The following is a 72089-nucleotide window of genomic DNA, read 5'->3' as shown; positions in this document are numbered from 1 at the left end:
AAAACTGAGTTGTATGTCTTATTTAGTTGTAAGAAGGATTCTGTATATATTTTGGAATTGAGTTCTTTGTCATATATATGCATTGCAAATATTTTCTCCCATTCCATTGCTTGCATGTTTATGTTCTTAATGGTGTTGCTGGGTGAACAGAAGTTTTTCATTTTCATGAAATCTAATTTATCATATTTTTTTCTTCTGTGGTTTATGCTTCATGTGTTATATCTAAGGAATTCTTGCCTACCCAAAGTCACAAAATTTATTCCCATATTTTCTTTTAAGTTTTTATATAGTATTGGCTTCTACAATTAGGTCTGTGATTAATTTTGAGTTAATTTTGTATGTGAAGTAAGATAAAGGCTGATGTTTTCTCTTCTCATTTGGAGATCAGTTACTCAAGCACCATTTGTTGAAAATCAATTGAACATACATGGGTATTTGGACTCCAGTCTCTTCTCTTGATCTATTTTACTTCTGTTGATCTATATGACTATCTTTTCACACACAAAAAACCAACATAGTGTTAATAACTCTAAATTTATAGTAAGTCTTAAAATCAGGTAGCATAAGTCCTTAAGCTTTGTTCTTTCTCAAATTTGCTTGGGCTGTTTTAGGTCATTTGCATTTCTAAATTTTAGAATCAGCATTTCAATTTCTACAAAAAACTTTTTTGTATTATCCTTTTTTTTATACAGTGGTGTTTAATTCAATTTACTAAACCTTTTCAAGGGTTTTTAAGGCTAGATTTCAGAGGGATCATGGTCTGGATTTTTTTTTTTAATTCTCTTTGTGGTGCTTTGGTATCAGGGTTATGCTGGCCTCAAAAACTGAGGTGGGGGGTTTTCTCTTCTCCTCTCTTCTCCAAAAGAGTTTGGGTTATTACTCCTTTGAATATTTCATAGTATTCACCAATGAAATCACCTGAGCCTGAAGTTTTCATTGTATGAAGGTTTTTTATAATGAATTCAATTCATTATTTGATAATGAGGCTACTCAGATTTTCTGTTTTATTTTATATCAGTTTTTCAAGGAACTTGTCTGTTTCATCCAAATTATCTCAGTTTTGGCATACATTTGTTCGCAATACTCTATCACCCTTTTAATAGCTGTAAGATCTGTAGTGATAACTCCTCTTTTCTTCCCCATATTGGTGATTTATGTTCTTTTTCTTCATCAGTTTAACTAGGAGTTTATCTATTTTGTTGATCTTTTCAAAGAGCCTGGTTTTGGATCATTTGTTTCTGTTTTGTTGCTGTTGTCTTTATTATCCTCTTCCTGTCACATACTTTGGATTTACTTTGCTCTTCTTTTCCTAGTGTCTTGAGGAGATACCTTAGGCCGTTGTTCTTTGCTCTTTTCTATTATAAGCATTTAAAGCCACGAGTTTTCCTCTAAGCACTTCTTTAGCTGCATCTCACAAATTTTGATATACTGTACTTTCATTATCACTGAGTTTAAACTATCTTCTAATATACATTGTGACTTCAGCTTTGGCCCATTCATGTTTCAAAATGTGTTTTTAATTGCAAAACATTTGGTATTCGCCCAGATATCTTAATGTTATTGGTTTATAATTCCTTTCATTGCAGTCAGAGAATACATCTATGCTATTTCAGTCCTTGTAAGCTTATTATGGCCCCAATATAGTATATACTGGTGAACACACCATACACAACAAAACTCACGTGTATTATACACTAAAATGAATGTTTATTTTGTAGTTGTCTTACTAAAATTCTGGAATTATTTTCCTATACTTTGTCAATTTTTGCTTCATATATTTTGAGGTTGTTATTAGGTACACACACACATTTGTTTTGTTTTCTTTATCATTCCCTTTTACTTCTGGCAATACTCTTTTTCTTAAAGTCTATTTTATCTGGTATTAATACAGCCACCTCTGCCTTCAAATGATGTCTTTATGATACATCTTATTTCGTCCCATTATTTTCAAGCTACCTGTATCTTCATATTTCAAGTGCATCTTTCCTAGTTACACAGAGTTAGGTCTTGCCTTTTTATCCATTCTGACAATTTCTGCCTCTTCACTGGAATATTTAGTCACTTAACATCACAACCGTGAGTTCAGTTGTTATGATTACACAGAACCGAGGCCTTCCCCAATGCTGGCAAAGGGATCAACTATGAATTTTAACACTGACAACAACCACAAAAGTAAACATGCAAACATGTACACTTAGGAAAATGAACAGGGTAATTTAAATTGACTTCAACAGAATGTTTGAACCCTCAGTAAACTCAAGATAAGCCAGCTGTGAGCTCCCCAGCACAAAATTCACTTTGTGCTGCAACAGTTATAATATATTTAACTCCAGTGTCATTGTCACAGCCCTAACAGCTTAATGGGTTTATTGAGTTCAGAAATCCATTCGCTATTTAAGTATTTTTGCCTTCAAACTGATGGATAAAACTGAGGAAATAAATTCCTCATGAAAATCGTCTGCACTAGAAATTCTAAAGAGACTAGTAATCATATCAAAAGCCCATTTTTAGTCCTGACTAAAATATATAAAACAATAAATCAAGCATAGTTCTCTTTTCCTAAAGCTCTCAGGCACTGAAAGTCATAAGTAAATTAATGGCTTACACTTTTAAGGCTTCTGTTAAAAATGTGATCCAAGTATTTCCTATTTAAAGATACTTCAAAATGGTTGGTTAATTAGTTCAAACAAGAAATGTGAAACTTCTTGCTAATACGCATTTTTCAAAAAGAATTGATCACTAAAAATAAGAAAAAGAATGGCCTAAAAATATTTTTTGGTAGGCTTCTGGTTCTTAATGAAAAAATAATTCTACCCATCTTTAAAGGCCCTAGTTAAGATTCATTTCTTTCCGGAATCCTCCAGACCATGTGTGACAACCAGTCCATACACACGCCAACACGCAATAGTCAGTGTGCATGCTAGCTGACAATCAGGCTGCAGCCCAGCTGCCCAGCAGGTAGCACCATAGTTATTTTCACCATTAATTCATCATGCATCATGCACCAGGCACCATGCTGTGTTTTAAACAAGTATTATCTCATTTAATCTTCCTATCGACCATTCACAGGAAACCAAAGTTTAAGCCTACATGACTTACCAAAGGTCTCACAGCTAGTAAATGGCAGAGGCAAGATGTAAAACCAACTGTTTTGTTTCCAAAACCCATGCTCTTAATCTTTATGGTATCTAACGCTATCAACCACCCCAACACTGCAAAGCGTTCCATTCTACCATGGAAGATATAAGTCCTCCAGTGCAAATATCCTTGGAAGAACCAGCACAGAATGTACAATAATCCCACACAAGTATTTAAAATATCAGACCTAATCATCTCTTAAAGATAACTTGGTATAGAATCTAAGGGCACTAGCACCTCAAAAGAAGGAGGGGCAGGGATGCAAGCAAACTTTAAAGTTTGATCTCATCTGAGATCCATAGCCTAACCTCCATTTCTCAGATCCTAGGACTCCTGGAGGGTCCACGCCTGAGAAAAGGCAGGGTCACTTGCTGACTCAGCAAATAGGAGAAGTCACCAATATATGAGGAGCACTTCCATCCCTACCACAACACACACACATACACACACACACATCACCTCTACTGCTAGGATCCACAAAAGAGATTATCTACAGGGAACAATTCACTTCTCTTCTTTAGACCTCAGTTTCTTCATCTCCAAAATAAGGTGGTTCTACTTGAAATGATCTCTAGTGTTCCAAAACCACTTTATTGAAATATAGTGGACATGTACAATGGTTTACATTTTTGCACAGTCTGACATTCTGTGCTGAAACAACCATTCTTGCAAGCAGTGATAAAAGCTGTATATATTCTTATTCTGTGGATCTACTACCCAACGTAGGACAACCTGTCCCCCATCATGTGCCCCCATTGGCTGGAGTAAAGACAGAGTCTTAGAACTCTGCTCTGGCTGCTCCTCACTGTTTACACTCACCACTCTGCTGATCTCATCCAAGCTTGTAAATACCCCACTCTGTCTCTGGGAAAGCATAATTTCTCTCTAGCCCAGACCTGTCCCCTAAACTCTAGACTTGTATAAAATAGTCATCTCCACTTGGGTGCCTAATAAACATCTCAAACTTACGTGTCCTAAACTAAGCTTCTGATATTTGCCCTCAAGTCTGCTCCTCCCTGTTCTTCCCCGTCTCAGTTAATAGCAATCTCACCCTTCCTGCAGCTCAGATGCTTGACTCCTCTCTTCTCTAATATCCTGCATCCAATCTCTTGTGAAATCCTGTTGACACAACTTACAAAATGTATCCAGAATTCAACTATTTGTCGCCACCTCCACTGCTACCATCTTGGTCCAAGTCACCATCATCTGTCATTTGGGGTGTTGCAATAGCCTCTAATTGATCACTCTACTTCTACCCTGCTCCCCCAAGAGTCTTTTCTCAGCAAAGCATCCAGAATTATCCCCCTAAAACAAAAGTCAGATCATGTAATTCCCCTACCCAAACTTTTAGTTGCTTCCTTTCTCCATCATGGGAACAGCCAGGGCCAGTCCGGCCTTGCCTGGCTGCCTTGCCCTCATCTCCCTCCCCGTGCCCCTTCCTCAGTCTCCCCTGTGTGGTGACCTCTTGGTGTTTCTTCCTTTGCACTCTACTCTTTCCTCTGCCAGGACCCTCTTCCTCCGAGTCAAGTGACTCACTCGGTCACCTCCATTAGGTGTCTTCATATTGAAAAATACAACCTCGCCCCTACCCACAGCAGTCCTCTCCCCCTGTCACTTCTCACCTGACATACTATATATTGAACTGATTGATTGATTCTCTCTCTCTCTCTCTCTCTCGGTCACACACACATGCACGCACACACACGTGAGCTCTACAATGGCCTACCTTTTTCTAAAAAACCATTTAATTGAAGTATAATTGACAAATACAATGGTTTACATTTTTGCTCACTGCCATGTCTCCAATGCCTAGAACTGTTCCTGACACATAGTGGATATATAATATCCCTAAATAAATTGCTTGAAATGAGCAGTATCCTTCCAAATTGTGGGTAATGAGTTGGGAGGAATTAGGAACCACCCACCTCTCATAACAATATATAGGTTTTCTTGCTTGCACAACACTGAGACTGGCAGCTGGAAGCATTGTTCTAGATTGCACATAGCTGACCTATCAGTGTGGATAAGCTAAGCCCAGGTCACCTGGAAACTCCATAGTTGGGTGTTACACTCCCGCCTGATAGCTGCCCAAAGACCCAGGCTCATAACTGGCACAGAACAGGAACTCTGGGTCCAGAGCTGCTTGAGGTTGGACCCATCAGTGCTTCAGTAGCTTCCTTCTCTGTGTCTCTCTAAGACCGAAGGCAGCCAAGAATGTGGTGTGTGAGCTCTGCGTGATGCTGGGAGCGTGTGGGGATTTGGTTTTACATACAGTTTTGATTTCCTCATTTGGGCCATTTTCACACAGTGTAACAAAAACCAACAGGATATTGGCTCAGAATGAAGATTCAGCAGCTGAGATTCAATATTACAGTGGCTGCTAGAAGAGGTGGTGCCTCCAGCCCTGTGAGTTCTCTGGAGGTAGAGGTGCTGTGAACTAGATGGAATGTGGGTATTAAACAGAGTTTCTGGCTTATTTATCGCACAAAGTCAGGCTCTTTGTTTTCACATACCTGTCATGCTCATGACCTTGTTTAGACCAGGGACTGGGTCTGGTTTGGTTTTTCCTTCTGGGCACCTGGCCTTGTGCCTGGCACACGGCATGCTCGGTAAAGCTTGCATTGCTCTCCGCTGCACAGAGCTCTCAGAAGGATTCCTGGTCCCCCTTTGAAATTAGGAAGAGTATTCTTTGTGCTTATCATTTCTAAATTAGTTACAACCCACAGGGATTGATTTTGTACTAAGGAAAAAAGTCACTGTCTTTGCTTTTTTCTCTAATGGCAGACAAAGCTCAGCTTCTGTGTTTCTCCCCAGCACAGGGGGGGAAAATGTCATCAGATGACTGAGGTTCTTACAGAGTAAGGGAGTGTGTAGTGTGGTAGAAACTAATCACAGGGGCAAATATTAGAAGTGTAATTTCATGATAGTCATCTTAACTAAGCGCTTTAAAGTACTGCTGCTGAAGCAAGAAACTCTTCAGAGAGCCACTCTTGAGGAATAAAGCACAATGGCATTAGCCAACCTGGTTCCAAACCCTGGTCCTAACACCTGCAAGCTGTGTGATCCTGGATAAGTTACTCACCCTCCCTGAGCCTCAGCTTTTTCATCCCAGAAGTGGACATGAAAAATGGTGCCCACTGTAGTGGGTTGCTATGAAAAGTTAATAAAATAATGTCTCTAAAGGGCTTACTTAGCACAACGTCTCTATAGAGTAAGTGCTTAATAAGTTATGGTTATCAGTGTCACTGTTATTATTAATTGGACCCTCCCACACCAGCTCCTTAGTCTTCTCCCTTGGTCAGGTTCCTATCCAGCCTGGGAGGATCGCAGTCCCTTTCGGTGCCAGCCCAATGCCTCCTCTCTCGGAGCACTGGCGTCGCTGTGCTCCCACCTCCCTCGGTCCTGAGGGGGTTCTGACTGCTGCACGTTTTCTCCTGGCTTTAAGCACAGGTCCTACTCTCTCTCCTCACTGCATTCTGAAACTTCTCTCCTTCCTCCTTTCAACTGAACTAGAGACTTCACTTACTAGCTCCAGTGCGGGGCTCTTGGCTGTTTTCCTACAGCGCTCCCTCTCTCATAGAGCTTTTTGGGGGTGGGAAATACTGGGTGGGAAGTAGAGTTCCCATATTCCTGCCTCCCCGGTTCCCCTATTAACTTTTTGCATACATTTGCTACCACCCATAAGCCAATATGGGTGCATTATTGTTAACTAACTCCCACAGTCTACAATAAGGTTCACTCTTGGTGGTGTATTCTTCCCTCGCCTTTTTTTGTGTGTGTGTCCATTCTTTCCACAGATTCCCCTATTTCCTGGCCTGGTCCCCTGTCATTTGAAGGCCCTCCCCTGCCTCATCGCTTGCCCAAACTACATCTAAGTCACCAGTGCCTTTGCCTAACCCCTTCTAACTTCACAGTACAATCTATGTTTTCAAAGCACTCTCTTCCCACATTTTAAAAGAGTTGGGTCCCCACATGCACATTTAACTCAAGACTTTGCTGGCCCAACCTGTACTATCTCCCCTCTCAGAGTGAATCTTTCCTCTGCAGAGCCCCCTGGGATTCCGGAGTCAGCCAGCTTACACCTGCTTTTGCACAAGTCTAACTGAGGGCAGAATCCGCAAGGGAGGGCAAAAGACTCTGCTTTTCTCACTCTGCCCTGAGATGCACTCTCCCCGACCACTAACTCACCATCACTCCTGTCCCCTCAGACCAGGAGCAGAAAATGAAGCAGAAACAAAGAACCTCTGGCCCCACACTTTCCTTTCTTCCCAGAGCCCCCTTCATTAGCCTAACTAATTCGTTAATGAAAGAGCATCTGCAAAACACCCTAGGCTTGGAAGGAAAGGCCCATCAATATAAGGTGCTAGTGGCGGTGCTGTCATCAGAAGGTGACATTCCCATTCTTTGCAATTTCCCTGTCATGCATGCTTATTAACACCCCGGGAGTCTGTCCTCAGGTTCAGAGATGTCCTCCCAGCAACAGCCCCATCCCCTTGGCAACACCTGGGCTGGAGTTTGTCACCAACTCCAGCAGAACTAGAAATTCAATACCTGCTAGAGTCATAATGTTAGGAAGCTGAAACCTGGGGTATGCGTATTGTTTTATTAAGGACTTTCACATCCAATTTACTGGCTGAGTTTCAGGCCAATGGCACATTTAGGCTACATCAACATGAATCAGTTTGACTGAATTCAGTGAAATATGTGTGCAGATAATTCAATCAGATGGCTGCATTTTCTTTATCCACATGACACCAGTGATGAATTTTTCACTCTTTAATCCGCTGTTTTGACAAGTGTAGTCACAGATTAAGCTACTATTTTGTTTTTCTGCTTTATAGGATCTGAGTAAGGGGAAAAAATCTTTAGGCACACTTTTTAAAATGGCATTTTCAAATTACAGAGGGGATTTGCCATTTCCTCACAACCTAAAACGCCTTAAGGATGTGTGTTTAACTGCGTTCTCACCCCATCTCACACTGCACAAAACTTACAAGCCCCGGTGGAGAATTTGGGGCCAATTTCATCATTAAATAAACTCTGGAATGCCCTAGGCAGGGTCGTTAACTTGTCTCCACTACAGACTAAATGTCCAAACAGCCACCTCCCTTCTGCGGGATCCCACAGGGCTCTGGGTGTGCTCCAGAGCCCACCCCCTGGCATGAGGGGACAATTGGGCCATTATATTTGCACCAAGAGCAAGCAGCCAGCTCAGTTCAGCTCTGTACACAGGGGTAAAAAAAAGGGGGGGGCACCAAATATAGACCACTGGACAATTTATTTGTCTTAAGAGTGTTTGAGACACACAGCAAGCCCCAGCAGGTTATAAATGGTCAGCTTTGTGCAATTACTACACAAGTCTGAAGAGTATTCTACGTGGAGTCAGTCTCTAAACTGACTCCACATGGTGGGTCATACCATGTAGGTGGTCTTGACAAGAGTCTCACTCTTTGCATCCATGATAAGCCAGGAGATTAAGGACCCAACACCCTTGTCCACTGCTGTGTATAAAACTATTTGTATCACTGTCTTCCCAAAATGTCAGTTTGAAATTCCCAAATTTTTCTCAAAAATAAAATGTTAGAATGAATGACTCTTAAAACTTCCAAAAGTTCTTGTCCAAATCTCTAATCTTCAGAAAAGGAAGCTGGCGGCCAGAAGGGCTCACACACTGGTTGAGCCAGCTCTGTTCTAATTCTAGCTTTACGACCAATTCACAGTCCAATATTTTTTTAGCCTAGCTTACTACAAGGGATCACCAAAATTGTTGACTGCAAATGAAATATGTACTTGTGTGCCTACAAGGCTATTAGAAAAAAGGGAAGGAAGGAAGGAAGGAAGGAAGGAAGGAAGGAAGGAAGGAAGGAAGGAAGGAAGGAAGGAAGGAAGGAAGGAAGGAAGGAAGGAAGGAAGGAAGGAAGGAAGGAAGGAAGGAAGGAAGGAAGGAAGGAAGGAAGGAAGGAAAGTTGAGGGCCTGGTTTTCTCATTCATTCTTTATTGCATGTCTTTGGATTGAAATATTAAAGGGGTCTCCCTTGTGCCACCCCCACCCCCCAGGATCCTCTCCCCTCTATTAGAGAGCACTCATTCATTCACAATTCCTGAGGATTTCAACTAGTGGTCTGGCCCCTCATCTTCTCCTGGAGAAATCAGTGTGCCATCTGTCCCTGCAATTCAGCACTGCATATTGCAGAAAGAGACTCCTGGGGACAGTGTCTTAACCCACAGCAGGAAGAGGCCACCACAGCCCTGCCAAGCTTTGAAGTCTTAGATCACTGTGAGGGTGAAGTTTCCATGCAAAGGCGCTGCCCACGAAGACGGGAATGGGCTGGGGTGTGAATACGTGTAAAGGTTGTGTGAGTAATAGCTGTGAGCCTCTCTCTTGACAAGTGGTGAAGGGATAGAAGCCTGGACAGAGAAAAAAGTGAATCTACACAGCACAGGAATAAGACTGTAAGATCACTTAGCTTTGTATTTCGACACTGCCGTGGACAAAAAGGCACCCCAAGCACCTGTTCCCTCCAGAAAGGGATTGCTGCCACCTACTATAGACAGAGTTGACCAAGCAGTTCCAAAGCCAGGATGATACAGTGGGGTTTTTGTTTTTGTTTTTGTTTTTGTTTTTCTTTCCAAACTGTCCCATCCATCCTAGCTTGCTCTACCCAGCACCCAAAACATAGACAGTCTCCAATCAGCCCAAGATCCAAGCCAGGATCCACGTGGCCACAGCCCAGAAGAGCCTGGTCGTAGGAGCATCTGCCACCTGGCAGCCTACTTCACTTTTCTTTGTGTTAGGATCCCCTCAACGTGTCCCCACCAATGAGCCCCACTTCACCTTCTTTTTTACTTATGGCCTTTTGCAAATGCTAGGCTTGCAAGATAAAGAAGGGAAACAGTCTGGACCGAGAGAAGAAACGCCTAGTCTAGGCTTCTTCCACGTTAGCTGGGACCAGGCACAAGTCCCTTACCTGGTCTGACTGTCACCGGTCAAGCTGGGTTAACAATCAGGAAGCATAGTTTACAGTTTAAGATCTTTATAGTTAAGGGGTTAAATGTGCAGCATGGAGGTCAGAGACTTTGAGCTTAAATCTCAGCTCAGCCACTTGCTAGGTGGGTAGCCTCTCTGTTTCCATTTCCTCTGAAACTGCAAAACGGGGATAGTAACATTGTGCCAATGAACTGAGACAATTAAATGCGATAAACAGTATAAAGTCAGTAGCTTGGTGCCTCCTGGGAAGTAAAAACTCAATAAATGTTAACCAGTCACATGGCCATTATCACCATCCTCTGGTGAAACAGAGGAAGGTGAAATGTTTATGTGCCCCTGAACAGAATCAAGTGTGACACACATAATTAGCCTTATCACAGGGAGTCTGGATTGCCATTTCCTTCAGTCTCTTTCACTCGGTGAAACGAAGGGCAGAACCACTCTTATTTCACTTTGGGCAGCTAATGAGATCTGAGAAACAGACATTTGATCTCAATTCTCAATGGATTTAGAACAAAAGAAAGCTGCAGAGCTCAGATAAAGGTTGAACAAAAATCACCAAGATTTGCTCTAACTTCCTTGAATCTTGAGCATCTCCTAGTGGTGATTTCTCAGAATAACTCTTAACAGTTCATCCTTTAGACAGAGTGAAGAAGAAACTGCTGCAGGCCTTCAGACTTCCAGGGTAGCCTGGGCAACACACCAAGACATTTCACAGGGCTGTTGTGTTTTTTGTTTGTTTGTTTTTAATTAATTAATTTATTTATTATTTATTTATTTGGTCTAGTGTTTTCTTTTTCCAGGTTTATTGAGATATAAGTGGCATATAGCATTGTGTAAGCTTAAAGTCTGCAATGTGACAATTTGATACACATATATATTATAAAATGATTACCACAATAAGGTTAGTTAGCACATCCTTCACCTCACGTAATTACCATGTTGTTGTTGTTATGGTGAGAGCATTAAAGCTCTACTGTCATAGCAACTTACAGGTATACAATATGGTATTGTTAACTATAGTCACTATAGCATACGTTAGATCCCCAGAACTTATTCGTCCTGTATTTGAAAGTTTGTACCTTTGACCCACATCTCTCCATTTTCCCCACCCTCAGCCCCTGGCAACCACCATTCTACTTTCTGTTTCTACGAGTTCAAAGTTTTTAGATTCCACATATAAGTGAGATCATACGGTATTTGTCTTTCTCTGTCTTAGTGATTTCACTGAATGTCCTCAAGGTCCATCATATCATCACAAATGGATTTCCTTCTTTTAATGGATGAAATATATATAAACTCTCACATCTTCTTTATCCGCCATTCTTCAGTGGACACTCTGGCTGTTTTCATGTCGTGGGTGTTGTGAATAATGCTGCAATGTTAGGAGTTTCTTCCCTCTGTTTTGTTTTAGGACCTTCACAGTTCAGGTCTTACATTGAAATCCTTAATCTACTTCAAGCTAATTTTTGCGAGTGGTTCAATATAAAGTTTATAAGGCAGGAAGAGATTTTGTGTATGGAGTATAATCACAACTACACTAACAATGCAAATAAAGGGTCTGGCAAGGAACATACCAAACTATTAGTCATAGTTTTCTCTAGATGGTAATATTTGGAGTCATTCTTTTCTCTATTTTTTAATCTTCAAAAATGTCTCTAATTGCAATGTATTGACTTCATTAGAGAAAATAATAAGCTAGCCTGGCTGGGCATGGCTCAGCGGTTGAGCGTCAACCTAGGATCCAGGTGATCAGGGTTCAATTACCGGTCAGGGCACATGCCCGGGTTGCGGGCTCGATCCCCAGTTGGGGGTGTGCAGGAGGCAGCCGATCAATGACTCTCTCATCATTGATGTTTCTATCTCTCTCTCTCCCTCTCCTTTCCTCTATCTGAAATCAATAAAGATATATTTAAAAAGAAAAAAGAAAATAATAAGCTAAATTCAGAAGTTAACAGGAATCAAGAGGACAATGTAGGAGGTTCCTAACTTCCCCTCCTCCCATGAACACACCAAATGCACAGCTACACACAGCAATTACCTCTAACAGGAGTCTGGAAACTAGCACTAGTATGAAACTAGAAATCAACTCTAAGAAGAAAACTAGAAAATTCACAAGTATCTGAAAATTAAACAGTGTGCTTGTGAACAATCAACGAGTCAAAGGAGAAATCAACAGGAAAATCTAACAATATCTTGAATCTAGTGAAAATGAAAAAACACACCAATTTATGGGGGCATAGCAAAAACAGTTCAAAGACAAGTGCTTATAGTGATAAATGCCTACATTAAGAAAAAAGAAAGATCTCAAACAACTTAACTTTACCCCCGAAAGAACTGGGAAAATAAGAACAAACTAAGCCTGAAGTTACTAGAAGGAAGTAAATGTAATTTAAAAATAAATTCTATTAACCCAGAAGCATAAAACTTTTAGATGAAATTATCCTAGTAAAATATTTTGAAACAAGTCAATGGGTCTTTATTCCCATTGGAAACTAGGTCAGTTGGCCACTAAAGGACAGAAGGAAAGAACGGAAACCAAGCATGGGCTGGCCTCTCCCAAGTTGCTTGCCTCTGGCTGTTGTGTGTGTGCCCAAGTCCATAGAGACCCCATGAGGAGAAAGCAGCCATAACCTTGCCTGCCAAATGGCCAGGATGGATTCCAAACTAAGAAGGCATCTGTGAGTTAGGGCACTCCTCCCAGCTATCCTGACCAAGAGCCAGGAGGACACTCAGAAATGTCACATCTGGGGTAAAATAATTTCCCAAATAAGAACACTTAGCTCCCTTTCTGGCCCAGATGCGCCTGATCCCAAAATTTCCTGCACACAGCATGGCCTAAAGCCCTTCTGTTGAACAATTAAATACATTCAAATCACAAAATTTAAAAAGTAAAGCAAAAAATATTAATAAAATTTAAAAATAAAATAAACTTTGCTCTTCGATTAAGCTACTATAACCTTCCTTTGACCATCAATTTTTCAAAAACTTGCCTATGCTGACTCATCTTCCTCACTGCGTAAAGCAATGATTTATTTAAGTAGCCATTCCCAAGGGTGGGATTTAAAAGATTTAACAACTGAAATGGCATCAATCGGATGCAGCACACACCAAGCAGACTGGGCAGCAGCCACACACAGCCAGTGTGGCTCTGTAACAACATCACTCACCCACCTGCAAACAAAATTTCCAGGACTCTAACAGTTTTCCTAGAGAGTCTGAAAGAATGGAGTTTTTCCAGCGATCCAGATTGAACCCTTTTTCTCAGAATCAGGTCAGCAGTAAACATGCTGAGTTGAATGAAATCAACCCAACAGCGAAAGCAAAATAACCAGGCCTGCAGCCCTCAGGCACTGTTGATTTGTGTCCCTTGTGGGAGACTTTAATATTGGGAGTTGAACTCCACTGACTCAAATTTTTTCTGTAACAGGCTTTCAAAAAACCATCCTAAGAAAAATTGGTAAGAGGAGAAACCGTGAAGCGAAGGTGACACCTACTGGCCGGCTAAGGCCCCTGCAAAGGGTATTTCTGCTGTTCACTGATTCCAACATGAATTAATCCTTGCTATTCATGCCCTGCCCTCTTAAAACGTTGTTGTCAAGGAAATAACAGAGATGTGATCAAACGTTTACATGCAAAAGTTTTCATCAGGTATTATTTATAAAAGTGAAATGTTGGAAAAACTTAATGTCCCACAGTGGGAAGTGGGTTAAATAAATTTTGGTACATGCCTACAGTGGACAATCCATTCAAAGCTATGTGTTCAAATCATTTTAATAGCATGAAGAAATTCTCACACAAAGATTTTAAGTATGAAACAAAGGTTATAAAGCAAAAAAATAAAGGGTAATGATTATGTAAAATCGATGCATGCATATGTTATAGGAAGAAATATGGAATGAAATGTAGAAAATGTTAATAGTGGCCATTTCTGAGATTAGTGTTTTCTTTTTTTCCCTCGCCCGAGGGGAAAAAAGCAGGCTTTTCCATTGCTTTTTCAGAGAAAGTGGAAGGGAGAGAGAAGCATCGATGTGAGAGAGACACATCGACTGCCTCCCGCACTTGCCCCAAACAGGGCCTGGGGTTGAGCCTGCAACCGAGGTATGTGCCCTTGGCCCAAACTGAACCTGGGACCCTTCAGTCCGAGGGCCGACACTCGAACCACTGAGACAAACTGGCTAGGACTAGTGTTTCTTTTTTATATGTTTCTGTATTTTTCAACTTTTCTGCAGTTAAACATGTATTACCTTAGTGAACAGAAAGCAAAGGAATAAAAATTATTTTTTATTTTATCTAGCTTTATTGAGATGTAATTGACATATACTATTGTGTAAGTTGAAGGTATACAACTCGGTGACTTTATACACATATAAACTGCAAAATGATTACCACAATAAGGTTGGTTAACACTTCTATCACTTCACACACAATTTGTGTGTGTGTCGTGAGCACATTAAGATGTATTCTCTTTAAGTATTTTTTTAAAAAGCAAAAATTTCTCTTTTTAAAAGAGAACAGGAGCTCCAGGACAGATACTCGTAAGATAGTGGAGAAGCTGAGGCTTGGACCTCAGGAACTCTGATCAGAGAGGCTGATGAGACAGTGTGATCCCCATGATGAAGTTAGCAGCATCTGACCCTGCAACGTCACAGGACAGTGGAATACGGTGCTGCACACAAGGGTCTAATGCACAGTAATGAAGATGGCCAATAATATCGAATATTGAAGCCATGATGTAATGTGATAAATACTGCTTTAATGACAATCATATTACACTACATAAATGTATCAAAGTAACATGCCCTACACCTTAAGTTTACAAATTGTAGCATGTAAAATGTATAAAAAAAAAAAAAGAAAGGAAAAAAATTAGGCTATTTCACTAAGAAGCAGAAAGCGTGTTGCGCTCCCTGTCTCTCCTTTTGTATTACCTAGAGAACTTTCTTACATAAATGAGTGTGATTAAAGGCCTGCCCTGCTGGGTAGGTGAGTATAGCTATATCTCCTCAATGAATGTCTGACTGCCCCCGCCCACCCCCACCGCCTTGCTTCCCCCACTATATCTGGCAAGGCCCTGGCGCTATCACACACCAGCTCTGTGAAATCATCTGACTTCTCTGAGCTTCATTCTTCTCATTGATAAAATAAAGATGACAACAGCCAACCAGCTGACCTCCACTGTTGTGAGCTTTGCCCAAGATAATGTGTTTGAAAAGCAATTGCATGCAAATCACGTACAAGGTCATAGCAGCCAACATCCTTCATGGAGTGGTTATGTGCCAGACTTCACTTCACAAGGTGTTTTCTTCCGTATCACTTCATTTAATCATCATAAAAAGCCTGTGTGTGAGTATAATCCCCATTTTACCCATGAGAAAACTGAGTTTATAACCTGCTCAAAATTGAAACATTTACTTTGCAGAGTCGGAATTTGAACTCAGTTCTATCTCCAAAAGCCACACCCTTAAACACAATGCTACTTAAAAATTACTGCATAGAATCTTAGCACTTGAAGGGGACCCAACAGATCACTAGTTGAATCCCCGTTTTTTGCAGATGAGCACATCAAGGCCCAAAGAGGGGAAATGACTTGCCCATATAACAAACAAAAGCCCCACAAACTTCCCCTCACAGGGCACTAAGATCCTTTGTACAATTAGCCAATGTGGTTCCTGGTCCCTCAAGCCCAAGAAGCGGTCTGGGGTTTCTGTTCTCAGCTCTACTTCCCTATTGCTGGTAACCAGAAGCTTTTGGATCCACCCTATTACTCAATGGCCAAATTACATAGTCAGAACTGAGTGAAACTTTGAACTTCTGGGGAAAGTGAACTTCTACACAATCTAGTTTTCACCACAGCCAAAGCCAAGGGGAGGGAGCACGGGGGTGGAGCAGAGAGGTCACCAGCTGGAGGGCTGCAAGGCCACCAGCCACCCCGAACCCTAAATGTAGGTTGCTTCCCAAATTTATCATCTTAACTAGGACCTTTGAGCATGACAGGGGATGTTACTAATAATCACAGTCACCACATCCACAGGGTAAAACCGTTGTCAGAAGCACTGGGATGAAGAAGCTAGAAACAGGCGGAGATACCAGAACCTGTCGGAGGGTCTGACGCTAGAGGCAGAAAGATGAAGTAGGTCTGGGGCCTCCCTCTGGGTTGTGGTCCTGAAACAATCAAATGATTTGCTCTTTACCAGTACTAACTGTCACTCCTCTGGTGCTGTGCCTTCGCCCGTGAAAGAAGTGGCTGTAGGGTCTGCAAAGACCACAATTTAAAAGTCAACCTAGAGAAACAAGATGGCGCGCAGGTCACAGCTGACCCGCCGCCTCCCGCAGCCACATCAGAATCACAACTAAAACACAGAACCACCCTCACTCGGAGCCTCCTGAGATCCGGCTGCACAGGAGCCCCACAGCCAGGGAGCTGAAGCAGCACCGAGACCGGGAGGAGGGGCGGAGACGCGGGCGGGAGGATCAGGGCTGGATCCCAGAGATGCAGCCGAGGGCCCACCCCCGGTGCTGCAGGGTAAACCCAGGAGGGAATCTTGGTGGCGGAGGTTTCCCCGAGGAGTGAGGGGTCCCAGCCCCACAGCAGGCCCCCAGCCCAGGGCTTCAGGGTCAGGAAGAGACGTCCCCACAGCTTCGGGCTGTGAAACCAGCGGGGACTGTCCCTGAGGGTCGCGGAGGCCGCGGGAGCCCCAGCAGCTCCTCTAAAGGGCCGCGCACGGACTCACTCGGACGCTCCCTCTGAGCCCAGCGCCGGGCGGCAGCCTGAGAGGACCCGGGACACTCGGGAGGAACTAACCTGCCTGAGATCCGGGCGAGAGGCGGAGGGCGGCTTCCTCCCGGGCAGAAGGGCTGGCGGAGGCCATGGCTCCTGTGGCGAGTCCTCCCCGCACAGCCGGCGGGCAGGCGCCATGTTTGAGTCGCCAGCGCCTGACTCACACCTTTGGCCCCGCCCCGTGATTCCCGGAGGCCCCGCCCCCCCCACCTGCAGCTCATCCAGGCCATTTCCAGGGGCTTTTCTGTGCAAGTGGCCTCTCAAGCTTCATGCTTAGGACTCTCCTAAAATCCCTCAAACAAGCAGCAGCTGCCCCATACGGCTTGATAAGCGGCCCCAGGCCTGGCACTAGCGGCAGCTGCATTGGCTCATAGCTTGGCCTCTCCTGGACACCGCCAAGCCCAGCACAAGGAGCAGCCAACTACGGTTTGCTGTGTAGCTCATGCTGGGGGGCCCTGGGCAAGGCTTTGGCAGAGGCTGACTTTGCACCTCCCTGGAGGCCCCAGAGACAGTGCACCCGGTGGTCAGACTCGACCACGCTGGATCACAACCCTACCACATCCACGAGTGACACACTCAAGGGGCGCACTTGGTAAACACCAAAGCCCCACTGAAGTAAATCCTGCTCCATAGGGGTGTCTCCAGCACAGCAGCTCTTTGGCTGTAGTTGCAGCTGGTCCTCACAGCTGATTGGCCTGGGGGTCAATTCCTCCCAGTGACCCCAACAGCAACCAAGGATCAACTACAACAGGACAGTGCACACAGCCCACACAGGGGAGCACCTGGAAGGCCCAGCTCAGGTGACTGGGGAGGCTGAGCTGCTGGACCCCACAGGACACCTACTACACAAAGCCACTCTACAAATTCCAGGAGACATAGCAGCTCTACTTAATACATAGAAACAAACATCTGGAAGCAGTGAAAATGGGGAGGCAAAGAAACATGTCACAAAGGAAAGAACAGAAGAAATCTCTAGAAGAGGAGCTAAGTGAATAGATCCAAGCAAGCTAACAGATACAGAGTTCAGAATTTTGTTTATAAGGATGCTCAAGCATATTAGTGAGAGTATTATGAAAACAACTGAGAAAATAGAAGACATAATAAAGTACCAATTTGAAATGAAGGCTAAAGGAACTAAAATGAAGAATAATTTACAGGGAATCAACAGTAGAGGAGAGGACGCTAAGAATCAAATCAGCAATTTGGAACATGAGGAAACAAAAAACACCCAACCAGAAGAGCAAAAGAAAAAAGAATCCAGAAATATGAAGATAGTATAAGGAGCCTCTGGGACAACTTCAAGAGGCCCCACATTCGTATTATTGGGGTTCCAGAAGGAGGAAAAAGAGAGCAAGAAATTGAAAACCTATTTGAAAAACTAATGACAGAAAACTTCCCCCACTTAGCTCACAATAGCTCCAATCCTGTGAATGTAGCATTTCCCCCTGAATCTTTCACTTTCCCTTCCATTTTGCATGTCTTCATGAAAACCATAATCCAGTATCCATTTCCATATCCTAATCAAGAACCATATTGGATTTTTTGTACCATGAAGTGCAATGTAGCCTCCCAGTAACCAAGTGAGGAAAAAGACTAATCTAGAAGTCATGCCTCTATGTGGGACTAACTAGTATGATTACTGATTTTTCTTTTAATCAGATTGGCTTATTACTAGTGATCATGCAACAGACTCCGGAGGGCTACTGAACTGACTATTATAGCTCACAGTATTGGCTGCAATTACAACCTTGAATCTTTCCAATCCTTGACCATCCTTGGCCACAACTTAAAGTCTTCTATGGGCTCTACTGCCTGCCTTTCATATGGCTGCCTTGTAAGGCTGCCTGTGATTTCACTGAATTTCATTCATTCATTCATTTAACAAACCCACTATTTTCCAGTCATGGTTCAAATCACGAGCTTATGGAGCTTACATTCTAAAAGAGGAAAACGGATAATAAAAAGAAAACATTAAATAAGTAAATTGTATCATATGTAAGGGGTGTGGTAAAAAAAAAGTCAAACAGAGTAAGAGAGATCAAGGTTAAAATTTTAAATAAGGGGTCAAGGAAGACTTCATTGAAATGTTACATTTGACCAAGGATTAGAAGAATATAAAGAAATTAGTTAGCCATGAAGCTCTCTGGGGAGGAAGCACTCCAGGCAGAGAGGACAGCTTGTGTACAAGTCCTGAGGTGGAGGCCATTCTGATGTGTTCCAGGAACAGCAAGGTGGCCAGTGTTGCTGGAGCACAGTGAGCGAAGGGGGAGACTGACCAGACATATGGTCAGACTGGTGTTAGAGGACAGATCACAGGGGGTCAAGCAAGCCACTCTCAGGACGTTGACGTTTCCTCTGAGTGAAATGAGAAACTATTGTAAGGCCTTGAGCAAGAGAGTGACCCAATTTGACTCACTTTCTTAAAGGATACTCTTGCTGCTGTGTTAAGAGTAGACTGAGGGGCCAGGGCAGAAGCAGGAAGACTTGATAAGAACATAAGAGGCTCTTACACTAATCGAGGCAAAAGCTTATGATGGCTTGGACCAGTGTGGTAGCAATGGAGGTGGTAAAAGGTGGTTCTGCATGGACGGACCTCGACAATAGACCTTACCCTGCTAATTCCTGACTAATCGGACGTGGGATGTGAAAGGTGAGGCATCAAGAGTGGCTCCAATGCTTATGGCTGAGCTACAGGAAGAAGGAAGTTGCTGTCAACTGAGATGAAGAAGACTCGGGCATGTGTGGAGAAGGTCAGGAGGTCAGTGCGGGCAGGTTGTGTGTGACCTCCAAGTGGCAGTTGGCTACATGAGACCGGAGGGCAGTGGAGAGCTCGGGGAGCCATCAACATACAGGCGGTGTTTAAAGACTTGAAGCTGGATGAGGTCAACAGTGGACTAAGTGAGACAGAGAAGAGGCCAAGGTCTGAGCCCGAGGGCCCTTCAGCACGAACCAGTCTGGAGACAAAGAGGAATCGGCAAAAGAGCCTGGAAAAGAGCCACCAGTGAGTCGGAGAACTGGGAAAGTGCAGTAAGATAGCTTCCAATTTGAACGGACACGCAGAATGTTCTCTCCTGTACTAACTTCTTTCTTTGGTTCTCTGGAGCAATGCAAATGAATTCCACACGTCTGAGCGCCTTTTCCTTTGCACTTAATGCCCAACCGTTTCAAGCCCTCTCCCCATGATTACTGTGTATGTCTGGTAGCAGCAAGATCAGTAGCCCTGACGTCAGGAAAACGGCTCAGACAGGCAGCCTGTCTGCTGCTTTGATACACCCCATGTCCAGAGGGACAACTGCCAATCCAAACAGATCCCGCAGATCGCGGCCCACCCAGTGCTTTCAGAATACAGAACGAGAGCTTGCTCAAGCCAACTGCCTGGGCAAGCTGTCACGGTGTCGCACAGCTTATGATAGGAGCTCAGCAGTGCGTAGGAGGATGGTGTACTGAACCTGGGAAAGAAGACAGAAAAATTTGCAGACCCAGAGCACCCTACAACTTGAGACTTGTAACCTCTGGCCCCTACAAAGGTCCTACCCTATCTCCTTGTGGGCAATATACCGAAGCTGGCCGAAGGAGGAAACAGTGTTTAAGAATGAATTTTTGTGGTTTTGAGAGCACAGAAATACTTTCAAAGTTTCCACTCTACAGTCTGACTTACACACTGACTCACGTCTAATCAGAGTTTAATCTCTTGATTTGAAAAACGTTTTTAATAAACCCTGCTATCCTTCACTTTCAGCTCAAAATGGAAACGGAGCTCGGCAGAGAGAAGCAGGAAGAAGGGAGAGGGTGTGGCACCATGAGCATGGAGAAGCCGCCCACCCCCCACTCCATCCACCTCCCAGGGTGGAAAACGGTCCAGAACAGGGAAGCAGGAAAAGGAACCTCGCCACCTGGAGTTTCCCCTGCTGACAGATGTGGGTGGGGGTCATGGGGGTGAGTCAGAGACTCTGGTTGGCACTTCAGAACTGCTCGTGCAGATTTTCCAGGGGGCGAGGGGAGAGTGCTTCTTTGCTACCACAGACGAGACAGCCTAAACCCAAAGGCCGTGCTGGTACATAGGGGCCTAAAATGTGCTATGACTGCTCTGAGGGTCTGAGGACAGGTTTCTCACTCAGACTTCAACTCCCTCCTGCTCCCTCCTCTGTCAAATTGTTTCTGGCCTTTTGCTCTTTGCCCATGTCTACATTTCACCCCAAAATTTTACCCAATGCTAAAAAATACTCAATACTGGGATTCTTCATTCCACTTTATTTCATATCCCATATTTCTCATCTCTCTTCCTCGGCATTTCCTAAAATGTCTTTCCTTTGAAGGAGAGAGGTGAGATGAGGCAGGAGATGGACCCAGGGAGTTCTCTGGACCCACTGGATCTTGCTGCTCTGTTGCTAAGTCAGCCACTTCTCTGAGGGCGGCACTCTCTGAACCTGCTAGAAATGGATGACTCCCTTTCAGCACAGACAGCTCACAACCCAGCCTCAGGCTCCTGGCTCATGAGCTTTGACCCTCTGCTGCATTGGCTCCCCTGGTTATTCCAGAACATGCTCAACTTGTTTGGGAAAAGTCAGGAGGTGAGTGTGATCAGAGTGAAGCGAGTGAGGAAGAGAGTGGTAGGAGGTGAGCTCAGAAAGGAACAGAGGCCAGATCGCGTAGGGTCTAGCCAGCCATGGCGAAGGCACTGGACTCTATTTCAAGTGAAATGAGAAGCCCGTGGAAGGTTTTGATCAAGCAATAATATCATCTGGTTGTGATGTAAAAGGATGGCTCTGGCTCCTCTATGGAGCGGAGACCAAGGAAGCAATGATGGAGCAGGGAGGTCAGGTGAGACACGATGGTGACTTGACCCAGAGTGGGAGCAGTGCTCCAAGGTGGACAGATTCGGGTCATAGGATGAAGGAGTACAACCAGATTTGCTGATGTCCTAAAGTGAGAGAGGAGTCACCAACTAGGTCCAACTTTTTCATTAACTGGGATGTGGGATTGGGGTTGAATGAGGCTTAGTCAGCACGATTCCAGGCCTCTCTCCCTGCTTCAGCCATGTCCCCTCCTCTTTTAGCGTTGGGGTTTTATGTAAGATTTCCTCTGAAGAAAAGGTTCTATGACTTAAAACAGAAAACTTTGAAAACTGTTGGAGCACATTCTACCACTGGGAAAGAAACAAGAATGTGGAGAGGGACTCTCCCTGACGCACTGTCCCCAGGGAAAAATCTAAAGCTGAGGGTGATCATTTCTAAGGGCTCTTTCAACTCGAAACACTTGGATTCCACCTTCTTGGTCCCAGCCACTGAACAATAATCCCAGTTCAGATTCCGCCCGTGCTCTGGACTGACCGGGTCCTGATGGAGACATAGGACCTGCCTGGCCTTCACGCATGGGCTTGATAACATTTATGGGCCTTTGAGGAGCGGTATAAGAAACATCTAGTTAATCAAGCACTTCCCTGAACGCTTTGATTTTGAGGAGACCTTTTGGACTGAAAGTTCACAGTAAGTCAGCAAACTCTTCCTTCTCCTGTCACCCCAGATCTTCAGCAGCTTCACAGTTTGCTGTCCTCAGGTGTGGCCTGAGCTCTCATCTATGACTGCCAGCCTCCTGTAGCAACACAATTTACTTTTCCTGGTCAATATCTAAATATCTTTAATTCCTTGGTTTTTCAGGTACTGTAATCTCTCTGTCTTCCTGCCAAGATAAAATGCTAACAAGTTTAGGTATCCAAAGATGCCTCTCCTCTGGATGTAGTTTACTAAGCTCTGTAGACTTATAGGTCTGGGGAAGAAACATCACAATCTTGAAGAAAACCTGAGCATGGGGGAAGCAACTTAGTTTTCCTTTGACAAACTCATTTCCAACACCATGATCCAACTACAGGAAGCATGAGCAGCTAGATTTAGGAATCTTCCAATTTAGATTTTACAGAGCCTAAGGCATAATCTACCCTTATAATTCCTGTGCTTCTCTTCCAAGATTTTGACCTTATATTTTAAGAACTTTGATGGAGTAAAGAGAACATGATAGTGCTACATCCTATGTGAGATAAGAATAAGGCAGCGTGTGCCGTGCCTTAGGTCTGTGCGTAAGTCACCTAACTCGCTTGCTGCGGTGAACTTTTGTGTCTCTTGTCTGTACAATATCCTTTCTCTAGACAGGATATCGGCGATATTTCCTTCCTTTGGGGATCCCCTGCCCCACCTTCATCCCTGTGGTCTGGTGAAGCTAACTTCCCCGCTCCTCTCCCCCCCCCCCCCCATCTATTGGGATAGGCATGAGCCACAGGCCAAAGTCAATCTGTGCATTTCATTCCCTGGTCCAAAGACTGAGTCAGGAATGGACCTAGAACCCCACCTGGGCCAATGGGAATCAGGCCTGGGACTTTGTGGAACTGCAGGGCAGGAGATGGCTCCTCTCCTTTCACTGAAATCAGAGCTGAGGGGATATAAGTCTGGGGCTACCAGCATTCATCTTGCCCCCAGCATGAAAAACTTACTTTAGAGTGACTCAGAGGAGGGCAGAGCAGAGGGATAGGAAGATAGGGCTCTGGATTCAGCTGTGCCTGAACCACAGACCTGAGATAAATTTTCTTTTTCACTTGGGTAAATTTGAATGAGATGTTCTGTCACTTGTAACCAAAAGAACCTTAAATGATGCATCCTCTCTGGACCTTAGTAACTGAACCTTTAGAATAAGGGTGTTGAAAACCGGTCAGTGTTTCTCAATGGAGGCACTAATGGTGAGGCAATTCTTTATTGTGCAAACTGTTCTGAGCATTCATTTTTGCTCCTGCCCACAAAATTCCAGAGCACCCTTCAGTTATTATGACAACCAAAAATCCACCACCCATCCCTTTAGACACACACACGCACACCAGTGCCCTCTGGGGGCATGTACTCCCCTCAGTTGAGAACAAATTAACTAGAAAATCTCTGAGGCCCTTCCTAACTGAGCTGAAATTAGTCATGTAATGTACCAGAAGTCAAGTTCCCCAGAGTCTAGTCTTAGCATCAACTGAGAACAAGTTAGTCTCTGTGTTCATTTATTTTTTTAAATGAGGGCACTAATATACAGCTATATGGATGGATAAACCTATCAAAGGACCGCTGTGACAAATTACTCATGTGAAATAACTCTAGCATAACCTAAGATGGATTCTTCACATTCCCGAGGGAAACATCTTAAAGACTTATGAATAACATTATAGCTTATAATTTATACCCTAGGAAGACAATTTTTAAAAGCCAAAAATGTTAAAGGGATCTTTTCATACTCTTAATTCACCTACCAATAAAGAATCAAAATCACTTATAAAGCTACCCTGTGTCACCATTATTTTTCTAGACCTCTTTATTTACATCTCCAGCAAGAGAGATTGGCTTAGAAGGTTCGGAGAATGGTGGGGGGATCATGTTTTACAAATAAGTAGGTCTTAGGATGACTAGAGAACAACAGTGAAACTGACGGCTGGCAGTCAGCTAAGCTCATTTGCTCCTCCAGCCGATCTCAGCTTGAATAGCTTATTACATGTCACTCTTTGTTAGCCAAAACCACAAATATTAAATCCTTGAATGCCAAGGACCCCTTGTACCCCATGGTGCTCTGCAAATGAAAGAGAACAGGGTTTGTTTCCGTGCTGCTTATAATCTATCAGTTGTAAAATCTATTTTTCACGCTACCTCTGTCATCTTTGTGAATTTTTTGGTTTATTTTGTTTTAAACCATGGTGGGGTTTTTTTTTCTCTTCTTGCCAATTGTGTGCTCTTCGTAGTAATACTCTAACCAATGGTCTAAACAATCCACTGGCGAATTTGGAGATGGGGCGAGTGGGCTACGCTCCATGTGCTGCCTTTGAAACTCGAGCACAGCGAGATGACTTCACATTGCGTGAGCGCCCCGACCAAACCCAGGCGGGGGCTACGGCCGCGGCACAGACGGTTCTTTCATCTCAGCTCTCTTCAAAACTGCCATCAATTATTGCTGTTGGATCTAGTGCCAAGGTCCTGGGGCCAATTTCCATGTTTCGGAGGACTTGAGGGGTATCTTATGCCAGCCTACTGGCTCAACCAGCTACCGGCCTCTCCCCTCCACCTCAGCCCTTCTGCAAAGCATGGCACTGGCTGTACACGCGGGCACCTGCCCCTGGCAGCGAAGCAGTCCTTTGACTATCTGAAGGCTGAGAGAGATGTACCAGAGACGTCAGAGAAGTGAGACAGTAGGGAGAAGGGAGGGGAGGCAGTTAAACCACTTCAAAACTGCTGGCAGGACGCCAGACTGTGCCGAACGCGGCCCGGGCGAAACTCAGAGCGAAACCTCGCTCTTTCGCACATTCAGCTTTGAAGCCACACGGTGGTGGGAAGGCTGGCTGCGGGAGAACAGCCCAGACCTTCATGAAAAGCAAATGTAAGTAATTCCCCCAAATTTCCACGTGAGCTTTGCTTTGACGTACTCCGGCTGCTGCAAACAGTCCCCCTCCTCTTCTCTTGGCGTTCCTTACGCCCGCACCGTTGTTCCTCAGGTTTAGGGCTTGCGAAGAAACTGAGATTGCGTTTCCAGCAGAAGATACCGTGACCAAGCCTCCCGAGGGGCTGTCTGTACAGCAGAGAAATGGAAGCATCTTGGGTTTTGTCCACCCCCCCCCTTATAAGAAGGAATTGCGTCCAGCTGGGTCAAGTTGATCAAGCGAACGCTGGGTGTGCACGCAATTCTGCTGCCCCATCGCCATGAATGTACCTCTTTGATGGAAGAAAGAAGGTCCATGGAATAAACAGTGTAAGGATTTGGAGTTGGAGCTGGAAACATGGGCTGCTTTGTTCTTAGCACAACTGCTTCCCCATCTAAAACATGTCTTTATTTTAAAGGATCTTTTTTCTTCCAGCCGCACCCCTCAAGCTGCAATAACAGACTCGTGATTTTTTTTTTTTAATGCCAAGGTTATGAATACTCTTTTATGAATATTTTCCTTTGAAGTCATTTCTCTTGAAAAAGAAAAACAGCCCTATGTGTTGCGAAGTTGACAGTAATAGACAAAACATACAAATTTTTCTCTTGGGGTAGTGAAATGCTCCAAAGTGCACATAGAAAATTCCAAATACAACATGATGTTTATGGAGCACTGCCTTCAGAGCTATAATTTTTTTAAAGTAATATTTCTGGTTGTCATGTATTACATAGAATATATTTCAAGACTGATATCAAGATGAATACCTTAAAATGTCCCCCTTTATTGCTTTTCCCTGATTGCTTTTCTCATATCATTGCAGGCTCCTAGTGAACAGAATTTTAGGATGTGCCATTTGGAAGGAAGGAAACCATCACTGGAGTAAGCTGCTTATGTTTTTATTTTTCTCTTTATCTCATTTCAACATAGCCTCCAACTTCCTCCTCTAAAAATAATTCAACTAATGCCAACTCAACAGATTATAGGTCTCCTATTAATTTCATTCCTTTAAAAGGAATTCATATGTATCTATATAATTACTGTCAACTAATGCTGAAACTTCTTTTCATTCTGTTTCAATATCATCAGTTAAGTCATTTCTTTTCTGGTGTTTAAAAAAAAAAAGTGTTTTCCTGAATCCCTTTCAAATGTTTTATCTTATCTGAAAGTTAATCCAGAAAACTCAGCCTCCCTTAATCCTGCTTGTGGCTTAGACTGTTTAGCCCTGGAAGCACTCATGTTGATTTCTGCTTTGCCCATGCTGATGTAGAAACAGCCTTTGCTGTGGCAGAGAAATAATCCTGCATGCAAATCGTGTGCCCGTGAAGCCTAAGGTTGTCAGCTGAATCCTGCAACAGCGTTTTACAAATGCTCTCCCAGACTGAGTGAGTGACCTCTAACAATGTCAACATACAATTATTGCTTTGCACTTGGCATTAAGAATACTCTCCAAAGTTCTTTTCATGTATAAAGGAAGCACTCCACAGTGGTTCTAAGCATGAGCATTAGAGCCAGACTCCTTGGGTTCAAATCCCACCATTGCCACTTGCTAGCTACATGATCTTGAAGAAGACACTTAACCACTCTGAGCGTCATAAAATAGGGTGGATAATACCACCTACCCCTTAGGCCTGTTGTGAGGTTTAAGCTGGTAAAAACATATAAAGCACTTATGACGCTGCCTGGCACAGACAGCACTCATGTTAGCTCAGAACATCATTTAACTTACAAAGGCAGGACATCTTTTACATAATTTCAGAAGCAGGTCTGTAAAATAAAAAGAAATCTAGAAAAATGTAATTCTGTAAAATTTATAAACGTGAAATTACAGATGTTATATATGTATGTATATGATTATATAAGTCTGGCTATTCTTTTCTATGGTTATATAGATAAAATTATATTTATCATTTCTTTACCTAGAAAGTAAATTCCTTTTCCAGTGACGTCTTTTGTCACTGCTTCTCCACTCAGCTGGTCTGTCTCTAGCCCTACCTGGCCCCAGCACATTAATTCAGTGAGTATTTATTCACTGTCTGCTCAGAACAGGGAGCATACAAAGGACAGAGGCCCCAACTAACTTCATCTCTATGGCAGGATCAATGTCCTAATTGTTTAACCGATCAAGTCTGTATTGCTAGATCATTGTTTCCTAAAACTAAAGAAAAAGCTATGCGTTCCTATGTGTTTCCAGCCCAAAATATTGCTTCCATTGATCAGCTGAAAAAATATATGCAAAAACTAATTAACCAAACTTAAATAGCATATAAGTTACCTATGCAAAAAGTATCATAACTACTATGCTACTACTCTGTTACCTTAATATTGACACTGGAGGTCACACTCAACAGTCTTTTTCTGTCTTCATCTCAATCCAAGATCAAAACAGCAAGTAAATGGCTGTTAATTATATAATTAAACAGAAAAAAGGAACAAAAATAGTATAGACATAGTTTGATTATAACTACATTTTTTAAATTCTGCATTGAAAATGCATGGGGAAGAACTAAAGATTGAATTCTGTTACTATAATGGCATTTAGTTTTCTTCTTTTTTCCATTGTCTATTTTTGTGACTATATTATTTTTTTTAATAAAAAATGTTAAATTTATAAAACTATAAAAGTTGAACTATTCCTTAAATTCTAAAATTTTTCACTTATCTACAAAAAAGAAATTCACAACATGGCATTTAATTCCGATTTAATTTCCACAAAATAAACCCTACAAAGATTTCTTAAAGAAATTTGAAAATCTTCAAACTACATTTGTTTTGTATTATATGCAACAGATTCCCAAGTGTAAAAAAATCCTAAAACTAAGGCTAACATATTGCATATCACCATCATATTTAAGTACTATTTAGAAGACCGTGACACTGAATACACAAATCTGATTTAGCGTCATAATTTCTTAGCTAAAGTTTTTTTAAACATATTTATTTTCTGTTTTCCTTACATTTCCTTTTTTTATCTCTAGATAAAAATTAACAAGAAATTTAAGACACAATGTAAATCTAAGATTTATTAATCACATATCAAAGCTACCTGCAGAATGAATCTCTGGAATAGAAGTTTCCACACAGCATTTGTCTGGAGTCAGATTATTTTAAATTGTACCTTGACTTTCAAATTCGATACTAGATGCATTTACCATAAACTAAATGAAAATATCACAAATGCAGATATTCTAACACAAAGACTTGTATGATTTTGTTTAGATTGTCAATGGTTGCTTCATCCAGATTTTCTTCAGTGTCATCCATGGTATGCCAGACTTCAGGGAAAGGAGATGCTATCAGATGCAAAATTGGAACACCTAGTAGGAAAGAACCAACTTGTAATTAAGTGCATATTTCAGCTAGAAAGTGTCATTTGGAAAGCAGAAGTCTGAGTGGGAGCTCTGTCCCGTCCATATAAAGACAGCTAGTAATTCATCATCTTCTGTGTTCTCCCTCATATCTTACCCTTGTACTCCAAACTCATTCATTCATTAAACAAATGTTCATTGATTCAGTAGGTAATTAGAAAACACCTACTATATACCAGTCCCTATCCTAGAAGTTGAGGTTTCATCAGTAAAGAGGCAAAGCCCTGGTCATATGGAGCTTACATTCCAGTAGAGAAAGAAGTAAGAAAACAAATATAAAAAATAATTTTAGAAAGTAATAAGGCTTATAAAAAATAATAAAATAAGGTGAGGAAATAGAGAATGACAGGAAGACAGCAAGGCCAAGAAAGAAGTATTTAAAGTCAGGAAAGGCCTCTGTGAGAAGCTAACATTTAACTGGAGACATGTAACAAAGGAGAAAGCAAGCTGTTCAAAAATCTGGGGAGAAGCATTCCAGGCAGCAGTATTAGCAAGTGCAAAGGTCCTGAGGTAGGTGTGCTTTGCCTGCTTGAGGAATAGCAAGGAGCCCAGTGTTTCTGGATCAGAGAAATTGAAAACAGATGTAGGGGGTGATGCTAGAGAGGGAGAACAGAGTCAGCGAATAGAGGCCTTTGCAGGCCATGGTAAAGGCTTTTGGTCTTATTCTACATGGCAGCAAGCCACTAGCGCTTTAAGCAGGGAAGGAACATAATTTGATTGACATTTTAAAAAGATAACTCATTCCTATATAAAGAATAGGAAAGCAAGGGCAAACACTGGAGACCAGTTGGGAGGCTACTGCAAGAGTCCTTGGTTTCATTTGAACTTCTGCCATGGACATCAAGAATATTGCTTCCTTATTAATCAGAAAACATTAGAGTTACACCAAGTGTAAGAATACAGTCTAACTCTACAAAAGTGAAGGCACAGTCAATGGAACATGGGCTTTCACAAATATTTTAGGTGCAGGAAAAAATATATAAAGGTGTCCTCAAGGATTTCAAATGACTTTCATGAACAAGTAGGAGCCATCCAATGATTGGTGGATGACTTTATAATTCAATTAATTAAATCTAATGATTCCTTACCCTTCTAGATTGTTGCAAAAGCACATAAAATAAAACAAATACAATAGGTTAAAATGCACATGTGCATGCACACATATATATACGCACACATTATTACCTCTTCTTAAAAATGGAATATGGTCATCCTGAATCATCCCTCCATAACCGTGACTCTGGAAATACCGTCTCTCCAAAGAATGAGCCTTGAGCAAACCTAATTCATGGAGTTCATGTTCTGCAGATGACAATCAGTAGATGAGTATCTATTTTATCTGATCAATACAAAGAATGCATAAAGAGTTTGAAATCTTAGCACATATGACCCTGGTGTTTAAAACATGCAGCAGTGAGCACATGACAATAAACATCTGGACTGAACACGGGTGTGTACATTTTGTAGCAGTTCTGGGGTGAGAAGGGTCACAGTCCAGCTTTATAGATGAGAACCTTCTTAGAGGCAGAATCTCAGGAATAATGGAGAGACGAAGGACGAGAGCCGGAAAAACTTGGGGAAAAACACACATAGATACTCAGAGATCCGAGATCCTGTATGAAGAATACCTTAAGAGGAGCTGTGGGGCTTGAAAGGGCAACACTCCAACAGAACAGGGGTGAAGCTCACTGAGTGGTCACTCTATGGAAGAGGGTTACCTGCTATGACCTGCATTAGTGGTTCTCAAAGTATGGTCTCTGACCAGGGGTATCAGCAACTTGTCAGAAATGCAAATTATCAGCAACTTGTCAGAAATGCAAATTATCCGGTCCCACTTCAGACCCATAGAACCAGAAACTCTGGGGATGGAGCCCAGCAGTGTGTGTTGTAACAAGCCCTCCAGGTGACATGCACTGTAGTCTGAGAACCGCTGGCCTGCATTCCAACATTTGTCCTCTTGCAACATAGAACCCATGTGTTACATACATATAACATGAGTTCTATGTTACAAGATGACAAAAGATCACAAGCAGAATATAAGACAACTGAATGAAATTTATCAGGGTAGCTGGGCTTTTTCTTTAAATTGCTAAATTTAAAGTGTAAAACTAGGTCAAATGGTAAACATACATGTGTAATATGTTAGGAACATGGAGAAAGCCCTTACCACCACCAAACAATATTCCCATCTGTTTATGGACACTTATAATTCTTTCACCTTAGGATACAACTTTTCTTTATACAATTAGATATGGTTTGAAGTATAACTACCACTAGGAAGGGGCAGCACAATGGGTTAAAAATACATTAAGGTGCAAGTTACCGATATAAATTCATTCTGGTAGAGGAAACAAGAAAAGTACACAAAATCCTTGAAAAAAGGCCAAACCAATTTTCTGAGGCTATCATCAAAGTAAGGCAAACATGCTAAAAGAGAGAGGCCCAAGAAGCTTAGATTAATAATACCATAATAGTAGTTCTTTCAAACTAGAGACTGAAATTTTCCAAAGATAAATACCTGAGGTTCAGGTAAAAGTTTCTTGTAATAGTCTAGATCTGCATATTGGCAGATTCTGAACTCATGGCAAAAGCATGAGTTGAGATAACAGTGCTTTTCCCACTGCTTAGAACTAAACTATCCTCCCTCCAAGGAGCGTGTGGCTGGTAAGGAATCTCGAGCCTGAAGTCCCTGCCTCAAAGGCAGGCTCCTGGCCTAGGCCGCGTCATAAAGGCCTGTCGCAATTTCATCTCCCCCTGATGCCCCTGGTGTTTTTGTTGTGCGTGTTGGGGGTGGGGTGGGGGTGTTTGTGCTTGGAAGAGGGGGAGAGGGAAGGTATGAAGGAAAGATGTTACCCGCTTTTCCTTCTCCAAGCCCCACGCGTCTCGCTTGAGCCATAGAGACCTTTGTTTCTTTGCCTGGGCTGACCTGGTCTGGCCTCTTCTACTCTCATTGATTTAACACTAAACCTTCTCTTGAAGGATCTTGGCTTTCTCTTGCATCCCAATCTCTTACTCTCTTGGAAAATAGGCAGAGATTGTACTAGGTTTAGAGGAAAAATCATATCTGGATAAGGCAGAAAACAGAAGGTGACAAAGGCAGGGATGGAAAGGAAATCAAAACTGGAGAATATCTTCTGGTATCCTTATAAAGAAACAACATTCATCATTAGCCAAGGCGCCTCACTTGGTCAAGTTTCCCCTAGAAATATATTCCATATGCTCCAAACAGGACTCTGGGAAAATGTTTTCAAACCACTTCTAGGGATATCCTAACATGAAATGTAGTATTTTATGCTTTCATATTAAAATGCAGTTTCAGGCAGGAAAATAAAGTGGGCCTACTGACAGAGATGAATAGAAACAATTAACTAATCCATAAAGCAAGGGGAAAAGCCAGTAAAGTATAGTATATATTCAAATTGTACACTTAAATCATAAATTTTGCATTTTAAAAGGTAGTGCTTGTCAGGAGAAAGAAACCCAGTTTGACTCTTTAATAACAGTGGTGCTTACCAATTGCTTGAAGTCTTTCAAACCATCGGGCAGAGTTTGGAAAAAAATTGGGAAATGTTGGGTTTGGAGCTCCAATTAAATCTAATAAGACCAATAAATCCTAAGGGAGAAAAAATATTGTTTAATCACTGTCACTAAAAACACATTTCATACTCATCAGTGTAAAAAACACCAATGAGTCAAAACTAACGGCATTTTAATAATTGAGACTAATCTAGGGAGCTGTATAAATAAACAAAAGGTTTAAGAGCATTGTAAGCTAACAGTTTTGGAGAACTTATTAAATCTCGCTTTACCATTAGTGTCTGGAATCCCAGAAGCATATCACTGAGGATAAATTAGAAAGAGGACATTTGGATAAGTATTTCATAGATTTAAAAAGAATACATTTAACTTTATTTTCAGATGGGAGTCCAAGCCTGTCTGATCTTCTAGTCTCTAATTTGCCATTTTATCCTTTGTAATGACACAACCACCTATAGCAGAATTTTTAGTAACTATTTATTCCTCAAAGCAGCATATGAGAAAAATTCCTTGACCAGGAGCTATAGGACCTGATGTCTCTGGCTCTGCATTTCCTTTTCTATAAACCAGAAGCTCAAACTTGCTGATCTCTAAAGGTCCCTTCTGGTTATACGCTCTACAGTTAAACCAGTGTTCCTTAACTTGTTTGAGCCAGAAAACATCAGCAGGCTTGAGGGCTCCCTGAGGACCGCCCACCCCACCCCCACCCCAGATTAAGAATGCCTGATTTATAATAAGTGGGATAATGGTAAATATCTAGCGTAGATCCTGACACATGGTAGATAAATATTTGCAGAGTCTATGATTCTAAAGATATAGTATCTCTTAACCCATGAATGGTGATTAAATATATTCACTGGGGGGAAATAGGCTTGCTTGAAATCGGAATATATTTAGTGGATGGAGAGATTGACAACGTGGGATGTGTCAGAGTGACAGAGGACATTTAACTTGGCCATGTGGACTCGGAGGCAGAAGGTAGGTGACAGGGCAAAGGACTGGGATGGGTCGAGTGGTTAGGAATGGGCTTCCGTTCCCAGACAGGGTGAGGGCCAGGGATGCACTAGGGCGTGGGGCAGAATGGAGCCTCAAGGGCGGCACGAGGTCCCAAGCTGGGGTCAGTGAAGACTCAAGGCCGAGTGGAGGTCAATATAGGAAGAAAATCAGAGTAAGGAAAGAATTCAAGGATGGGGTGAGGGGCAGGGGATGGGGTGTGGGCCCAGGAATGGGGATGAAAATGGGGTACCATGTGTTGCACCCATTACTTGGTAATAAGAGCATCAGAATCAACCGCATCAGAATCAACACATCAAAGTGTCACATACACACGTGGAGTCATTATAACACGTTGACGCCACTGAGGAAATTCTTCTTTGCCATCCTCATGCCATCTCCCACTCTGGCTCCATTTCCCGAGGTCCCCACCTCCTCGGGCCTTAGGCCTCGAAGAAGGGGTGCTCTCTCCAGCTCCACGCGGCTCCGTGGGAATGTACTCCCACTGGCCGAACTGACTCTGATGTCTCCTGAATCTGATGCTTTACATCCTTTTATTTAAACTGTTATTACATTTTTGAAAACTTTAACAGAATTAAAATTTTTTAAATTTACAATGCAAATTTTCCTATCATTTTCATGAAATATTTTAATCAAACTCAAAAGTAACTGCTAAGCCAGAATCATTCTTTTTAGCTCTGGGATTCCTCAAAAACTCAAATGCCTGCCAAGGAATGTTCTATTCTAAACACTGTGCTCCAAGGATGCTGTGGCATTTTTACGTCTTTAATTGGCTTTGGCTTCCCTCGAGGCAGCGCCTGCTGCCATAGGACCCGGGACCCACCCGGACTAACCATGCCGTGCAGCTGGTTGGTGACTCTCGCTCCGGGTGGGTGTGGGGTCGATGCCATCTTCGGAGCTAAGTGCCGAGACCCATACAGAGAGTCCTGAGGAGACCAGTGAAGAAAAGCTTCTTCCCCATCAAAGAAAATGAGCTGGAGTGACAGATCCAGCTTGGAGTCGGAAACGTTCTGGTAAAAAGAACAGCGAAAAGATAGCAAAGTGACTGATCGAAAACAGCACATTTCCCCACTAACCGGAAAGAAGGCAGCTAAGCCACAAAGACAGAAAAGATTGCAAAGCTAGTAAAGATATGCCACAATTTATTTTGCACCACTTCCTCTCTGAAAATCATCACACCTCTCACCATCTTCCCCCATATACATCTCACCTTCTCCCACTCCCCCTGAAAATAGAAGCTGTGCTTTTTTTGTAACTCTCCAGCGGACTTTGAAAGGTCGTTCCTGCTCCGGAGTTCACCCGAGGTCAGCTGGCTTCTCCCTGTGCCTAACCCCGAGCCTCTCCCTCCCTGCCACAGACGCGGAGCCACGGCCACTCGCCGGGAAATGAACCAAATGCTCATCTCCACGTCAGAGTGCATCCCAGGAAACCCAACCTGAACAACTACAAATCTTTTTTGCTTCTCATCACATGATCTGTGTGCAATTTTATTTTTTTTAGTGAGTCTAGGTTCAAGGATCTGCCCTAGGAATGCACCGAGGTCACCAAGAGTAATAACTGCAGTCTCTCCCCCTGAAGGAGCCTACACTTCAGTTGGGGTAGGAAAGATAAAACAAACACATGAGCATGGGAAAATGTGCCGAGGGTCACAGGCATAAAATAAATCTCATCTGGGAATGAACAGAATGAGAGGTTGAATCCCTGGGGTGTCAAAGAAGGCTTCATGCAAGAGACAGTATTTCAAGAGAACTTAGAAGTGTGAGTAGGGTTCTGATCGATTTCTTACTTCCCACTGGTTCAATTTCTCCAGAAAAATATTCTGTCATCTCCCACAAGAATACAGGTGGGGTACTCACGTATCTGCCAGGTGTGGGGTGGAACCTACGTATCTAAGTGCTCCTTATATTTAACATCACTCTCCTTCCCAGCCCCCTGCCTCACTTCGCCTTCCTCACTATCTGTGAGGCCTGATACCTAATCACCAGTGTGAACATAGTTGGTGAATTATCTGCAGTCTCACTTTTCAGGTTAGTCCTGCTGGTACCCTAACTCCCAGAATCCTTCAACCCTACTGCAATCCCTAATCTATTGAATCGTTTATCTTCTCAGAGTCCTTTGCCCCATGATGTCCTCACTTCACCCCATATTCAACTTAAATTCCAGAGTCAATCATTCTAATCACTCCCTTGAAATCACACTCAACTCCCTCGCTTCTCTCTGCCTTGGTCAGACTCACACGGCAAAAACATGACCTCAAGTCACCCACTGCCTCCTATGTGCCTGCACTTGTGCAGCTGAGCCCGGCGGGGGGAAATATACAGCCATTTGCTCTCGCCGCCTCACTCAAGTGCTGGGGGGATGTGCTACCAGTGGACCAAACTGAACCTGACGTTTCCTTAATCTGTTACTGATACGCCTCCTCCTCTTCTCTCTCTCAGGATATTAGAAACTGTGTCCTTTAAGTTATCTTCTGCTCCTTGTACTCTATTTCCTCCGGGTTCATTTTTCAATTTGTATTATTTGTATTTTTTTGCTTTCTTTCATGCTGGAGACTGTCCTCAAATGTCTGGTCATCCTTTGTGTCCATTCATATTCAAGAAAAAGGTACTGTGACACTGATCAGAGACGCATGTGGTTGGCTTCACTGCAGGGCAATCTGGGGCCCAGTTGGTGTTTTCACTGAGATGGTTCATAGTCTCCAGAGAAGGATCCTGCCGTTTCCTATCAGCTGGGTATAAGCTGGCTGCTGGCTTTCTTACGCTAGAAGTGGGGAAAAGGCTGGGACCTCACTGTTCAGCGTGCAGACTTTCACTTCATCTCCTTGATTTCCATGAGGCACCTCACTACTGTCCTCCTTGATATCTGCTGTCCCCATGTCCAGAGCCTCCCTGGTTCAATTTCTCCAGAAAAATATTCTGTCATCTCCTGCAAGAATACAGGTGGGGTACTCACCTATCTGCCAGGTGTGAGGTGGAACCTACGTATCTAAGTGCTCCTTATATTTAACATCACTCTCCTTCCCAGCCCCCTGCCTCACTTCGCCTTCCTCACTGTGTGGCCTGATCTGTGAAGGTCTTCCAGTCCTTCTTTATGGCAATGCAATAAATACCTAATCACCAGTGTCAACATAGTTGGTGAATTATCTGCAGTCTCCCCACCTAAGGCTATCTCGGTTAATGCCACATGACAAGGTGTGAAAAACCACCCTAAACTCAGTGCCTTAACCAACCACGTGTCCTCCTGGCTTTGTAGGTTAGCTGAGGTACCACTGATCTGGGCCAGGTTTAGCCAGATCAGGAGCTCTGCTTCACTGCAGTCATCAAGGCTGGCTCTGCTCCAGGCATCCCTTACCCTCCTCCAGGGCCTGGCAGGCTAGCCAGGGCATGCCCTTTTCCTGGTGATGGCAAAGGCAAAAGGGAGCAAGCCCATTGCACAAGCACATTTCTGGCCCCTGCTTGTTGCACATCTACAAACATCACATTGGCCAAGACAAATCAAATAACCAAGTCCAGAGTGAAGGAATGATGAGGTGCCACCCGCTACAGGGAGGGCACAGCAAAGCTATAAGGCAAGCGATGTGAATGTATAATTAAAGTCTTATCACTGGAGGGGGGAGGGCTGCAAAGAGTTGTGACAACCATCCAGTCCTCTCCCAGGTCACATTCCGTCACTGCCTACCCAATCCGTGACAGCTGGAGAACTTAAAACAACTCCTTCCTTCAGATTCAGTTAAAGTACAACTTGGAAGAATAAATCTGATACTCTCAATGTTTGTATCCAAAACTAGCCCCTTTTTTGAAAACTGTCCACCTCACTGTTTATCTCTATTAGTAAGGATAGTTAAGAGAATGTATATGTGTGTCTTTTGTTTTGTTGTGTTTTAATCTTCACCTGAGGATATTTTTTCCATTTGATTTTTTAGAGAGAGTGGAGGGGATGGAGGGGGGGAGAGAGAGAAACATTGATGTGTCACATTGATTGGTTGCCTCCACCCACACCCTGACCAGGGCTGGGGATCAAGCCTGCAACTGAGGTGTGCCCTTGACCAGGAATCGAACCTGGGACCCTTCGATCTATGAGACGATGCTCCAACCACTGAGAGCAACAAGCCAGGGCTGTAGGTGTGTTTTTTAATGGGGATCCCTACCCAGCAACTCATTCAGCCCTTTCTACTAAAAGCAGGTATGAGCTACATGGAGAAGGTAAAGGAGCTCCCCCAGAAAAAAAACAGCCACTACACAGCCTGTGCCTTTAAGTCATACTTCATTTCACTTCATGTTCTTACACTAGGATGCAAATATGAAAGGTTTGACTGTGGCCTCAGCTTCTGAACTCCCTCACCCAATCGCTGGGGGAGAGGGCGAGTGAGAAGCTGGGTGGAGCAGGGGACAAAGCCATCATAGAAGGTTCAGAAAACAAAATGAAACGAAAACACTGAAAAGGATACCGAGAGGTTATACACAATTCTTGCTTTCTTCAAGTTCCGCATATCCAGCAAAAATAGAACCAAATATCTCTATTACTTCCATTACAAGATAAACCTTTTAGTTCTTTACTCCATTGTACCAAAGGCCGGCCCCTTCATAAAGCCCTGAGGGGAGAAAGAGGCATCCGATGCCTGCAAACAAAGCTTTTTGTTTTTGCTTTGTTGTGTTTACTTGGTTATGAGTGATATCTGAACAAAATGTCTTCATCTAGTTTAGCACTTTTTCCCAATATACCCTTAAGGACACAGTGACTGAAATAACATCTGAGAGTCCCAGAAGTATTCTGAGCTGAGAACACAACAAAAGCCCTGCTATGCTACATAAAATTGAGCCGAGATTCACAGATGATAACAATAATGCATTTCTGCTTCGCGCTTTTCATCTCGATATGCCTGAAGCACTCACTCTTGAGAGCCACCCTCTCTCAGATCAGAAGGTTGGGATGTTCGTGGCTCCGTAAACAAGAAGAAATAAACAGGGTGCTCAGACATATGCCTGTATCAACCTTCCACAGTCTTTGATTTTCACAAAGAAATGTTGCCCTTCATTTCATGTGTATCCAAAACTAAGAAATCGGGTGCCAATTAATGAATTCACTGCCAGGTAGCTTAGGCTTATTGCCCGTGGCTGACATTTCAAATAATGTAACCTTCCAATTAACATTCACTCAAACTCATCCATTTTGCAAACAATTAATACAAAATGCACTGAAAGCTTACATTTCTAAATGTCCTTCTCACTCCCCCAAGGATTCTAGAATTCACTCTGAGTTACTGCTAATGTGTTTTATGCCAGGAATCTACAAGAAAGAAACGGATACCTTCAAGGAAAGGAGTTGCTTGTCTAAGGCACGAGCAAGTTCCAACATCATCGCGCATGGCACGGCTGAATCGGTGGCTCCCACAAACACCCTGTTGTCCCAGTGGGGAAAATACTTGGAGTCGTAGTGACAGGCAAGGACTAAGTGTCGTTTAGCAGTGGGATTGAGGGTGCTGATGATATTTGAGAAAGACCGATACCCGTAGGGTGTCTGACTCAAGAAGGTGTCTACTTCCAAGACCCAGTCAGCTTGAAGTCTCTGAATTCTCTTCATGATGTGCTGCTCAAAACAAAAGACAAAATTGCAGATCAAGACAGGTTTCATTTGTTTGGTATGTTTTAAATTTTTATGTGCCTTTCAAGTTAACAATGCAATACCTGCTTATTGAATTAATAGCAAGGATGCGTAAAGGAAAAGCTAATCTTCTCCCCCTCCCCCCAAAATCCCCCTGCCAATTGTTAATATTATTAATGTTAATAGTCTGATGTATATCTTCTCTTTGTTTATACAAACATATACTAGCACACAAACACATATATTTAGCAGAGGGGGTATGTTTTTATAGGAATAGAATCCTACTCTTCTTACTTAACAGTCTAACATGGACATTTCTACATGTCAGGAGATAGAGATCCAGTTCAGTATGTATCAAAGTCCACTTTCAACTTTTCTAGGGGGCTAAGAAGGCAGGTTTGAGAAATCAGATATACCAGGGGCCTACAGGTCTCAACTTCCACTCTAAGCTCTTCGAGAGCAAGCACTGCACATGGTAGCTCCTTTGGTCCCCAGTGCATAGCATGTGCCCCAACAAATACTTCACAGTGTAATGAACACTAACAAAAGATACTGATGTTCACCCGCTAAGGATAATATAAAGAGAGTCCCACAATAAGGGGATGGTTGGGGGATATTTGAGGTCCTGCCCAATCTAAGACTCAATAAGCAACTCTGAACCATAGTGACTACCAAGCAGCTTTCCTTCTGCATTCAAAGAGGGTCCAGACCTTCTTCTGTACCTGCTGGGGAAAATAAACCTCTCTCTCCTGGTTACCTTAGGCCTTATGAGCAACACGGTAAACGACAGGAGAAAGTAGCAGATAGAAAAGAAACTCCAGCTCGGACACCAGAAGGGTTTTCTGTTCCACTTGCCCTTTCCTGCCTTTACTTTCCCTTTGCCTCATTTTTCTCACTGGGTTCCATTTACTTTACTTTGAAATATTGTAAGTTGCCTTAAAGGGTTTTTTTTTAAGTCAAGTGACAAAACTAACCATCCACGTAACCGGCAATTTGTTGCACAATTCATATCAGCGGGGATGGACCTGGAGGTGATAAACAAATTACGTAGTAACTGGAAAAGAATGGGAGATTTTTTTTTTTTTCCTCCCAAGGAAATACACAATTTTCTAGCCTCGCCAAGTCTTGTGTGGCCTCCTGCCCTAGCTAATGTGACATGACACGTAGGCAAGGGCCTTGGAACGCCTGTGGCAGGAAGCTTCCAGGAAGAGAGCTAACCGGGGCCGGGGGAGGGGGGGGACAGTGACTCTGTGGCCAATCCTGCAAAAGCCAAATAAACACACAACCCTCCAGCTATCTGCTTCCTGCTTTCTGTCATGAGGTGGGCTTCGGCCTACCCAGCACGTATACACAGTACCTTACCTTTGTCTGTTACAGGTTGACAAGTTGTCTTTTCATATAAATAAATAAAAAATGTTTAGGACCTTGTTGAAATCATCATTTATATCTCGTTTATTTTTGTTATTTCCATAATTCTTAGTATTGATCTTTGCTCACCGTCAGATATCAGTAAATATGGATCAAGTATAATTAATAAATTATTTTTTCTTCTTTTAATTGATTTTTTAATTGTTATTCTCAGTGAGAATATGTAAAATTATATGACATAGAACATTAGTAGTCTGAATAGAGAGAAAGCACTATGCCTCTAAGACAAGCTTTATACAGAATATGAAAATAAGTTATCTCCAGGCTTGGGAGAAAACTTTTTTTCCATAAAAGGGGTAATCTAAAAAAAAAAAAAAAGGCATGTTTTCCAGAACATCTGGTATCCAGATGATGAACTGCTCCATAAAATGTCTTCAGCACCAATAGCTGCCTGCAAGCTTACAAAATGAATTGGGATTAAAAAATACATATCGGTTAGCTTTGCTCAGCTGAAGTCTCACACAAAAACTTGTTTCTCAACTACTAAACTGGTTGTGATAATTCCTGATATCTATGTTGACACTAAAATCCTCAAAAGCATCAGCAAATGCCCCAGGAAGAATTCTCTCTAAAGCAATCCTTTTTATTCCGTATAAATATTTTTTATTTGCCTTAGCAACTAATTTCCTTGTAAACAATCATATTGGCTGCATAATCTAGTGACATCACCAATATCTCTCATTGTTGTGCTTTTGGCTTTCAGAGTTCATCTGCAAACTCCCACTGCAATTCTGTAGAGTAGGCTGCAAACACTACTGCTCAGCTCACCAGAACGCCCGAGGCAGGAATGGTAGTGCTTGGCTGTGGGAAGGAGTCTAACGCTGCTCTGCTTCCCTGGCTCTGGGCAGCAAAAGCCTGGGCCCATCAGCCATGCTAAAGTGCAATTTAGAAGGTAAGCTGTATTTTAATTATTATACACCCATTTTTTAAAATGAGGAAGAGAGAAAAAGGGAAAAGAGAGAGGAATAGATGGAGACAGAGAGAAGGGAAGGGGAAGATACACAGAGGCTGAGTAAAGAGAGAAAGAAAAGGATCCAAAGAAGTGGAGACCAGGAGAGAGATGGGGTTGGAGAGAGAAAAAAGATAAAGGGAAATATGACATTCTACTTCCGGTGGGTGAGGAGGCCACCAAGGAGGTGGGGGAGATTTTAGGTTAACATTAGCGCATGATCCTGGGTTGAATTTAATCCCATTTATATTCTCTTTTCCAGGTTCTGGAAACAATGACATTAGTAGAGCAGGTCTGTTTGGAGGAAGCAGATTCTGCTAAAGAAGCCTGTACCTTTCAGCTTCTCAGATGCACTGAGCATTTATAGGGGACTTGGACCCTGAAATTTCCAGCTTGCCTTTTTTAGACAAAGTTTCTGGCTTGCTCCTTAAAGAGACTTTGTCATCTTGGTTTTTAAATTTATATTTTTTTCCTATCTCAGCTAGAGATCACTGAAATAACCCTGAAGTTTAATGCTTTCAAATTATTTATTTAACAAATAAAGTATCTTCCCAAATATAGTATTATAAAAACCCAACAGGCAGTTCTAGGCTGATTGATCAGAGATGATGAAAATGCAGACTATGGGATACTGTCCACATATTACTCTCTGAAAGGGAATCCATAGCAATGCACATCATTGTTAATGTCAAAAGTTAATTCACTAATTTTATATCTAGTCTACATTTTTTTAGATTTGACAGTCCTGCCTAGTTACAACCCCGAAACTATATAAACTATAAAAAATCTAATCTAGGGCTAACAAAGGCCTTAGAAGAAAAAATAAATTTCCACCATTCTTGTTTAAAATTAATTCTGAGTGAAAGGTACTAATTCACATTAAGGTCCTTAGTCTAGTTCCCTCAAATGTCATCCACCTCATCTTCAAAAGTGGAAAACTATCTTTCACAGCTTAGGGGACAGCTCTCTAAAAACTCGTGGTGGCTTTCTTCTCAAAAACTTATAAAAGTGAATCTCTTGAGTGAGATTTCTAACACAAGCACCCTGTTAGAGTTACTGCCACGTCAGCCAGACCATGCACAGGCAGGCCAGCAGCAGGGTGCCCAGCACATTCTGAAATATTGTCAACAAATTCCTCACTTGCCACCACCCTCACATGACATAGAAAATGCTAGAGATTCAGTAACACTTTTAAACGAATATGTATTTTTAGTCACAACAGTATCTATGTATATTATTTGTGCCATATATTCTGTTAAAGCTAAATAAAGAACAAAATAGCAATAGTTGTTGTGTTCATGGACTTCTAGAGGTCACAGGCAAGGAACCTCAGATATGTATATATGTTTCTGGGTATAAACGGTCTTCTGAGTAAATGGTATGGGGAAATGAAAAAGGTTGAATTGAGTATTATAGACCCAGATTTTTTTCTAATGAGGAACCGAGAATTTTGGAAAGCCCCAGTAAGTGCCCTGAGCTTCTTTTAAGAAACTGCTTTGGAGTGTCATTAAAACAAGAGGTATGTGCTTCATTCCCCAGCTCCAGCATGAGAAGACCCAGAGCTAGAGACATTTGTGAGCACACACCACAGAGCGGGTTCCCCCGGCATCCACTCTCCAGTGATAAGATGGGGAAGTCAAGCAGGCCAGTTTGGGTCCAGATTCTGGCCTCATCACTAGTAAGTCTATAACCTTAAGCAAATTAGTTCAGGTCTTGTTAAGTCTGTAGCACTGGGCTAATAACAGCACTGTCATCCAGTCAATGAACTCCATATAGTACCTGACCTCAGAACAGTGGTTGGTGAAAGTCCACCATCATTCTTACTACTTTCTCTGCCTAAAAGGTAGAAAGAGCTAGTTAAGGTGCTCTTTGGGTCTCCCCCACCTAATTTCTTAGGGGAAGCAGGAGCTGTTTGGATGGAAAGCAAGAGGTTAATGGAGTAACAAGTGGCTGTCTGGACTAGACTTGAGGGGCAGAAGCCACATAGCAGGTCAAACAGTGGCTGGCCCAACAGCTGTGCCACCGGCCTTGCAGGTGTTACTCTGTCACAGCACTGGCGACTGAAGAGTTAGGCAGGTGGAATACTCTCAGAGGATGTGATGGGCCAGTAGTCTGTCCCATTGCTTCTCAAGCTGCCCCTTAAAATGAGGCTAGTTTGGGGGGGGGAGTCATTCAGAGGTGAGGGCACTAAGAAAGCAAGGAGGCATTCAAGGTCTAGCCCAGCTCATGGCTTTCTCTACCTTCCAGGGCAGTGTCTTTCAAACTGCAGCGGTAACATCAATGGGTCTTGAAATCAGTTCGGTGGGCCATTATCTTTATGTCTGTGTATATAACATGTTTACATATTTACTTACTTACTTATTTTGTACCATGGGTCAGAGTCAGAAGCTTGAGAAGCACTGCCCTGGAGAGAAAGTAGCTCATCACCTATCCTGACTCTCTCCCCAGGGAGAACACAATTTCCCAAAGAGGAATGGAGGCCTCATAGGACAGTAACTCACTCTTGGCCCAGAACTGGCAAGCAAGAGCTGTTGACGGCTGTTAATGTTGGGTGTTTAGGGGAAGCAGGAGCTGTTTGTGGTTATTGAAATGATCAAGTTGAGCACTTACTGCCCTGTCTGATGTCGCACCCCACACAGATTTCACACAGAAATTGATTTAGATTAACATGTAACACTTAACAAAACAAGCATTTACTCTCAGTTGTGTGGTTTTCTTGGTTGCTAATTTTGGTGAATAATAAGATTAGAATACAGATCTGAATGTTAGATAAGTCCGAACTCTGGATATATTATCTCTCATGTGAAGGCAAAGTATTCAACAGCCTTTAGGTGTGTGTGCTGTGTTCTCACCTGGCGAGCAGCATAGCTTCCAGGGGATCCTGGGTATCGCTCTATCAGCAGCGGTCGTAAGTCATTTTGCCACATTTCAGAAATACTGGTGCCTTCTGCAACTTGCCGGAGAGACGACGCATTCAGAATGGCTGGCTGGTGATAATTCTGAGGATTAAACAACATTATTTAACCAGCTGTTGTTTCATAATAAGTTTAAGACTTACCCTGAGACATCTGCAATTGAAAAATATTGGCTTTGAATCTCAAAATTAGTCAAATCAAAAATTGGCCCCTTAAATCTATAAAGTTAAACTAATTCTTTTGGCAACTTATTTTAAAAACAGAATTATTATAGTGCTTTCAACCTGAAAATTAAATTTAACATTCATTTCCTGTGTAAGTTGTAATGACTTTTGGTAAATTGCTTTGTAAAACTGAGATTTTAAAATATCAATTATTGATCTCTTGTTCTTAAGAAAACCCAATATTTTTAAAACTACAGGCAACAAAACAATATATTTTGTTAGTATAATTGCTTTTTAAAAGGCAGTGTGGTGTCACAGAAGAAGCACTGTCTTAGAGCCAGAGAAGCTGGATTCAAAGCTGCTGATGGCTCTTTATAGATTGTATGACCTTGGGCAGGTCGCCTAACTTCTCATTCCCCTCAAAAAACTAATAAAGGCATTTAAGCTAGATCTGCACTGTCCAATATGGGAGCCACTAGCCATGTGTGACTATGAAGCTCTTGAAATGCATTTAGTCAAACTGAGGTGTGCTTTAAGTATAATATACACACTAGATTTCAAAGATATAGTATGAAAAAATTATAAAATGTCTCATAATTTTTTGATATCTTGAGTTACATAAAATATATTATTAAAATTATTCTCGCTGATTGCTTTTCACATTTTAAATTTCATATGTGCGTCTCATTATTTATTTCTGTTGAGCAGCTCAAACCTACATGATTGTTACAAGTCCTTTCGACCAGAGCTTGATGATTCTATAACCCACTAAATAGTACACATTTTACCTTCAGTTAAAATTATTTTCATATTCTATAAATGTTCACATTCTTAGGTACACTGATATATTAGTTAAGTGAAATTTAAACAGATAAGGAAACATTACATTCAAATTTGTATTTTGGATATTACTTTATACATGCTGCATTTTCTTTCCATATTAGTAGTGATGACTCATTTATTCATTACAAGCTTATCAGGCACTCAGGGACGGACTGTGCTACTCCTCCCCTCAGGGAAATGAGTGGTTTGATCAGATGATTTCTTCCTGAGGGGAACGATGAAGGTACAAGGATATTAAGTTCTTCGGAGAGCAAAACAGAAATTGGGGCAGCCTTGTCTCTTTGACAGTCCCTTCAGGGACCAGTGTTTGTTGAGTATGTCAAAGTAATCACATCTCTATTTCATTCCAGGTCAAATACCCCATGTGGCTGTTGAGAAACTATGGAATTAGAGAATACTTATTGCCTAATTACTTATATCATCTACACTTGGATATGTCTCAGCGTTACTCTGCGGCATCATCATTCAAAGGGCATGGGCTGTGGGTTCAAGCAAACCCTCTCAATTCAGGCCCCCACCACTTCCTAGCTGTAATTCTGGTGAGGCTGCTTAACCTCATTAAGGCTCAGTTTCCTCATCTGTATAATGGAGGTAATAATGCCTACTTCTTAGGGTAGTTATAATTGAGTGAGCTAATACATATAAACTGCCACAGTAAGTATTCAGTAAGTTTTAGTTCTATTACCTTGTATCAAACGCAAAAGGGGTAAGAGCCGGAAAGGCTATTTAGAATGATCTAGTTCAACCTCCTTAATTTATGTCAATGAAAACTGGGTTCATAGAAACCAGTTGATTGCCCCACATTTGTAGGAGAGTTAGGGGTAAGCCCGTGAAAAGGCCCCGGTTCCGTGGATTCCCATCCCGGGGCTAGTTCATCCCTGCCTCCCTCCCTCGGTTCTGCACTTCCCATTCACTCCCGACTCAGAATGTCAACGCTGTGCCTGAACATCTTAAGGTTTGTGTTTGTTTACTGCTAATATACTTTTAAATATATTTCCTTAATAACTTGATCACTGCAGCCTTTAAATTCCTTGGTACTGCCAGAATCAAAGGCCATCCATATTAACTCTCAAACAGCACTTTGAGAAGAAAGCCAAAGCTAAAAGACAAAACACTGGAAATGGGAAAAGAGAACATAAGAAAATGGAGGCAAGAAGTCAGAAGACTTCACGTGGTTAATTATTACTTAACTCGGCCAACCCAAGCTTGTCTGGTCTCTTCTGCTGGCTCACAAGCCCCAGGCAGGGCCACCCACCCCAGGTCACCATAGCTCAGTCACCCTGGCGTCCTTCCAGCCCCACAGCAGCATAAGGCTGCGCCGCACTGGGGCCTTTGCACCTGCGGTGCCTTCTCTCTTGAAGGCTTTTCCCTTTCCCTTCATCTGGCTGACTCCCGCTCACCTAAGGTGGTAGCTTAGAGGCCACTTCCCTGGGTCTGTACTTGTTCAGTGCTTGATTTCATACAAGGCCTCAGCTCCCTGAGGGCAAACTCTCTGATTTTCTGCTCTCCTCCTAGCTCCTACTGAGCACGCAATAAATATTGGGTGAATTCATCAAATAAGGAAGTGACAGGTGACTGTCTTTCTGAAACTCTCTTCCCTGTGTTCACATAATAATAAAGTAAAATGGGCCTTTTGCCATCATAAATATTAAATCAGTTGAGTGCACAAGCAATTATAAAGACAGAAGAGACAGGTGGCTACCTGCTGCACAGGGCCAGGAAATGGTGTAGTTCAATACCGGTGAGCTTTGTTCCCTTTGAATTTCTGATAGTCCCCGCGCGTGATGACTTAGAGTTGGGTTGTCCCAGGGCAGTCATTGTTTCAAAAGCTGTCTGAACAGTGACTCCTTTTCTAATGATTGACTATATGCCATCCCAGAGCCCACCTGGTCACTGCGGGTGAGGCCATGTCCACAGCGAACGGAAATCAAGCTCGTGTTTTAAAGGGCGATTTACGGAAGTTTGCAAGAGTTCTTAAGGGATTTCACACAAAAAAGGGGAACAAGGCGAGTAACTCCCAGCATCTCTAGCTGTAACAAATAATGTGGGTGAAACATAGTTGACAAATACCACCCAAAACTTGCTTAATGGATGAATCAAGGTAAGCTCCACAAGCAGGCCCGTGGATGCTCCTGAAAGCAGAGATGTGCATGAATCGCTCCTCAGGAGCCTGGGCTCAACCACGTAATTAACATGCTTCAGAAAAGAGCCCTCCCTCCCTGGAAGGAAAGACGCCCCGATGAAATCACAGAGAGAAAAGCTTCTCGCCAGTGAAGGCTAGACATGGGAAACCACCACCCTCAGTTAATTACTAAAGCCTTCTATTCACTCAAGCCCTGTATGGAAAGGCATTTGACTTCTCCAACCTAAATGGCACCCATTCAATTTCTATGGAGACTCACTCTCTGAATTCAATAAATATAAAAATCTATGTGCAGATTAGAGGAAGGAAAAAGAGGGGAAACCTGGAGGGAAAGTGTGGGCTGGGCATGAGGAAACTAAATGAGGCAGAAATAGTGTTGAGCCAGTGATAAGTGCAAAGCCCAAAGTATTCTAGGTTCAGTTTAGTTAAAAGACACATAAACAATTTTCTATTGGTGCAGGACTTCTCAGAGGAATGAGTCTCTGTTACAGCCCCTGCCTTGTCTTTTCACCCAGGCAGGAAAGACAATAAGTCTGCTTTGGGTGACAAAAATCTTTCAGCTAAAAAAGTGTGAACCAGATATCCTGAAGGAACTCCTCCAGGCAAATCACATGGTGCCAGGCCAAAGAGGGTTTTAATTACATCATTTGTAGAGCAAGCCCAGCTTGCAGAGGGATTTGAGGTCCCAAATCATTGAATTAAATGGAGAGTGTTACAGAAGCTCAGGCAATTCAATTCCAGTTTCCATCCCATATGAGCGTCTCCCAACAGCACTCAGGATAACACCAGTGTCTACCCGCAAATTCAACTCAGCCAGCATTTATTGAATTCCTTCTGTGTGTGGGATGCCACTGACATTACACATGCAGTCTGGGAGAGTAGGGAACTGAATAAGACAGAGGTATGTCTCGTTTCAGTGCAATCAGGAATCTACCTAAAAGCAAAGCAGTGCAGGCTCTGAACAACTTAGGGTCAAATCCCAGCTCCCTGACTTACTAGCTGTGACTAGGACAAGTTTCCTTATCTGTAAAATCGATGTCATAGTACTTACCTTAGTAGAAGCTCAAAATGGGACACTTTGTCTTTTTCTCCTACTAACACCCATCCTACCACTGAGCTCCCTATCCCTGCCGTGAAATCCCTGTTGCTGTTTCCATAAGAATCATGGCAGGTAGAGGGGTGGATGGATGACTGAGACTTTTAGAGCCGTGGAGAAGGGGAACCCTAAGGATTTTTAGAATACATGTAGCTCCAGAAGCAGAGGAATGTGAAATGCTGGGGAGAGCAGTAATAGCTTGCTAGAGCTGACTCTGAAGGAGGAGTCCTAGGTGAGGCCAACTCTCCTGTATATGGTTGCTCTGTTCAAAGAATCTGTCCCTCTACCCCCAATGTGACTTGAACTTTATGCTTGAACTTCATCTTTGTTACAATAAAGAAAAATTCTACCATTAAAATACACTGGGCCCCAGCTTTATGATAGAGAAAGTTTGGAAACAATCTAAATATTCAGTAATAAAGGGATAGTTAAATTGTGGAATGATGATGATTTTGCAATCATCAAATGATGCTCTCAATAAATTTTATGGGCTCAAGGAAATGCTGATACAATTAAGCAACACAGTAAGATATAAAACTGTATATGCAGCATAATCTTTAATATGAAATAAATATTCATGTATGTTTATTTTAAAAATGAACAGGTAATCTTTATTGAACATTTACTATATGACAGCCACTGTGCTAAGTGCTTTAAATGAATAGCTCATTCAATTCTCATAAAACTTAAGAGATAGGTATGATTTTATTATCTCTATAAATACACACATTTACAAACATATGTGTATGTCTGTGTATATGCGTATATATACATATGTGTGTATGTGTATATATATATATATGGTGGGGCAAAAGTAGGTTTACAGTTGTGAGTACCCAAAACAGACTTTATTTTTGTATTATTATTTATTGTATTATTTTCCATATTTTCTTTTTAGTGTACTTTTCTGTATTTTCTTAGTTTTCTAAAACCAGCATGTTAACTTTATAATTAGGAGACTTCAAGAGGAGCCATGCTTTTTAATGTGTTGGAGCTAATAGCTTCCCTTTTAAAAACATATGAAGTCCTCGTAAGAGCCATCAGTCATTCACATCTAAGGGAGGAATGATTTAATGAGATTCCTTTTAACAGCTGGTTGACAAGGTTGTACTAAAGGAATATGTTTGGAGATTGGAGAAGGCAGGATTCAGAAGAAGTAATTTTGTAATGTGAATCAGAATAATGACCTTTAAGCTCTATAAGAGAGATTAGAGGAAGGGAGAAACAGGGAGTGAGAGAAGAGAAGGTTCCTAAACAAACTACTAATTTCGGAATTCCATTTAGGGTCCATCCTGACCCAGAGAGGGGTAAGAAACCTCCTCGTCTGGCCCTCCAATCCTCCTCCACTAGCTGGACACTGTTCCCTAAACCATCAGCCAGGACTCTCGCCTTGGAGAAGAAAGTGGAAGATGAAAGGAGAGTTGAGAACTCTTCAATCGCTGTCGAGTTTCCTTATCTGTAAATTGGGGATAAATGTACCCTCTTCACAGGGGCACTGTGAGGTTCATAATATTGCTTCTATGGAGAAACTGCTTGCAGGTTTCAAATAACCAGATCACAATCTTCCAAACACAACCTTAAGCTAGGGTTGAACTGTTTTAACGTATCAGATGCATCTGGTAGAGGCACGCCTTTATTTCACGCAAAGAAAATGGATTTCAAAATCAGTGCCTTACCACGCCTCACCTTTTGGCAGACCAGTGTGCCACGGCACACCTCACATGATTAAAATGTATGTGCCATAGAGAGCAGGAAGGCATGTGGTTTAGTGATGACCAATTCTTTTCCCAGACTGCAAACTACTGGCTGCCTGGAGGACTTTACGAAGGCTTACAGTAAAAAAAAAGGGAGGGGACCTCTCAGGAATTGTCACAGCTGATTTTGTCATTTGTTCATTTGCGTGCACCATTTTCCCAAAGAGCATCTAGTTTCCCAAGACAACCGTGACTAGAAGTTTCTTGAAATAAATATAAAAGAGACCTGTGCTTTAAAAGACGTTTCCCAAAAGTTAAATTCTCACACGTTTAAACATTGTAAGAATCCAGCACCTTCTGCCACCCACAAATGCAACCTGCTGACAAATGATCCCCTCAGCGCACTTGGTTCAGACTGTTCCCATCTCACTATTCCCATGCACTCAGGTCATAACGACAGATCTGGTGTGGCTCCACACTCCGGTTTTTCATGCCCTCTTCCCAGTTTCTGGATTGGCCAGGAAGGTACTCGCCCTGAAGGCAAAGAGAGGATTTGGGTCTGTGCCTCAATGTTACACCTACTGACAAAGTTATTTTTCTTATAATGGAGTTACACTTTTTTATTTTTTTCCACTGCTTTTCAGAGACAGTGGAAGAGGTGGGGGGGGGGGCAGAGCTAGAGACAGAAGCATCACTGAGAGAGAAACACACATGGGTTGACTTCTGCAAGGAAGAGCCTGCAACCCAGCGCGTGGCCTTGACCGGAGCCCACCGAGCCCTGCGCCAGGCCCGCAGGCCCACCGCAGCCCGCCCTGAGCGGCCGTCCCGCATCCCGCAGGTCCCCGCGCTGATGGTCTCCATGCGCACATGGGGGCGTGTGTGCCCGGAATGTGCCCTCCTTTAGCCCAACCCAGGGAACTGAAGGGGCTTCCAGACGCACATGCAGGGGCCGGGGCCCCACGGGGCCTGCGGAGTCCAGCGCCGTGTCTCACGCGCCCGGGCACAGACAGGGGCTCGCAACACTTCAAAGGCCTGGTCGGCAGCACCGTCAGCACTGACAGCCCCTTACTTCGCGGCTTTTCCTAGCGTCTTCACGAGCACCCCATTTTACTCCAGCACCATGAACATCGGTGCAAGTCCCTGGCGACTTCACCACACAAGGAGGGAAGCGGTGGCGCACCCGCTTGCTCCGCACGGGGGGCGCCTGCGAGGCGCGCACCGCAGCCGGAGTCCCTGCTCTGACGGCCGCGCTCGGCTCCCGTAAGACAGAAAGAAAATATCTGACAATAACGCGCGTCTCCCGTTAAGCTCCTCGGTTCAGAGCTGCTCCGCTTAGACATCTAAAACGGGCGAACAGTAACACACGTCCGTCCAGACGCTGCGTGGAAATTTCAGCGACCCCAGGGCGTCCTGGAGCGTGGGCGCACCCCTGGGCGGCCGGCACCCCGGCGACCGGGAGCCTGGGACCCCGGCCCCGCGGGGCCCGCCCCCGAGACACGCTGCCCGCGCCCGTCCGTCCCCGCATCCCACCCGGCCGAGGGGAGGCCGTGACATCACGCGCCCCCGCGGCTTCCCGAGGCCGGCGAGGCGCCGTGGCGAGGGCGCGGAGCCCCGACTCCCTCCCTGCCCGGACGGGGCTCGCGGGGCCCCCGATTCCAGCACCCCGCGAACGCCGCCCAGGCACAACCGCGCAGCTGCAGCCCCTCACCTTCTCCTGCGTCCAGGCGGCGCCGGTGCCCGGGGCTGCCAGGGGCAGGGCGCTCAGCAGCAGCAGGTGGAGCGCGCCCAGGGCGCGCGGGCCCCCGCCGCCCGCCATCTCTCCCGCTGCCGGGCGCCGGTTCCGGGGCCGCCGGCGGTCACGAGCCCGAGAACGCGCGCCCGTCTCCCTTCCCTCCTCCACCCCGGTCTGCGGCGCCCGCCCGCCCGCCGCCGCCTCCCGGCCGCCCCCCCGCCCGCGCCGCGCAGGCCGAGCCGCGGCCCTGCCCCCAGCCCCGCCCCCTCCCTGCCGCCCTAGCAACCCCGGGCTCCTCCGGACGCGAGGTTCCGAATCCAAGGGGACAGGCTGGCTCTTCTGGACGCGAGGTTCCGAACCCAAGGGGACGGGGCTGGCTCCTCCGGACGCGAGGTTCCGAACCCAAGGGGACGGGGCTGGCTCCTTCCTCGTCTTGGAGACGACCAAGGGAAGGAAGGAAGAGACGTGGAAGAGGCATTTTGACGACCTCCAGGGCCCTGCCGGGCGTGGGAAGGGGCCCGAGGCTCGGCCAGACCCTGCGCGTCAGGAAGCGTTTCCCCGCGGGAGTGGCGCTCCCCAGCCTCCCCGACGGGCACGGTCCCGGTGCGTCTCCACGCGCCCTCGCCGTGTTCACGGGCCCGTGCGTAGGCGCCAGCCCCGCTCCGCAGGCGTGAAGCTGAGATTCCCCGCCCCTGCACGAACCCTCAAACAGCCCATCGCGCCTTCTCTCTTATTTCTAATAGTTACCTTGCCAAACCGAGACGTACGGTTGAAGTAATTGCCTGAAATTACCTAAAATGTTCATAGTGGTTCTTCTGGAAGCCTTCTCCTCCAGTGGGTCCCCTCGAAAGGAAGAGCGAAGTACAACTGAATTTACTTTGTGGCATCAAAGATCACTGTGATCAAGATAATCCTAGAAAAAATAAAACAATACAGGTATCTCAGCCTCGTTTGTCAGTTCCTGTCCTATGTCGTCAGGACAACTGCCTCACTGCCCTCTTTTTCTTTCACAGTGAGAATCAGGGTGTGGCCTATCCTGACTCACCCCCCAGTAACATATAGATCCCAAAAAGTCAGAACAGGACACTGAAGCAGACCAGTTTCCCAGAGAGCAAAGGCCTGAAGGTCATGGAGTCAGCCAGGAGGCTGACTTGGACTGTTTTCTGGGTTTGGCTGTTAGAATGGGGTTAGCGAGAGAGGGCTGGCCTGGGAAGACAGGGTTCTGCCCTCGTCTGGAGCTAGTGGGGAAGACGGGATGTAAGCACCTATTTTCCTGAAGTTCAGGATTACTAACCCTATACATGTTGGAGAGTTTTCTGTGACCCTTTGACCCTTCAGGCTTAAACAAAATTAAATAGCTTGTTTATTGCATTCACGGACAGTTCTTCTGATCATTGGACTTCAGAACTTTCTATAGATACAATACTCAGAACAAAACCACTATCGCACGTCCCAGGACATTTCCTCTCTTGTTGCTTAGACCAACCTTGAAATAGTAGCTTTACTGAGTGTCTGGGTAACAAACTGCCTAATTGTTTTTCTTACCCTATTACCTTTTTATCTTTCTACAATACAATTCCTATGTTTTTTTTAAAAAAGGGAGGTGGAAATAGCAGAGCTATATGAAATAAAATGTTAAAGATAATATGCTAAGCATAAGCAATTCAAAATAAGAAATAAGGAAATGCTCGAGTTAAAATGTTGACACATAATTTGATGATTTCCATTCCTGAGGGTTCTCCAAGTTTGGTTATATTTAAGTCAATAAGATGCTGTTGCAGTTTGGGATCTACAGGAAGCAGACTCTGAGACAGAGTTTAGTATTCAGGATGTGTATTAGGGAGTGCCCCTGGGACAAACCCCTAAGGGAGGGAGGGGGAGGAACAGGACCTGGCAGAGACCAAATTTAGCAGGGAAGTGGGCACCTCTCCACAGCCTCATACGACCCCACAGGGAGCCCAGGAGCTGAAATCTCCTGTCAGAGTTGTCCCGGGTGAGCCATAATGGCTGGGGCTTTATACCCCCACTTGTATGGGGTGACTTCCTGCAAGCAGCTCTCTGCAGCCAAAGGACTTGACAGCTAGAGGCTGTCTGCCAAGAGCACTCTAAGGGCAGGAGCAGAGTCCTTCCCTGAAGGGAGATCTGAGCAGGGCATTCCTGTACCTCCTACAAATCTAAAACATTTTGCATAAGAAGCTGACGTTAGTCAATTGTATTTTACACATGTGGGCTTTCCTGACAACTTTCTGTAAATCTACAAATCCAACACAGCTCTCTATTTATGTCTCTCTGCCTTCTTTATTCATCTTTTCTTGTGCCTACATACTAAATGTCTTCCTCCCCTTTCCTTCACTCATTCTTTTCTCCCCTCCTTTATCCTGAACACTCTCAGAAACTCCTTATATCTACTGTTTTTAAAATACCTGCTATTTTTTCACTACTGCAACTATTCCTTTCTTCAGACTCTCCCTGTAGATGATTACCCATGACCATTACATGTAATTAAACAATTCCAAGCCCTGTGTTTCATCATGGAAGAAAAATTTTTCTATATTCAGTGATTAGCCCTAGTCACAAGTGGAGCCATTATCATCTTTATTATAGTAAAGATTCTATCATGTGATTTGAAGCACATTAAGGACCCAACTGCTAAAACAGATCTTCCCCATGCAGTTGCCATGGCATGGTTTTCATACACCTGGTCTCACCTGCAAAGTGACACCATTGGACTAAAGCAGTAATGACCAGAAATTTCTGTTAAAACAGCAGTTCTCAAAATGTGATCCATGGACCCCCCAGGGATTCCCCAAGACCCTTTTAGATGTCTGCAAGGTCAACTCAATTTTTATAATAATACCAAAGCAAGATTTGCTTTTTCTCACTGTATTAAGTTTGCTCTGGTGTTGCAAAAGCAGTGATGGGTAAAGCTCTGGCACATTAGCATTTATCAAGACAGGACACAAAACTGTACTATTAAAAAAACCAAAACTGCTCTTGTAGTCATTATACTCTTCATTGCCATGCATGGCAGAAGGGGAGGGAGGGAGGGGAAGGGGGGGAGAAACAGAGTGAAAAAAGAAAAGAGCCAGTCTCACTTAAGAGTATCATTGGTGAAGCAATAAAAATTGTGGTTATTATTAAATTTCAACCCTTCAGTACAAGTCTCTTTTAACAGCTTTATTTGAGATATAATTAAAATACATACAACCTCATGGGTTTTAACGTGTTTCCCCCCAATGAAACTGCCACCACAATCAAGAAAATGAACATATCCATTTTGCATCCATGGGTTATTTAAATTGTGTTATTTAGTTTCCAAATAGTTAAGGATTTCCCTGATATCTTTTTGTTATTGATTTAAAATTTAATTCTATCATTGTCAGAGAACAAACTTGGAATAAATGAATCCTGTAAAATTTTTTGAGAATTGTTTTATAGCCCAGAATGGGATCCAGCTTGATAAATATTCCTTCCGTACATGAAAATAATGTGTATTCTATTGGACAGAATGCTCTATAAATGTCATTTAGGTCAAGGTACTCAGTAATGTTCCCCAAATCCTCCATACAATAACTGATTTCCTGTCTACTTGTTCTATTGATTACTATGAGAGTGGTGTTAAAATCTCTGACTATAATTATGGATTTGCTTATTTCTTTTGGTTCTATTAATTTTTATGTAATGTATTTCTAAGCCTTCTTATTAAGTACATAAATGTTTAGGATTGGATTTCCTTTGGTCAATTTGATCTCTTTATCATTATGAAATAAACATCTTTATACTTGGTAATATTCTTTGATCTGAAATCTACATTTTTTTCTAGTATTAATATAGCCACTCATTCTTTTGATTAGCATTAGCAAGGTATAATTTCTTCCACCCTTTTTACTTTTTAACTATTTTCTTATATACTTATAAAGTAAGTTTCATGCAGGCAGCATATGAAACTTAGGTCTTGCTTTTTTATCCAAGTGGACAATCTCTGGCTATTAAATGGGGTGTTTACATTATTTACATTTAATGTGATTACTGATATGGTCAAATTTAAATGTACCAGTCTGCTATTTGTTCTCTATTTGTTCAATCTGTTCTTTGTTCATTGTTACCATTTTCTCTTATTTATCTTGGATTAATTGTTTTTTTATTATTCCATTGTATCTTCTTTGTGAGCTTGTCAGCTATATCTCTGTTATATTGTTAGTGGTTGTTTTAGGATTTATAGTACACATCTTTCATGTATCACTGTCTACCATCAAGAATTATTACATCACTTAACGCATCGTACAAGAACCTTACAATAGCATACTTCTATTTCCTCTCTTAAGTCTTTGTACTACTGTTGTCAGATAATTTACTTCTAAATATGTTACTAACCCCACAAGATATCATCTTCACATTAAACAATTATTTTTCAAAGAGGTTGTTAAAAAAAGATTTTTTTAAAAAGTCTTTTTCATTTATCTACATATTTATTATTTCTGGTACTCTCCCTTTTTTGTGTAGATTTATAGTCTATCCGGTATTATTTTATTATTTTCCTTCTGCCTAAAGAATGTCCTTTAACATTTTTTGCAGTGCAAATAAGGTGGCAATTTCTGTATGCTGGAAAAAAATGTTATCTTTCCTTTTTTTTTTTTTTTTTGGAAAGATACTTCCTCTGAGTGTAGAATTCGATGCTTATAGATTCTTTTCTTTCTGTACTTTAAAGATGTTGCTTTGTTTCTGATAAGAAATTGACTGTCATCCTAATCTTTGTCCCTCTGCATATAATGTGCCTCAGTCTGTCTTAAGATTTTTCTCTTTATCACAGTTTTTTAAGCAATTTAACTCTGACATGCTTTGGTGGATTTTTTTCTTTCACATTCTTGTCCTTGGGGTTCATAAAGTTTCTTGGATCAGTGGGTTTTAAGTTTTCATCAGATTTAGAAAAAATTTAGCCATAATTTCTTCAAGTATTTAACCTCCCCACCCCCACCTTTGGGGACTCCAGTTATATACAAATTAGTTCTTTGACGTTTTCCTACAGTTCATCAGTGCTCTATTTTTTCTACTTTTTCTTTTTCTATTTTATTTGTCTAGTTTGTATTTCTGTGTCTTCAAGCTCACTAATCACTTCTTTTGCAGTGCCTAATCTGTTGTTAATTCCATCCAGGGTACTTTTTGTCCCAGACATTGCTTTTTGCCTTCTCTAGATGCTTTATTTGGATTTTCTTTACACCATCCAGGTCTCTTCTTAACATGCTCAACCTTTCCTCTACCTTTTGAATATATGGAATATAATTATGACAACTGTTTTACTATTCTTATCTAATTTCTCATGTGTCATTTCTGTGTCTGTTTCTTTTTGTTTTCCTGTGTGTGTGTTTCTATTGATTGATTTTTCTACTGATTATGGGTTGTATGTTCCTACTTCTTTGCATGCCTGGTAATTTTTTTATTAGATATCAGATGTTGTGAACTTTACTTTTTTGGATGCTAGGTAGCCTTGCTAGTCCCTCAAATAGTCTTGATCTTTTTTCTGAGACACAGCTGAGTTGGAAATCGTTTGATCCTTTGGAGGCTTGCTTCTAAATTGTGTTAGGCTGAAGCAGAGCAGCCTGTAATCTGGTGTAATTTGACCCCCACTGAAGCAATACTCTCTGGGGATTCTACTTTTTGCCCCTTGTATTTTGAAATTTTTGCACTCTGACTGGTGGAAACACCAAATATTTCTGACCCTGTCTGTTCTCTGGGGTTTGTTATGTCTGCTCCTTTCAGTAGTTTACTCCTCTGCCTTGGGTAGTTTCCTCACATGCATATGCAGGTCTATCCTCAGCTGAAGATTTATGGAGAAACCTTTACTGACCTCTGAAGCCCTCTCTTCAGGAAGCTTGTTCTCTCTCCTCCCACATTCTGTCCTGCAAATTATAGCCACTTGACCTTCCCGTGTTCTCAAGTCTATCATTTTATCTCACAGAGCCCCCCTGGCTTTGTTTGGATTCCTCCTGCCTCCAGAGCATCCTGAAAAGTCTCTCAATACAGCAATATGGGGAAAGTGTCCCGCTCATGTCGTTTGTTTTCCTTCTTTCATTACTTTCCTGTAATACCTGTTTTCCAATAGTTGAACATCGTTTGTTTTGTTTTTTTAAGATGGGATGATAAATCCAGTCTGTTACTACACCTTGACTGGAAACAGAAGTTGAGAGTATGAATCTCTTAATATTCTGCATAACAAACTGGAAGATACAAATAAAGTACTTCTGCTACACACTGAAGGGCAACTGTCTCAATGAAAAGCACTTAAGTGGTTTGGAGATGCCTAGTGAGCTATCTGCTTTTCTCATAAAATTCTACTCTGCTTGGAAGAATAATTGACGTAACCTGTGGTTACTCAGACTTGTGTATTTGGCAGACATTCTTTGAAAACGAATAAAGTGTGACTATGCCTTCAAGGATAATAACTGACAGTACTTATAGCCAATGATAAAATCTGGATCTTTAAAGTGAAAATTGGAATTTTAGAAAGCTTGTACCTGCTACCATAAGCTTGACAGTTTCCTGATTTAAAATGTAATTTTAGAAATACCATATAGCCTGGCCAGATGTGGCTCAGTGGTTGAGCATTGACCTGGGATCCAGGAGATGGTGGTTCAGTTTCCGGTCAGGGCACATGCCTGGGTTGCAGGCTCAATCCCCAGAGGGAGGCATGCAGGGGGCAGCTGATCGATGATGACTCTCTCATCACTCATGTTTCTATCTCTCTCTCTCCTGTTCCCTTCATCTCTCTGAAATCAACAAAGATATATTTTTTAAAAATTTTTTTAATAAAAAATGCCATACAATGAAATGTTCAACATCTGGAATATCTGCATAACTCTGTGAACTGATATTTTCCAAATGCTCTATGTCCAATCACAAAGATCCATTCAAAGTATAAGAGAGACCAATGCATTTTAAAGTCATGGAGTAAAAATATTTATTTGTATGATTTCAGATTCCACATTGCAGCTATATATTTTTTAATGACATTCCCATTTGTCATCTTTTGGTTTAATAATGAAGAAAATTATCCACAAATATTTGAAGAGGCATTAAAATATTCCTTCCTTTTCCTACTGCATGTTAGTGTGAAGCCAAATTTTCTTCATCTACTTCAACCAAAATAACATACTACAGCAGATTGAATGCATAAAGAAGTCCAATTGTTTTCTAATAACTCAGACATTAAAAAACTTTTTATGTTCAAAAATGCTAATCCTGTTACAAAATTCTTTTTGTTTTAGAAAACAGTGATTTTTTCATAAGCAAGTGTTATTTAACATATAATGCTTTTGTTATTTTTAAATAAATCCATAACCAAATATTTATAAAATGTCTGTTTCCATTTTCAATACTATATATACACATATATTTTAATCCTCACTCAAGGATATTTTTTTCCATTTGCTTTTCAGAGAGAGCGGAAGGGAAAGAGAGAGAGAGGGACATCGATGTAAGAGAGACACATTCATTGGTTGCCTCCTGCTCGCCCACCAATCAGGGCCGGGGATTGAGCTTGCAACCGAGGTACATGCCCTTGGCCGGAATCGAACCCAGGATCCTTCAGTCTGTAGGCCAACGCTCTAACCACTGATCAAACTGGTTAGGGCTCAACAATAAATATTAATAGACACAATTCACATTAAACAAAAGCTATTTGTGGTCCTCAATAATTGTTACTAATGTAAAGAAGTCCTGAGACCAAAACATTTGAGAACTGCTGTGTTAAACTACTTTACCTAGGAGAGATAGATAATACATTAAGCCAACGGAATCATCTAGAAAGTTGTTGCTGTTGTTTTTAAATAATGACTGGGTGCCACCCCTGGAGGTTCTGATAAAATGAATCTGGTGTGTGGCCTTGGTATCAGGTTTCTTTAAAATTCCCCAGGTGATTCTAGCAGGGCTGAGAATCACTGCATTAATTATACTCTGAGAAAGACATTAGCAAAAACCACATAATAGATTAATGATAACATTAATGATCATGATGTATAGTAGTTATTTTGTCAGGCCCTGAGGGGAACGGTAAAAAAACATCAGTAAAGTGGGCCAACCCTAGGCAAATTATGGAGCAGGCAGTTCAGATACAAACCTCCCAACTTTCCCCTCACTTTTTGCCTCTGCAGAAGCCTGAAACTGAAATACCTTGCCTTTTGTTTCTTTCACAGCCATAGAGAATATGAAAAGGCCCACATTATTATCCCCGCCCAAATCCATCCACCACTGCTTTCAATAATGGAATGAAAAATTAAAATGTTTGCCAAAAAAAAAAAAGTTTGCTTCTGTAATACAGAGTCAGACTTTTGCTGTTCCCAAGAAATCTCAGGAATCCAGATTTCCTGTAAATCTTCCCAGCTCCTTTCACCACAGATCAGAGGTCAAGTCAAGGTGGCAATAACAGTTAGGAAAACACCTCCTTTCCCCTGGTTTTCTGGCCCTCTCCTCCCCCAGCCCTTTAGGATAACAGTTCACTCTCCTCTGAATGAAGGGGAGAACATTCCTCCTGAACCCTGCCCGATTCTTTTTCCCAACACTAATCCTGCCCCCAAGCAAAATTCCTTTCACTCCTTTATTGTGTCCTGATATGTTTGTTTTTTAACCCTCTCCTGAAGATATTTTTTCCATTGCTTTTCAGAGAGAGTGGAAGGGAGAGAAAGGGAGAGAGAAACATCAATGTGAGAGAGACACATTGATTTGCTGCCTCCTGCACGGGCCCAGACCAGGGCCAGGGATTGAGCCTGACCGAGGTACGTGCACTTGGCTAGAATCGAACCCTGGGCCCTTCAGTGGGAGGGCCAATGCTCTAACCACTAAGCAAAACTGCCTAGGACGTGTGTCATGATCTTTTAAAATCAATTTTTCTCTGTGGGCTCTAAACACCAAAAGGCTTCAAAATCCAAAGAGATGAACTGTAATTCACTCAAAGAGATGAAAATAGAGATAATCAAAGGGGGAAACCAAAGAGAAATCTCATCTTACAACTCGCAGAAGAGACAGCTCCGATCTACACAACACCAAAACTGACTGTAATGTGAAGTTTCAGTCAGTTGATTGTTAGGAAGAGTAGATATACACATAGTGTATGTATCTAAATTTATAGATACACTTTGACTTTTTATTTAAAAATTTCTGTCTATAGCAAACCTATTGTCTTACAGGATCAAGTAAATAACAAGGCACCGATTTCTCTAACACATTGATAAGTGGAAGACAAAAGGCTGTTAAGAACTTGTTTCCATTCAAAGTTACTGGCTAAATTTTTATGGTGTAAGTTAAAAATATGATCAAGGATGTTAGGTGTGTCAATAATATGTTTTTAAAGAACCTCTAATTCTATACATTAGTGTGATGAAATATATTATTATTATTTTCATTGTTAATAAGCAGGGAAGTTAAGTAACCTGCCCAGGGGCATGCAAAGCCAATTCAGCTGCAGCCAGTGTACTTTTACTCTAACCTACAGGTTTTTCCAGTTTCAAAGGAGAAAATTTCAGCAACTAGTAAAATCTAATTTTTACTATGCTAAGGTAGACTTATGCTGAATGTAAAAACAGACACCTATGAAATTATTTCATTTCCAAGTTTTAAGCAGAATACTCATTTTTTTTTTATTGCTTTCTCTCCTTTCATCAGATGTCTAATACTATATCTATTAGAAAGGAATAGGTGAATTTTTCAAAAAGATTAAGCACTAAAATGTAAATTAATGTAATTTAAAGTCAAAACTGAGGCACTCTGTTGTCTTTTGTTCTGGGGTCATTTATGAATTTTCCAATATATTCTCTTTATCTATGTTTTAATGATATGAAGTTGGGAGGTTTTCTACTCATCAGGCTACACAGACTGTAATCGGGCTTAACCGTAAAAGTACTCTTTCTCTCAATGGTGTAATCTTGAAGCAGTATTAATTGTGATTGTTAATTAGGCCCTTTCTGACTTTTCATGAAAGAACAATTGTTCCAAGAGTAATTTTCAAGTCATACCAAAAGAGATGCTTGTTTTTAAGATTCAGGTTAGGTGCAGCAGTTTCAAATAAAAGAGGAAGGAGGGCTCTAAAATCTCTTTCTACAGGATTCAAAAATAGAATGTTAAGAAAGCAAATAAAAATGACACAAATTCACAGAAAATAGCAACAGTCATATAAAAATAAAAAGTTGACTCTGCCATGCATAGTTATTAATAGTAAGTTGCAATATAATACCATAACCCAAATTCTGCCTTAAACCACATGTTCCTATATATATATATTTATTTTTGCTTAAAATTAGGATGAATTTATGCTGTTTGTTTTATTTATATATCTGAAAACATTAGCAAAGTATTTCAAGTGTTGCCCTGGCCGGTTTGGCTCAGTGATTAGAGCGTCGGCCCACAGACTGAAAGGTCCTGGGTTCGATTCCGACCAAGGGTACATATCTTGGTTGCAGGCTCGATCCCCGGCCCCTGTAGGGGCATGTTCGGGAGGCAACCAATCAATGTGTCTCCCTCACATGGATGTTTCTCTCTCTCTCTCTCCCTCCCTTCCACTCTGTCTGAAAAGCAACGGAAAAAATATCCTCAGGTGAGGATTAAAAAAAAAAAAGTATTTCAAATGTTTTAGTATTTCTAAGACAGTACCAATTGTGGTCATAAAAAATCCTTTCAACCCAATGGTTTATATATACTCCATTGTCCGGACTATAATAAGCTAAATGGACTAGTCCACCTTCAATTTTAATGTTTGAAAAAGCAGTTCATCACCACCAGACCAAGAGTGTACCTAAATTTCCCTTACAAAGAAGCTAAATTATTCGGCATACAATTTTAGTAAACTTAATCCCCTTCTGTCACTGGCAAAACCTTGACCTGAAAAAAAATACATTATGATTATTCAAAGTAGTGCCTGGCAGAAATATAAAGAATATCTGACTCATTGTAATATGTAATAGTACAGCCTAACCAATGACAGGTACACAATCATCTTCCGTTGGCCCTGCTGCCTTCTTTAATTACTGTCCTCTTGCCCTTTGCTTCCATTTTCATGTCGTTAATACCATTAGTTCCCAAATGCCAGTTCCATACTAATGCCTGTCCAGGACTATGCTTTCTCCGTCTGTTACAAAATGAGAAAACTAAGAAAAAAAATGTTTTGTTAATAAGGTAACTGTATTTAATCAAAAAGCTGATCTTTATTCTTATATTCTTCCTTCACATTGGATGTTACATTTTAAAAATTACACAACAGTTTTTAAATTAACTTAATAAATCATGAGTTTTGTTTATTGTCTTGCTCAGTTGTTCAGTTGTGGTAAATGCACATAAAATTTATCATCTTAACCATTTTAAGAGTATAGTTTAACAGCATTAAATATATTGACATTGGTGTACAACCATCACCATCATCCATATCCAGAACTCTTTTCATCTGGCAAAACTGAAACTCTACACCCATTAAATAATGACTCCCCATTCTCTTCTCCCTCCAGCCCTTGGCAGCTGCCATTCTATGTTCCATCTCTCTGTATTTGACTATGTAGGTACCTCATTAAGTGGAATCATACAGTATTTGTCTTTTTGTGACAGGCGTATTTCAATTAGCATAATATTCTCAAGATTCATTCATGTTGTAGTATGTATCAGAATTTTCTTCCTTTTTAAGATTAAATAATATTCCATTTTGCTTATCTATTCATCTATTGATGGACACTTGGGTGGCTTATGCTGCTGTGAACATGGGTGTACAAATATATTTTTAAGACCCTGCTTTCAATTCTTTTGGATATGTACCCAAAAGTGTAACTGCTGAATCATATAATTCTATTTTTAATTTTTGAGGAACTGCTATACTGTTTTCCATAGCAGCTGCACCATTTTACATTCCTATCAACAGTGCATAAGGGTTCCAACTTTTCCACATTCCTGTCGACACTTGTTATTTTCTGTTTTTTGATAGTAACTATTCTGATGGGTATGAGGTCGTATCTTGCTGCAGTCTCCCATTTTTAAAAAATGTATTTGGCCTTGAAATCTGAAAATCTGAGAACTACCACATGGTTATGGAGGGAGAACAGGTGAGCACACGGGCAAGTATGGGTCACGGAGCAAGAGAGACCAAAAAGAAGAGATGGGAACTCCTTGTCTGGGGATTTTAACTTTTCAAGATTTTGTGTGCTTGCAGTGGCTCCACCCTCCTAGACAATCCATTGTTCCCCAGGCTAGACTAACAGACAAGCACCTTCCCTATGTCACCCCTGACTTCACTACACATGGACCCATCTCTCCCTTTGTTCAATCCCTTCCCCCAGTGATGTGCAGGGAATGGACCGGTGGTTCCTTCAGGAGTGTGAAACTAGTTTCCTGGTGAAGCTACCCTGATGACCATGCTTATAATGTCTAGCCTCCCCTTTGCTCTCTTTCCCTTATCAGTATTAACTCACTAACTACAATGATAACACTTTGATGTGAAAAGGAATTCATCCTATGGCCAAAGGGATTGTTTCTTTTAAACTCTTTGTTATTGTTTTAAATTTCCCTCCATAGAATCAAGCTAAGTAACTTTTCTTTATGCTCCCAGGGCAGGAGAAATGGAGGCCTAGAAAGCTCTAATACTTTAATGTGAGTAATAATAGCTAACATTTATTGAGCATTCACTGTGTGAATTTTTGAAAGTGCTTCCCATGTGTTATCTCATTTAGTCCTTATAGAACCCATGGGGTATCATCTAAGTTAACTGATGATGAGACTGAAGTAGAGAGACTAACTTGCCTATGGTCACACAGCTTGTTCAACAATAGAATCATGATGTACACCCCCGTAGACTACCTTTAATGCCCATTACATGTGTAGTGCATTACGATGTTGTTGTTTTTCCATTTAATTCTCTCCCTGAAATTCACAGGTAAGGAAATTGATTCTTAGTGAGATTAAGTAGCAAGCAGCTACTAAATGGTAGAGTCTAGGTTAGATTCTGTCTTCAAAGTCCCATCCCTCAACCCTCCTTCCCTTCCAATTGCCTTTTCAGGGCTGGTACAGGTTCCAGACTCTAAATGGGGGAGCCCACTTCTCTAACTCCTGGGCTCTGGTCAGTGCTGGTGTGAAAGTTATTTTTAGGACTGGTTCCCTATCCAGGTCTGTAGCACCTACTTGTTCTTTTTCTCAGTTAGCTTTTCAAATATACTGAAATCAGTTTATGGTATTTAAAATTAAAAAAAAAGATTTTTCATTAATATTCAGTTAAAATGAGATCCAGAAGCACATGTATGCACCATCTTCTCTTTGTTGGAGAAACACATTTTGCAACCACAAGGATAAACAGGAATTATAGGGGAGGGGGAAGATCTTTTTTTTTTTTTATTGCCGATTACCTGAATTTTAACTTTTAGGACGCCAAATGAAATATGCCATAACCTCTCCCTTTAGGTACCAGATTTTTCTAATCCTCGTTTGAGTGGAACCATCCTTAACACACCTCTCTTTGGTTATACTTTATGTTATAAATATATCTGCACATATATTTTAGACACATAAATATATCTGCAAATACACTTATATCTGCAAGTAAATATCTGCTGATGTAATTATAACCTAGTCTATAACCAAATGGTAAATCCTATAAAGCCAAATATAAGTGCAAATAAAGAAAAGGGGGGTGTTACGTGGAATCCTCACGCACACGCACACGAATCCGTCGGCCTCTGCAGAGCAGCAGCTCGATGCCTTTGGGAAAGTTCCCTCCAGGAGGAGCAACACCTGCCCCTTTAAGGACCGCGGGGCAATGGAGTCGCCGAGCCGCCGCGGCGAGGCCCGGGATCCTGCGGGGCGCGGGTCGGGGGCTGGACGAGGCGTCCGCCGGGACGGGGCGGGAAGAAAAGCGCGCAGTTAGATGAGGGCCGTCTTTAAAAAAGAAGGTAAACTTGAGCGAGCTTACTTTCAATTTCACGGGGAAAGGCAGGCAGCGCGAGGCGAGGTTTCAGGCACCGGCGGCCGAGCGAGGGGGAGCAGGCCGACGCCCGGGGCGCCCGCAGACGCCGCCGCCCCCGGGAGGGCGCCGGGAGCGCCTCGGGAAACGGCGCGGGAGCCGCGCAGAGACCTGCCCGTCTCTGACAGAAGTGACTTCAGAAGTCCCACGTCTTCACTTAACTCCGGAGCGGTGACTGAGTGAGGACTCGGTGCACAGAGCAGGCACGCACCTCACTCTCTCTGTTCCCCAAAACGCCCCTAGGCCTCGGCCTGGGCTCGGGAGGGGTGCCGCCTGCAGCCAGCGCTCGTCTCAGCGCCGTCCACTCGAGCGCTTTTGGGGTAACGTTCTGACCTGAGCAGGAGTGGGGCGCTTCTGGGACAATGGCTGTCAGCGGCGCGGGCTCCCCGCCCCCGAAACATCTGCAACTCGACGCAGAGCGTTTCCCGCGCGGCCCCTCGCCGCCGCGACTCCACGCGGGTGGCAGCCGAGCGCGGGGTGCGCGGCTGCACGTCGCGGGGGACACGCTGGCACTGGAAGATGGGCAAGTGGGAAACGACGCGCGCTGGAGGGGGACTCCTCGGCTCGCTCTGCCCAGGTGAGAAAGCCCGCGCTCTGCCACGCAGGGAAAGCGGGGAGCAGGGAGGACAGATCTCGGGGTGCAGACTGCTCTCCGCTGTGCACCCCTTCCAAGTCGTCACCTCCTGCCGCCCCCGCCTCCTTCAGAGCGGACAAAAGAGAAAGAGGCAGCTGGGTGGCAATGATGGGTCGCCGGCGCCGTGGGTAACTGGTTTCAAGGCACGGTCGCCCCGCTCCCCCGCGCTCACCGAGAGCCGCGTCCGCCGAGGGTGCAGCGCGACGCCGAAGGAACCCAGGGCTCCGGCTGCCCCGGTGCCGCGCGAGGACCGTGAGCGACGCCCACGCGCGGCGACCTCCGGCTCCCGCCGCCGGGGAACTACAGCTCCCGGCAGGCCCCGCGCGGGCCGCGCGCCCCCGCCCCCCGCGCGCCCCCGCCCCGCACGCCCGGGCCCCCCGCCCTCGGGCCTCAGGACGGGACGGGGAGGGGGGAGGAGGGAGGAGGGAGGAGGGGACAGGGAGGGAGGAAGGGGCGCAGCGGCGGGCGGGCTCCTGGAGGCGCGTGAAGCCCGGCTGGCGCCTCGTCCGAGACCGGGCGCTGGCGGGCGCGGAGTTTCTCACGACCGGCCGAGCCCGCGCCTCCGTAAGTAGTCGCCTCAGGGGGCGCGGAACGGACACCGAAAAAGTTAGCGCCGCCGCGGCGGCCGCTTTGTTCTCGCGGCCCGTGGGGTGAGGCGGCGGCGGCCCCTCCCCCACCCGCCCGCACGCGGCGGCCGCGGCGGCGGGACCGGGACCCCGCGCGGGGCTGGGCGGCGGCCGCCGGGCCGGGCGGGAAGTTGGCGGGGCGCGCGGCGGGCGGCGCGGGCGGGGGGCGCCGCCGCGGGCGCCCGAGGGGCCAAGTTCCGGCGCGGGCGCCGAGGCCGCCTGGGACGGGCGCTGCGGGCGACCACCGCGCCGGCCCCGTCTGGGCCGGGCCCCCGACCCGGGCAGTCCGGCCGAGGCATTTCGGAGGAGCCTGTTTCCCTTCTCCTCATCACTTTGCCCCGTACCCGACTCCCGGGGGTGGGTGGAAGTGCCGCGGGGACGTAAGCCCCCGCCCCAGTTTCCCGGCGCCGTTTAGTTTTGCAAGTTGCAGCGTCGATCCGAGTTGTTCTCACCCGGGGGAGGCGTTTCTTAAGATGAAACGCTGAGGGGTGCAACGGTTTCTTTGCGGGGAAAAAATTTTAAAAAATAATCCCGCAGCACTCGGTTGCCTGTTGGATATTTTGTTTGAAGTCGTCGCAGTCAGAAGCATAGGCCCCGCTGCGGGCACGGATGTAAATCAAGTGCGGGCGTGTGGGAGACCCGCAGACTTCAGACACAGATTGATGGCTGGGACGTAACTGTCTCTCTCCAACCACACCCAGCCCCACAGGAAGTAAGACTATCAGTGTCATCTTTGATTAGAAAGGATAAGGCACACCCTGAACTACTACAGCTTGCTACGACCCAGCCTAATGAGCTCTCTCTTGTCGCAAATGAAACAAAAACTTTTAAATGCCTTAATGTGTACCCTAGAAAACGTGCCTACTGTATTGCTCTTACACTGCTTCTACTTTGTACTTAGTGCTGAAGTTTTTTACATCTTTAGCGACCGATGTTGCTTTGATCTAACTGACCAACTTCTGATGCAACGAGGGCTGGAAGTACCCATGGATTTGCTGCTAAAGGCATCCATCAGGTACCCAGGTCTAGGCCAGTTTTATAAAGGAACCTTTTCCTGCTCCCCTGTTAGGATCTGGATTGGAAATTCGGACCAAAAGAAGTTACAAATTCTGATAAAAGTATTTAAAACGTGTCACAGAAGCCTTCCTGTTATGTTTTGCTTCAGTAGGTAATATAGAGGGTGGTAAGTGTGATCAGATGAGCTTGGAGTATTTGACAAGCCAGTTTCCACCCTAGGTTCAATAATTTGGCATATAACATTTAACTTTTTAGGTGACTCAAATTCAAGAATGTTGACTGGTTTATATCTTGAAACTGATTTTGTAGACATCCCAGGTAGTAGCACTGTGTCTTTTAAATATGCAGATTTTATTCGCTTTCAGTTTCATCAGGTGACCTCTTTAAAATTGAAATTCCTCTCTTACTGGATTGTTTTTAACGTAAACACTGCCTCACCTTTAAAAAAAAAAAAAGAAAGCTCGATTAAGTTTGGGGGTAAAAAAACCACATATTCATTTAAATGAATGGTGGTCATTTAAATGCCCTTTCTTAAGGGACATTTTTTTTTCTCATTTTCAAAAAGACATTCTAAAGTTGATGAAAATATTACCATATGGGAGTTAATTGCTCATTTTTAAGAGTTTGCTTTTACAGAACTTGAAATATGGGGAAATAGTTTGCTAATACAAATTTTAATTTTATTTAATAATAATCATGCTTCGCGTCCCTCCGATTATGTAACTCAGATTGAACTTGTATGTGTACCTCTTTTGAGCAATTGTCATGAAAAAAACTTGAGGTACATGTAATTGGGAGATATTTTAATTTTAATTTCAGTATAGAAAAAAGTTGATCATGGCTATCAGCCAGCCAAATTTCTCAAGACACCACTGATGCAAGGATTGGTGATGAAGATCGTTCAAGCCCAATATAGATTCATACAAGATTGCCAGACTGACAGTCTTTAATCTTATTACTGGATAAACACGTCAGTGCCTGAGCAGAGGGCTGACCTGGGGAGCTCTCTGTGTTATTGACAGTGGGAAAATTGAGATTCAAACATACCAGCTTCAGATGAGCCGAATTTCAGTGGCAGCGACTTAGTCAAATGCGAGCTCTTAGGAGAAAAAGTATTCTATTAATCTAAGGTCATAGTTATATTTTTGAAAGTACATAAGTAGGTGTAAAGATTGCTACAAACTATGTTTTTTAAAAACCAACAGCAGAGTTTCTTGAATTTTTTAATACAATATGCAATGTAAAAGCATCATCAGGATTATTAAGCAAAGCCAAGCCTGGATCCAGGCAAAACATGGACATTGACTTCAGGACACCGGCCATTATTGCATTAAAAAAAGGCCACATGCCTTTTCACGTGCTGAGAGAATACATGTACATGTCAACAGGAGAAAAAAAGACCCCCCCTATTCATTTGCATTCCTAGCACACAAAACTAAATTGAATCAGGAAAACCCATTTACTGGTAGAGAGTCATGGTAAATATTATGCTATTCTGAATAGAAAAAAGCATTTTGCCTTTTCACTTTAGCCTTTTGAGCACAAAAGAACACTGGCTAAACTAAATAATGAACTTCCTTTTCAAGTATTTGTTTTGTCTTCCTGGAATCCTCTTTGCTTTGCTCTCTGCTCCCCTAACTCCTCCTTATGTGTTAGTTCTCAGCTTGAATACCGCTTCCTTAAAGGCACACCTTGTTGGAGACCCCAGTTGAAACTAGGTCCTCTTAGTATTATATTCTCTTTTATCACTTTTTATAATTTGTAATTACCATGCTGTTTATGTGAATGTTTGTGTAATGTATATGGCCCACATTATACTGTAAGCTCCAAAAGGAGCACTAGCCATGTCTGTTTTGGTCACTGCTGTATAACCCCAGTGTCTCATAACAGTCTGGAAAATAATGGGTACTCAGTAAATATTTGTTGAATGAAAAAACTGCTGTTAGAGCTTTTTCTAATTAGATGCTTTCCTAAGAGATAATGTACAAGTAGGTAGGTGGGAGGTGAGGGAGAGGGAGAGAAAGGTAGATCAACGTGTGATATTACCATGAAGAAGTATTTCTCAATTAAGTCCCCTAAACTCCAGGCCTTTGTTTTACCTGTCTGTAATAATAGGGCAGGTTGGACTCAAGACATCCTGTCTTTTTATTCCATTCAACAATGGTGACAGATTATATGACCTTATTTGAATGGCATACGTGACAGAAAACTCCCAAAAGGCATATTCAAGATGTTCCAAGTAAATGTATTAGAAATACTAGGGAATTCATAGATGTTAGAAACCAATATATTTAGTTGCTGTAAAGTGTATAAATTAGTAAGATGTGAACTATTGTGTCAGTTTTCTTATTGAAGCATAAAGACAAAATAAATTAGAGATTTTAGATTTTTTTGATACTTAGTTTTAATATTTTGCACCCTACACCTTGTTGCATCTTACAAAGCAAATCAGATTTCCATAAAACAAAACAAGGAGAGGAAAAACAGATGGGATGAGTGGGCAGAAGCTAATATGACAGTTTACTTAATTTCTTCTATTTGTGTTCATGCTGAAACTTTTAAAAATATTTTTGTTCAAAAGTATAACATTTACACAGTATTAATAGTTATTAATAATTCTGATAAGTTAGTCAATTATATTACTAGAGAGTTACTTTCATTTGGCTAATTTTAACAGGTATAAAATGGGACTTTAGTGGGAAGACATCTACCAAAAATAAATTATTATTGAACACAGCAACAGCTTGTATTTTATAATATTTAACCTGCACATGGTATTATTCATAGATATTTTACTACTTTTTAACTGACAGGTCAGCTTTTTGTAACTAATCGAGTCAGGTATGTTAAGGAGTTCATTGCCTCACAAGAAAACCTGTTGCATTGTTGGGGTGTTGGAGGTAGGATGAAGTAGTAGAAAGAACATTGGTTTTGGAGTGAGGGAAACTTTTGTTTGAATCCTGATTCCATCACTTATTAACTGTGTAGTTGTGGGCAAGCAACAGCTCTGAAACACTGATTCCTTTTCTGTAAAATAGAATTAAACAAATCTCCTAGGGTTGTTGCAAAGGTTTAATGAAGTGTCATATCTGAACTGCATTATTTAGCATAAAGTAGGAGCTTAATTGTTAATTCCTTCATCTAGAACTTACTGAGTACGTACTGTAAGCCAGGTAATGTTGTAGGTACTTTATGTGCTATAGCTCAGTCCTCGCTGCAACCTGTGAGGTAAGTAACTAGTGCTGTTATCTTGATTTTACTTCTGCCCTCTACAGTGATGCTGAATAAAACCTATTATTCTCTTACTTTAGCCCTTTCAGATATTTGAAGACCATTATTCTGTTTGGTTTTGTTAAGCATATTTTGTCATATGACATTGTTTTCACCATTATCTTATTTTTTAAAATCAGTATAGCTCTAAAAAATGTGGACTGTAGAAATGAATACAATAGAAGAGTAGGCTGACTGGCAACCAGTATACAGATTAATGCTGATGTATGCTCAGTGTCCTAGGGATTTAGGTTTGCAGTAGTTCTTTTAGTCACCCATTATATTAGCAGCTCCTTTTAGACTCTTGGGTTATAACTCCTCTTATGAAAAGCTTCTAAGTCAGCATTTCTCCATTTCTGTTTTGCACATTTAACTTTTTGAAACTAAATGCAAAGCTTTACATTCATCCTTGTTACATTTCACTTTAATTTTAGTTTATTTCTCCCAGATTGTAGAATCTGAGGATTTTATAAGCATGTTTTCCATGTCTTTCTCTTATAAATAATAATAAACAGTATAGGACCAAGGACAGACTTCCAGGGCACTCCCTAAAGACTTCTCTCATCTAAGTTGATATAGAGCAGCAAACACCCAACTCACACTCAAGCAATATTTTTACAAAAGTCACATGGAAAACCATCTTGAATACCAATTTGGCAGAATACACTATTTTTTCTGGTTTTGCCAATTGCGTGATCTTGGGTGAGTGCTCTAAGCCTGTTTTCTCAATCATAAAATGGGTTGT

At 42.7% G+C, this 72089-nt stretch overlaps 1 protein-coding gene across 5 annotated transcripts; it reads right to left on the bottom strand.

Annotated features, from left to right (window-relative positions):
* Positions 1-28343: 28343 nt before the first annotated feature.
* QPCT (glutaminyl-peptide cyclotransferase) lies at positions 28344-66676 on the bottom strand. Of its 5 annotated transcripts, none has more exons than XM_016218954.2 (8): positions 65747-66666; positions 52567-52732; positions 44085-44231; positions 38562-38840; positions 34088-34264; positions 32217-32316; positions 29889-30005; positions 28344-28652 (listed from the first exon to the last, which is right to left on the bottom strand). In XM_016218954.2, exons 3-8 carry the CDS (start codon positions 44157-44159, stop codon positions 28507-28509), a joined length of 894 nt encoding a protein of 297 aa, XP_016074440.1. In that variant the 5' UTR covers positions 44160-44231; positions 52567-52732; positions 65747-66666; the 3' UTR covers positions 28344-28506. The 5 variants fall into 5 exon arrangements, with proteins under 5 accessions (XP_016074440.1, XP_016074435.1, XP_016074436.1 ...); XM_016218949.2 differs by having other exon boundaries at positions 52612-52732; XM_016218950.2 differs by lacking the exon at positions 65747-66666 and adding an exon at positions 65492-65638 and having other exon boundaries at positions 52612-52732.
* Positions 66677-72089: the final 5413 nt, after the last annotated feature.

This window comes from Miniopterus natalensis, chromosome 13 (assembly GCF_054644295.1).
Source record: "Miniopterus natalensis isolate mMinNat1 chromosome 13, mMinNat1.hap1, whole genome shotgun sequence".
Lineage (NCBI taxonomy): Eukaryota > Metazoa > Chordata > Mammalia > Chiroptera > Miniopteridae > Miniopterus > Miniopterus natalensis.
Note: the sequence above shows the minus strand (reverse complement) of the source record. Positions and strands in the feature narration are given on the sequence as shown.

Coding starts and splice junctions, on each gene's coding strand:
- QPCT (XM_016218954.2), bottom strand. CDS start 44,159: ATGTGGCAAAATGACTTACGACCGCTGCTGATAGAGCGATACCCAGGA. Junction 30,006..32,216: donor TGAAAGACTTCAAGCAATTG/GTAAGCACCACT, acceptor TGTCATCTGCAG/AACATGAACTCCATGAATTA. Junction 28,653..29,888: donor TATTCCATTTTTAAGAAGAG/GTAATAATGTGT, acceptor CTTTCCTACTAG/GTGTTCCAATTTTGCATCTG.